Raw genomic sequence first — 72089 nt, forward strand, 5'->3', positions numbered from 1 at the left:
AGAAAGCAGACATAATGAAAAAGCAAATAGAATTTTTAGGAATACAAATAGATAAAAATGCAAACACACATAGTACAAAAAATAATTAACTCAAATGAACAACTAGATACGAAAAAGAAATTACAATCATTTCTAGGACTAGTAAATCAAGTAAGAGAATACATACCAAAATTAGTAGAGAATTTAAAACCATTACAACAAAAATTAAAGAAAGATATAGAATATCAGTTTGATAAAAAAGACCAAATACAAATACAAAAGGTAAAATTATTATGTAAAAACTTACCTAAACTATACTTTCCAGATGAAAACAAAAGATTTACTTATATAATAGAATCAGATGCGAGTGAAAAAAGTTATGGAGGAATATTAAAATACAGGTATGATGGCAATACGATAGAACATCACTGCAGGTATCATTCATGAACATTTAATAATACAGAAATAAGATGGGAAATAAATAGAAAAGAATTATATTCAGTATATAAGTGTTTATTATCATTTGAACCATATATTGTATATAGCAAATTCATTATAAGAACAGATAATACACAAGTAAAATGGTGACTAACAAGAAAAATACAAGATTCGGTAACAACAAAAGAAATAAGGAGATTGATATTAAATATATTAAATTTTACATTTACAATTGAAGTAATAAAAACTGATAAGATGTTATTGCAGATTACCTATCATGACAAAACTACTCAGACTGAGACTGAGGAAGAAGATACAATTGAAAAGATACTCAAAGCTATTACTACACTTTGTACAAAAGTTGATAGTATGGACAACGAGATACAAAAGCTAAAGACTAATGAAGATAATCTGAAGTCTAAAGCTAGTACAAGTCAGCAGCATGACTATAAAAATACGGAGCTAAGTCTATCAGAAGACTCTAAAAATCCAGAGATAAAAGGTGACGTTGGGAAACACCTTAAAACCCATAATGTTTGTTTAAATACAGCTGCAGGTACAAGCAAACAAGTTAGCGATAAACAACATAAAAATGCGAACTTAAACCAGCTATTCAAAAACAATTTACCCAAAGGACACTTAGACATATGCCCATAGAACCACAAACATCTACATACGCAGATAGTTTGCAAAACCAAACTGAGAAAAAGACATATAACTACATCACACGAACCTATATAAAAAATATACACAAAATCCAAACTTATTTAAATCTCAACCTCAGATCAACTACAAAAGAACCAAACCAGGATTATTTGACACAAAAGTTACAAGGATATAACAAGTTAATTGCACGGCCAAAAACTAATGCTAATTTAGTAAGACCATGTTACAACTACAGACTGTTAAATACCGTATATACATACGACAGAGAAGAAGTTGGTGGAATACCAGAACTACACAAGGCATTCGTCACATACAAAAGAGTTACAAAAGGAAATTTATCTTATATAAAATTCTATACAGCACCAACGAAGATATTATACAAGGAAATAAAACCTCCAATACAGGTTATCAAGATAGGACTAACTAAAGATATGATTATACCCGAGGACATCGGACAACAGGAAGAGATATGCAAAATAAAGATACCAAGTTTTTATGCCAACAAAAGAATAATTGGTATATCAACTATTATACAAGAGTTAGCAAACAATTATTTAAACGGAAATGCTATATGGAGTTATTACTCGAGAGATCAATTAATGATATATTCAAATTCAAGAGAACTACGAAGAACATATATGGATGAAGTCCAGCGATGGATTTTATCATTACTAAAACCAGAGGAACGACCTACAACAAGAGCACTAAAAGCAGGATTTATTTCAACGGAGTTATTAACCAGATATTGCAAACTAATTGGACACAAATACCCTGATCAAATATGTTCGAAATGCAACGGTGAAGATAACATAATTCCAAATGTCGATTTAGAGTAAAAGAAGACGATGAAGATAAGATGCAGACAAGACAAGACAAGATAAGATATGGACAAAATAAAAAAGATAAGATGACAGACAAAGTGGCAGAAAAGACAAGGGAAGTTAAAGTTTTTTGACTAAATTATGTAAAATAACGTGACAATGTAAATTATTAGTCAGCATTATTATTGTAAGAAAGACAAGGTAATGTAAAATAGTCAATAAATGTAAAATTATGCATGTGCATACTAAGGACAAGTGTAAAAGTTAGGAGACAAGGTTGTAAATAAGTCTTAATAAGATAGTAGTAGATTAGAATAGGAAACTATTCATGAATAGTAGTAAATAGTAGTGGACAGGTGTAAAAAACGTATTAGGATATGTGTTTAGAATAGTAAATTTGTATGTCTATATATAGACTCAGTCGTAAACATTGTAAAGCAGGCAACGCCTAAATAAAAATCCTCTTTCAGAAAACACTCTCTCAACTAAGATAAATATTTAAAATACTAATGGAAAAATCTGAAATTCAATCAGATATTTCAGATAGCATGGCTAAGCAAGAGGCAAAGGTATATTGTTCAAAAAATATGCGGAACTAATTTCATATATTCGTGAATATCATATATATGATTGAATAAATTTATGTTAGTTATTATGTATTAGAATTATTTGAATCATTATTTCTAGTTTATTAGCACACTGAAAACAGGGAGAAAACTTCTATACTATGCCATCCTAATGTTGAAACCGGTAGGCGAGGAAAGCCATTTAGGGGAGTAAACAAAGTTGAGGCGCTGATAAGAAGGAAGTATCCGCTAAAGTACGATGCTAGTAGTGACAGGAAAACATGATAAACAAATAATCTGGTTCATAATGATCTAATATGAATTTAATCAATTATGGATATGATAGGAAGAAATAATTGAAAATAAAAAATCTGCATAACAACGAACATGACCACATACATGCATGATGAAATGATAAAAAACTACGAAACTTTAATCCTATATATACTTAAAAATATAGAAATAATTGAATTAAGAAGAATAATATGGGAAAAAATATTTGAAGATAACGAATCAGAAGATATATTGAACCAAGAATGGTATGAAATAGCCCTACATGATTTAGACTCCGAAAGAATAGAATGACATGATTTAGAAATAAATTCAGATTAAAATGAACTACGAATATTTACAATATTGGATAGAATCTATGGAAGATATAAAACTATTAGAACAATTAATGGAGGAAAATTTATATATGTACCAAAGAACCCAAGATATATTATATCTAGAATATATCATAAATAATATTAATGAAATACTCAGATTGAAACAACTATCGGAAGAATATTACAATAGTTATTATTACATTTTACCATGAATTTCGCACCGAAAAAAGAATATTATAATAAAGTAATTAAAATAAATTACTCACCTACCACACTACCACCTACCAAACTACCACTTCCATGAATCCCTCAAACTACCACTTCCATATACTTGTTACTTAATCAACACTATGTTACATGCTTACAAAAATCCCCCTGTTTACTTTTCTCATAAATAGTTTGACTAAACAGATTTAATAGTTAGTTAAGTTTAAGTCTGAACCATATTCCTCGTGGGATTGACCCCAACCTACAAGTTGGGTTCTTTATTTGACAACGATCGCTTATACTTATTTAATAGAGGTGTAATTTGAGCGTATCAGAATCTTAATGATGTGAATGATCCAATTCAATTGGATAATTTTGGTGCAATTCATCTACCTCATGTTGAGGGTAATGTTGTCTTCCATGTTACGAGCATAATGCTACAATTCCTCCAAATGAAAGGATTAGATAGAGGGATGGCCCATGAAGACCTCCATGAGCATATTTGGAACTTCATGGATGTTTGTGGTCCGTTCTCATTCAAGAACATATCACAAGAATCAGTCTGTCTTAGGTTGTTTCCATTCTCTTTGATGGGTGAAGCTACCAAATGGTTAGCTGAATTACTGAGGGACTCCATCACCTCGTGGGATGAACCTACCACAACTTTCCATGTGAGATTCTTTCCCCCGTCAAAGATGATGACGCTCAGGGATAGTATCCAAGGTTTCAAACGCTTACCGGGTGAACCAATTAACGAGACGTGGCTAACATTTAAGAAGTTGGTACTTCAATGCCTGACTCACGGACTGCCAAACCATATATTGTTACAATACTTCTATAGGAGTCTTGACTCGGTGAACAAAGGAGTTTTTGATCAACTTATTCCTGGAGGTATAATGCAACAACCCTATGAAGTAGCGTCTCAACTTCTTGATGACATGACCAAGATCAATAGAGCATGGTACACTCATGAGGACCAAGAGTCTCCTCTCACTTTTAGGATGACAAAAGAACAGATCAAGAAGGATCAAGAGAGAGACCAAAACATGGCCAAAATGATGACTCAGCTAGATCTATTGTCGAATAATGTGATGGGTAGTGGGTTGAAGAGTGTAAATGTTGTGGATGCTGGTGGAGTAAACCCTGAAGAAGCACAATTAGAACCACTGTACAATGAGGAAGTGAACTTCCTTTCTAAGAAATGAGGAGGATTTCACTCAAATTACCTAAGGCTGGGTGGAAATCCGGGTTGGAATAGAGAGGATGGACGGAGAGATCGTGATAAGGAATGGCATGATCGTAATGTTGCTTGGAAGGAAAGGGATAGTGATAAGGAATGATACGTCCCACCTCATGAACGCCAAAAGCCCAAAGAGCAAAGAGTTGACCTGGAGAACTTTTGTACAAAAGACATGCTTTCACGCATTCTCAATAAGGTTGAAGGGTCGGACAAATTGTTGAAAGAGATGAAGGACGATGTATCAACTCTAAATCAAACGGTGACTTCTCACTCAGTCTCTATTAATAAGTTGAAGACACAAATGGGTCAAATCTCGACTCAATGCAACCCAAGACAAAAAAGGGGGTTGCCTAGTGACACAACCGCCAACCCCAAAAATGAAGCTTGAAATGGTATTTATGTCGTGCCACAACATTAAATAAAATGCTTCTTGGGAGGCAACCCAAGTTTTTGATGTTTTAAATATTTTTTTTGAATAACAGGTGTTGATTGTGCAAGTTGAAAAGTGAAAGTGTTGGAAAGTTGCAATTAGCCGAGCTAAAGGCTCAGTCGGTGACTTACCGAGTAGGTCAGCGATCCTGACTTTTTCCACCGTTTGAACTCCTCAAATTTCTGGGAGTTCTATAAAACTCGGTGAGTTAAATTAGCACTTGGCGCATCACCGAGTGGTTCGACGGGTGCGACTTACTCGATCGACTTACGCGCGAACAGAAAGGTTTTAAAGGTCAAATGATTTAAAATTTCAAAATCCTTTCAGTTTCCTACTTTTTAACTCTCTCACTTTCTCACTGGATATTAGATCTTTCATACTTTTGTGTTTTTATTCTCGTGTTACTTGGGATCTTTGCTCGGATTAATTGTGGAATTATTTGCCGCCTAGCTTTTCAACTATTTTTTGGCATAAAGGTTGGTTTTCCGAACCCCGAACTAAATTTGTGGTTTAAATAAAAATTGCTTGTGATAAATTATTGTTGATAATTGTTGGGTAGTATGGTTTTATCATTGTTTAACTGTTGGATTGCCCGTAATTAATTGAATTTGTGACTAATTATTCGTAAATGATTGATTCTCGTATCGTTAGTCAATTATTTTATTGGGTTGTGTTGATTATGTGTTGGGTCTAGCGGGGTGAAGTCTGAGTAACCCCGAATTGTGCTAAATGTTGTATTTTGTCTAATGATGGAGCGATTGATGTCATTCTTAGGGGCAAATGATTGATTCTCATGTCGTTAGTCAATGTTTTGGTTGGGTTGTGTTGATTATGTATTGGGTCTAGCGGGGTGAAGTCAGAGTACCTCGATGGCATGGATAGTATGGGTATTGCTTTAATTTCATAGTGTAGGTATTTAATTTTGATTTCGGGGCTGCGGGATTGATTTTGAAGTAAGGGGTGAAAAATTAGCGTGAAGGACCATTTGGCGAGCTGGGACGGGCTCGTCGATTGGTTCAACGATTCACCTAAGTCCCCCAAGATCGCCTTTAATTTCACCTAATGTTGAGTTTTTGTTTTGTAACTTTCGACGATACGCCTGAGCTCACCGAAAGTACTTCTTGATCGCCCTTCTACTCCCCTAATTCCCTAAAATACACAGTAACTTTCGGTGAGCAACTTTTAGTTCACCGATTGATGTCGCCAATCCGCCGAATGGCCCTGTACATCACCGACCAACTTTGAGCTTGTGAAATTTTTGCGCTGGAACTTTTGGCGACTCGCCGACCGGTTTGGCGAGTCTTCTTGCATATCTTTTAATAATGTTTTTCTTAAGTTTTTCTAATGCTTTTTATGTTATTTGCTGGAATGGCTAGACCCAAAGTCACCGTTAAAGACATGTCGCCCTGAAAACGGCCACGTGGAGTGGTTATAAATGAGGATGCAACTTCATCCCAAGAAAAGGCAGCAAAACTCCCTACCAGGTGAGGAAAATACAAAGGCAAGGGAAAGACACCCATGGTTGAGACACCGGAGGCCAGCTCCGATAGTGAGAGAGTCTATGAGACAGACCTCACCACATTTGGTAGTGAGGGGGACTCATAGGATTCTCAGGCTTCCATCTCTGAGCCAGAGGACAACCAATTATTACAGGCCCGGAGAGCGGAGCTACGCTCCAAGTCTATAAATGATCCATCTAGGATCCTGGTACCTCAGACTCCTCCTCCTCCCCAGCTCCAGCACAGACTGTGGTCGCGGCACCACCAGTACAGGGTCCTCCACCCATTAACTCAACCGACTAAAGGCCGATGGTGTGAGGACTAATCTTGAGGAGAAGAGATTGTCCACAAATGGTGTGGTGGATAGATATCCAAATATATAGAATACTCTCAAGTTCCATAAGATTGAAATTTTCACTAAACCCCAGGGCCACTACAATCCCAATTGTGTTCGGGAGTTCTATTCGGCTTATGGATACTTGGTGTCGAACGGGAAGAGAAAGGCCAGTGCCTTCAAACTAGTTGATTTTGTGATATTGCGGGGCAAGAAGGTGAAGTGCGAAAGTGGTGACATAAATGTTGTTTTGGGGTGCACTTATAATTCCTTGCATTAGTACATCAACTTGGTTCAGAAGAATACCTTGGAGGATCTAAAGGGTTGGCTGACACCTGGTGTTAGAAGTCACCTCGAGGTGGATAGATGCTGGTGCACCGATAGAGAAGAACGACCTGAATGTTGCTGCTAGATACTAGTTTGGGTTTATCAGTTACCCTAATATGTGGGACACTCTCCGGTTTCCACAGCCCGAGGGATTGAGGACTATTCTGGAAGAGAAGAGATTGTCCACGGATGGTGTAGTAGACAGGTACCCTAATGTGTGGGACACTCTCCGGTTCCACAGGTTTGAGCAGTTTACCAGTCCTCGTGGCACCTATATTCCTACATGGGTCTAGGAGTTTTACACGGCATACAATGACCTTGTACCAAAGGGAAAGAAGAAGGCCAGTGCCTTCAGACTGGTAGAGTCTGTCATGTTCCGGGGGAAGGCAGTGAGATGTAAAAATGATTATATCAATGTTGTATTTGATAGAAGATCAGGTTTTGACTAACAAAGTTTAGCTACCACTGTGACGACTCTGGATGACCTAAAAGGATGGCTAGCTCTTTTTATTAATGACACCACCCCGAGGTGGATCGAGGCTGGAGTTCTTATTGAGAAGAAAGACTTGAATATAGCGGCTCGATATTTGTTTAGGTTCATCAGCAACTCCATCATGCCCTCACAAAATGAGTCCATTCTCCGCCTCCCAAAGGCGGCCTATCTCGGATCAATCATAGCCCAGAAGAGCATCAACTTGGGGCTAATCATTCAGTAGGAGATAGCCATGAGGGCCAAACAATGCCAGACATCCCTTTCTTTCCCAGTGTTGATTACAGAGTTATGTCAGCTGGTTGGAGTTCCTTGTGATGAAAAGAGGGACATTGAGGTAACACCCACATCCTCCACTGATATTCGATGCATAGAGGCCGAGTACACACAGGATGAGGCGGATAGAAGGAGAGAAGCTCTGGTGGATGCATCCCCAGAGGTTAATGTTGAGGCCATACCTGCAAAGGCATCTTTGCCTACTCCGGCCTCCGGGCCTTCAGGTACACCCACTGCCACTCCTTCCCAGGCCCTAGGTTTTTCTGTTGCTTCCCAGCCTACTAGGATCACTTATGCCATGCTCCTCAAGATGGGGTACCTAGCCCATTCTGCCGATGTGTGGGCTTCTCGGCTAGAGGTTGAGGTTCCCTTGGGCTATTTCAGCTGCTTTGACGCCCCTCCAAACATCGATTGATGCTCTCACGACGAGAATAGAGACTTGTGAGAGAGAACAAGAGGTTACTTCTGAGGTTACGACTTTGAAAACCGAGGTTTCTAATTTGAGTAAGGATGTGGACTATCTGAAGTACACAAACTTCACTTCACTGTTTGAGTCAGTTGAGCCTTTGGGTGTTCCAGCTAGTTCTGATATGCCTCCGACTATCACCAGAGATGAGCCTATGAATGATATGGCTGCTGCTGAGTTAGAGGCGAAGACGGATGAGGAGCTGCTTGATGCTTAGGAGGCGGCCATCTATGAGGACCTGCCTGATTTAGAGGAGACGATAGTACAGTCAGTCATTCAGACGTTGCTGACAGATACTTCCATGGAAGCCTCTAGTGGTGCCAGTGTTGCTGTTACCCAGGACACTGATGCCCAAGATTAGAGTGTGACCCCGGACATTGATGCCCTGACAGATGGAGCGACTGAGTAGATAAGATCATTCTTTACCTCCCTCTCTGTTGTTATTGTGATTTTTGTGTTTTTAGTCGCATTTGAGGACAACTGTTTTTCTCTTGTGGGTGGGGTGAGGTATTTCCATACCTACCTCTTGTGATTACATTATATATATATATATATATTGGGTTTTGTGTTTTAAACTGTGTTTTGATTCTATCTTGTGGATATTTGAGCTTATGGCTCCTTGTTTTGAATGGAAATGGTTTTTGACTCATTTTGAAAATTTTGTGCCACCTCTTTTGTGTGTGATTGCGGTTGTTCTTATGCAAATTTGAGCATCGATATTGATCAATACTGATGACTTGAATAATGCTTTTAATTGAACAAAATTAATGCGCAGCTAGGATGTGGCCAAATGAAGTTGTATAGACAATGTGTGAACTTTTTGCATCTCCCTGTGACTAGTCGGTTATTGAATGAAGTCTCTTGTGATTAACATTGCACTCTAGCTAGAAAGTGTGTAGCCTCATTTGATATTGGTGCCAATGCCTTGTGTGATGAGCTTACCTTGAACATTGTGTGATGACACCTAAAATTTGCCACGTTGGTCCGGTCGACTAAGTGATGCAAGCTCTTGAAATGATCTTAGGCCACAAATTCAATGGATGAAACAACTTGACAGTATACCTCTTTTGTGGCAAACCTTGTGAGTTGTGTGAACCTTGTTTGAACAATTGTGACCCCTTTTTATCCATTCACCAATAACTCTCATGAAATGTGGTTTGTTTGAATAGCCTACTTAGGCCTTAAGCCTAAGTTAGGGGTGTGGTGAAAAAAGAAGGTAAATCAAGAAGTGTGAAAAATTTCCCCTTTGAGCAATAATATTGAAAATGATGGAACCCCTCCATATAAAAATGAAGAGAAAAAGAAAAGAAGAAAACAAAAGAAAAAGAATGAAAAAGTTGTGAAAAAAGAGTAGTGAAAGTTTCTAAAGAAATGAGGTATCCGGTAGTCCATGTGAAAATGAATAATGGGGTGAATTGTGAGCATGATCAAAATGTTAAAGAAAAGAAAGAAAGTGATGTTCAGACCACATTTCATGAGGGTAGTAGCCACTGAGCCTAAATGACCATTCCTTTTCACTCAATCCCGTTACAAGCGTTTAAAATACTTTTTTTTTTATCTTGAGTGATCTGAAATGAATGTTGATTGGAAAATAAGGGCAAACCTATGGGTGAGGTCATTCATGTGTTCATCTTTGTGAGTGTGAGAGTCGTATGTGATTTCAGGACTATTAAATTTTTAGAATTTGTGTGTGAATATGGAATCGTCTTTGTTGTGAGGGAAAGAACAATAAAAAAATGCTCTCTAAACCTAGCCGTCGAAACCCTAATTTCTGATTTTGAATTGCCGGAATGGCCAATTTGGCCGGTGGACAACCTCCTTTGGAGGTTGTTCCGCTAGTTCATGTTCTGTCAAACAAACTGCTGACTGGTGAGATGTCATATGCAACCACTTTACAACCTACGATGACAACTCGCGCTCCTGTACCAATAAAACCCTCGTCTCTTCTACATGGGGAACCAAAGGTTATTTGGGAGGAAGAAAAGGTATGTCAGATGATTGTTAATGAAGATTTGGAATATGCAGTTGTTGGGAAATTTTCCTATAGATGGCCAGACATACAGGAATTAAGGAAAATTATTCCGAAACAGTGTGAATTAAAAGGAGACGTCAATATTGGTCTATTGTGTAATCGATACGTACTCATATGGGCCTCAAGGATGGAGGATTATGTGAATCTGCTCTCTAAACCTATTTTCTACATTGCCCATAGAAATTGGTATTATCCAATGAGGACATTTAAATGGGATCCTTTCTTTGATCCATTGGAGGAAATGTCGATCGCAGTTGCATGGATTTCACTGCCAGTACTGCCTCCCAATTTCTTTGGAAAAGAAACGATCTTTTTGATTGCTGCTGCAGTGGGTAAACCTTTACAAGTGGATACGGCTACTAGCAACAAGACTAGGCCTAGCTGTGCTAGAGTCAAGGTGGAAGTTGATCTAATGGGTGAATTCCTAAAGCGGGTTAACGTTGGTATTAAAAAGAAGTCTGGGGAAATAGTTGCTAAGTGGGTCACCATAAGGTATGATTATCTGCCCAAGTACTGCAAAAATTGTAAATTGCAGGGTCATAATGAGAAGGAGTGCTTTGTTTTGCATCCTGAACTATACCCTAAAGAAGAAGACGTGAGTGAAAAGGAAGCCACCGCAAAAGAGAAGATGAAGAAAGATGGGGGCCAGGTGAATGATGAAAAAGGGGTAGAGGACACAGGGAAATGGAAGGAAAAATGACATCAGGAGAATAAAACAAAGAATGAAAATAGAAGGGGGTATCAAAACAAATGAGGACTGACTCAGAGATGGAATCATAAGGAGAAAGCGAAGGAGGAAACTAATGTTATTTTAGGCAACAAATTTGATGCATTAACTGAAGAAGAAGGGAAAGAGGAATCAAAGCAACAACAAAATGAAAGGGATACAACATCAATGAATAGTGAAGGGAAGGATGTAATGAGTAAAGGGCTTGGTAAAACAAAGAAATGGGTAGAAGAGATTTTTGGGGCACAGAGAGAAGAGGGGGAATTGCCTGTCAAAAGCAACAAAATAGAGGGAGCCACAATAGAAAGAGAAGACTCTGTAAAAGAGTCTATGCAGAAAAATGACAAAACAGGGGAGGCAAGTATAAAGATAATTAGCAAGGATACTGATACACAAGAAAAAAATAATATGGAGGAAGTCAAAGGGAAGAAAGAAGTGAGCAGCAAAGATGATAAATCAGAACAAATAAATGTGGAGGAGAAGCCACCAAACCCTCCAAATGCAGATCACACTAACTTGGAGGGAGAGGGATCATCTACAAATAAGACAGACGAGAGTACTAATGAAGAATGGGAACTAGTTTCTTTGAGGCAAATGCAAGAAGAACCTGATAAAACATTTGAAAACAGGGATGAAGAAAAGGATGAGAACATCATGGAGAATATTGCTGAAGTGTCAAAAGATGGTGACCTTTCACCAAGGCATATCAAGGAATTGAGAACGGGAAGGAAGATCAATAAACCTGAAGGTAAAGTTAGAAGTACAAGAAGTAGTTCGGCAAGACCACCTTTGTCTAAATGATGATGGACAAACTATTATTTTGGAATATTAGATCAGTCAGCACTCAAAATTCTTTTGATAGTGATTGATCTAAATAAGAGAAATAAATTATCGTATATTGCTCTTTTAGAACCTTTCAAAGGGCCTCATGAGTTAGAAAATTATAGAAGGAGATTGGGTATGGCGAATGCAATGGCTAATCTATCTTCTAAAATTTGGGTTTTCTGGAATGATGAATGGGTTGGAAATGTCTTGAGTGATAGTCATCAACAACTTTCGATTATCTTCAAAAATCAGGTTTTGCAAAAGGAGATCTGTGTCACTGCTGTGTATGCAAGGTGTAATGCGCTGGATCGATTAGAATTATGGGACGAACTGGAAAATATTAGCATCAACAGTGACATTTCATGGATTGTGGGAGGAGATTTTAATGTTGTTTTGGATGCATCAGAAAAACTGGGTGGCTTGCCAGTCACCAATATTGAAACAGTGGATTTTGCCCATTGTGTCAATGTTTGTGCTTTAAATGAAATAAAGTACACAGGAAGCAGCTACACGTGGTGGAATGGGAGAATAGAAGATGAATGCATTTTTAAAAGATTAGACAGGGTTTTTGGTAACTTGGTTTTTTTGCAACAATTCCCAGTGTCAGAGGTACAACACTTAGTCAGAGAAGGGTTAGACCATGCACCTTTATTATTGCAATGTAACTCAAACAATGAAAGGGTCAGCAAGCCTTTTAGATTCCTGAATTTTTGGGTCAAACATGGTGAATTCTTGCGAGTGGTGAGGGAGAATTGGGAAATGGATATACAAGGTGGGCCGTTTTATATTGTGAAAGAACAAATGAATAGGCTAAAGAGGGTGCTTAGCAAGTGGAGCAAGGAATCATATGGAGACATCTTTCAAAAAGTATCCACACTTGAAGATGTGATTAAGGTAAAGGAAGTGCAGCTGGAAGTACATTGTTCAGATGAAAACATGAGAGACTTAAACAAGGCAGAAGAGGAGTTGCAGAAATTTTATCAGCTGGAAGAGGATTTTTGGAAACAAAAATCAGGTATGAAATGGTTTAATGATGACGACAGGAACACGAAATTCTTTCATTCATACGTGAAAGGCAGAAGGAGGAGGCTGATTATAAATGAAATAGAGGATGAAAATGAAGCTATACTGAGGGAGGATAAAAGCATAGGTGAGGAAGCTATGAAAGTCTTTGAGGATCAATTTGCAGCTGGAGCAGTTAGTGACGATTAGGCCATGCTAAATTGCATCCCACACATAATAACAGAAGAACAAAAAGAGAAGATGGATAGAACTTCGGAGGAAGAGGAAGTGGGGAAGCTATTTTTTCATTAAATAGTGAAAGCGCTAGTGGCCCGATGGTTTGTCGGGCAAATTCTTCCAAGCTTGTTGGGAGATCATAAAGGAGGACATTGTAAAATTAGTGATTGCTTTCTTTTGTGGATGGGAACTACCAAGATATGTAACTCATACAAATCTGGTTCTCATTCCAAAGAAGGAAAAAGTCACTAGTTTTAAGGACTTGAGGCCAATCAGTTTAAGTATATTTATAAATAAGGTGATCTCGAAAGTTATTCATGGCAGATTAGTGGAGGTATTGCCTGATATAATCTCGAAGAATCAAACTGGATTTATGAAGGGGAGAAGCATTGCAGAAAATGTTCTATTAGCCCAAGAGATTGTAAGTGACATAAACATCATATTGTGGTTGTAAAATTGGATATGGCTAAGGCATATGATAGAGTCTCTTGGTTTTACCTGATCAAGGTAATGAGAAGATTGGGGTTCACTGAAAGAATTATTGATATGGTTTGGAGACTAATATCAAACAACTGGTATTCTGTATTGGTTAATGGCAAGTCCTATGGTATCTTTTCATCATCTCGTGGGTTAAAGCAATGGGATCCTTTATCCCCACCCTATTCATAATTGCGGCTGAGGTTTTATCAAGGAGCTTAAATAGATTGAATGAAAATTCAAAGTTTATAGGGTATGGGATGCCGAAATGGAGTGAGAAAATTAATCATTTGTCATACGTGGATGACACTAATTATTCGTTTCGGGGCATAAGGGATCAATTAAAAGAATGATGGATACTTTATGTAGGTATGAGAAGTTATCAGGACAACTCATTAATTTGAACAAAAGTTTCTTGTATTTGCATGAAAAGGTGCCTATTGTGGTGAGAAACAGAATTAGGAGGATTACAGGTATTGCAACTGGATCTTTTCCTTTTACCTATTTGGGGTGTCCTATTTTCTACGGAAGAAAGAAGAAGTGTCATTTTGAGGATTTAATCAAGAAGATCAGTAGAAGGGTCATGACATGGCATAGTAAATTACTATCACATGGAGGTAGATATGTACTTGTTAAGAATATACTACAATCAATGCCAATTTATCTAATGTCAGCTATGAATCCACCTAAAGGGGTAATTGATCAAATTCACAAAATAATGGCAAAGTTCTTCTGGAGTAAGATGAGAGGAATCAAAGGGAAATATTGGGTGGCTTGGGAAGACTTATGTCTACCAAAAGAAGAAGGAGGATTGGGTTTTAGATCATTACATGGTGTGGCAGACTCACTATTTGCGAAGTTATGGTGGAATTTTAGAGTTTCATCAGGTTCACTATGGGCACACTACATGTGGAACAAATACTGCAAGAAGAAACACCCAGTAATAGCACAGGGTGTGGGAGGTTCACATGTGTGGAGAAAAATGATTCAGATTAGAGATGAAGTAGAACATAACATTTGGTGGCAGGTGAAATCGGGGGAAGCAAGTTTTTGGTTTGACAACTGGACTAAGCAGGGATCACTTTATTATGTTGAGGACAGGGGATCTGAAGAAGAGGATATCGAAGTAAGAGAATTCATAAATGGAGGAAGGTGGGACATCTTTAAATTATGGCAATATGTATCTGATGAAATGGTGGAACACATTGTTGAAAGATCAACCCATTGATAGAGGAAGAAGAGAGAGACACGCCTTGGTGGATGGGGGATTCAAGTGGGACTTTCAGTGTTAAGTCAGCTTGGAATCTGTTAAGGCATAAAAAGGAGAGATTGGAGATCTTCAATTATATCTGGAATAAGGGGCTCCTCTTTAAGCTTAACTTCTTTCTATGGAGGATATGGAAAGGAAGAATTCCCACAGATGATAATCTCCAAAGAATGAGAATTCACATGGTTTCAAGATGTTGGTGTTGTGATAAAAAACATCAAGAAACCATGGAACATTTATTTCTGACAGCCACCATAGCTCAAAAGCTATGGAGGCATTTTGCTAATTATGTAGGTACTGCTATGGAGAATATGCGACTACCTCATGTTATTATGAGTTGGTGGTACAGTGAAGGCCCAAGTAAACTGAGAATGGTATACAAGACATTACCAACTGTGATTACTTGGGTTTTATGGAGGAGAAGGAATGATAGGAAGCATGGCGGAGATCTCACCTTACATGGTATGATTCACCAAGTATTACAAATCATCTAACATTTTGTAAGGAGGAAATTCATTGGATAAACTTAAAAGGGAAGGACTGGAAGGGTATGACTGCGACATTAGGCTCTCTCAAACCCAAACTATATCATTTTATAGTTAAGTGGGAGATGCCATGTGAGGGAGTCATCAAATGCAACACAGATGGAGCTTGTAGAGGCAACCCAGGAACAGGCACATATGGATTTTGTCTGAGGAACACAGTGGGGGATCTTATATATGCAGAAGCAGAAAAGATTGGGGTCACTACCAATGTGGAAGCATAAATGAGGGCTATAGTGGAGGCGGTGAGGTACTGTGTGATGGTGGGAATAAGGAAGATTGTTATTGAATCTGACTCAATTTTAATGGTGAAAATCATTAATGGAATATGGAAGGTACCATGGGAGATTGCTGAGTGGTTTGAGGAACTAAAGCAGGTGTTAAGGGAACTGGAAGCTACAACACAACATACATTCAGAGAATGCAATAAAATGGCAGACTATATTGTTAATTTAGCATTTGAATGTGATGGGAAATTAAGCTTCAACACTTTTCAGCAGCTACCAACAATGGGAAAAAAATCATAAATGTGGAAAAGGCACAAATTCCTTCATTAGGAGTCCGAACCAAAAAGATCCTTAAGCCACATGCACAAAGCTATCAACAGAGTTAGAGATATCAACATGTGTTATCTAAGCAGCCTAGTTATATACAAAACAATGGATCACAAAAAGGATATATCTATAACTGCTACATCAGATAGGCTAAGAGATTTTAGCACACAAAAGGCACCAACAAAAAGGAGGAAGCATGGTGGTAGTTCAGAGAACATTTAGGGTTAATGAAAAGAAGTGGAAAGCACACACACAAATTAAGCGGAAGAGAACTTGTATAGAGTGGAGAATTAGGAAAGTGGGCTTTGCCCTTTCTGTTTTTACTATTAGCAGGCCTTTTTTTTTGGGGCCTGAACCATATTTTATATTGCTTTTAGATCAATAAAATGGCCTAGCCGGCCAATAAATTTCCATTAAAAAAAAGTCTTTGTTGTGAGGGCATTTGAGTACTTTTGTTGAATTTGAACTTGCATTTGAAGCAAGTATTGTGAACTTGAGCATCTTTGATAATGGTGAGTCACAATTTGAATCTTTGAGTGCACAATTGGTCATTGCATGAGTAAGTTGAGTCTTGTTGTGTGCATTCATCATGAGTCTTTTTTAGCACTGTTGGAGACATCCTTATTGAACTGCTAAACTTGAGTTTTACTTGAAGACAAGCAAATTTTTAAGTTGAGGGTGTTGATGAGTCCGAGATTTGGACTCATTTAGGGCTTTGTTTATAAAGATTTAGTGTCCTGAAATGCTTGATTTGTGCCATAAACTGATGTTAAATCCTTGATTTTCAGGTACATAGATTGAAGAACAAAAGAAGGACACTAATAGGCAAAAAGGAACAAAACAAACTGAAGAAATGAAGAAAGGCAAGCCTAGTGATCGCCAAGTGGCTATCTGACCGCCTAAAGTTCCCGTGTGTCAAGCCCTGAAGGAAAAAACCAAGTTAGCGATGAAAAGGAACAGTTGGTGAATCGCCAAGTAGTTTCGCAAGGCAAAGATCTATCGTCCAAAGTTACAGAGCTCGAGGATGCGGAAAATAAGGTTAAAAGGAGATGAAAAAGGCCAAAGGGCGGCTCACCGTGTTGTTCGGCGATCCCGACTTACTTTGCCGAATAGCCCTTCGTGGCTTATTTTTGGCGACTATAAATTAGATTTTGAACATTTAGTTTAGTATGAATCTTACATTTGGAGACACTCTTTGGATAAAACGAATTTAGCTTATAGTTTTTCTTAGTCTTTGAAGAACCTTAGAGATTCAATTTGGAGATTTTGGAAGAGGGTGTCGAATATTCTTCAAATTGAGCATTGTAAAGCTAATCGATTTGGTAATATTTTTTACCCTTTTATGATGCTTGACTAAAACCCCAATTTTTGGGGTATGATCATGTGATTATGGGTTGAATTAGTTTATGGGTATTGTTAATTACTAGTTTAAATGTTGAATTAAAGTTAGTTTAATCATTTAATTGTTGGTTAATTTATGAGTTGTAGTTGCAAATGCAACTCTACCTTTGTGTTCTTGGCTTGCTCGAGAGAGAGAGAGAGAGGTTTTAGAACTAAAATTGTTGATTGATAATTTGTGGGTATTGGATTGATCTGGGTTTAGTTCGAGAGAGTGAATCCTAAACTCAATCCCACCTTTCTAGCTCGAAAGAGTGGATGTATTAAGGTGTGGGTTGTTCTTCATTGTCGTGTTTGTTGATGTTCGAAAGAAATCACTTGATTCGGGGTAGTTGCTCTAGAGAAAGCTATCTCCCTTATAGTCTAGCCTACTCACTGATTTTCAGTTGTTTACTAGTAGTTTCAGTTACCCATATATCGACATTTGCCTATAATTGATCACATGCCGAGAATCTATCTCCTTATTGTTATTTAGACTTGTTTGTGACTGTTGTGTAGTTGATAATTGGAAATCAAAACCCCCATTTGACATTCGTGTCACCCCTTTGATTTGATGTGTCTTTTTCTGATAATTTATATTCCTATGGTTGATTAGACCACGTTTGCACTTCCTAATTGAATTTAATCACGTAATGCTCCCTATGGGATTCGACCCCAACTTATTTAGTTGGATTTTATACTAATTTAAGATCGTTGAACACCTAGAATTGGATGAGGTGTGATTGAAACATTAAATCAATCTGCACACACTATCATACCGTCCTAGAACGAGCCCATCCTCAGACACCTGAAGGCAGCCTGTCTAGGGTCCATAATTTCTCGCCAGTCACTGAATATGGGGCTATTGATTGAGCAGAAGATGGCCATGAGGGCCAAGAAGAGACATACTTCGCTTCCATTCCCAGTGTAGATCACCGAGATGTGTAGGTGGACCCATGTTCCTCATGATGAAAAGACAGATGTGGAGGTGATACCCACTTTCTCTACTGACATCTTGCGTAATGAGGCCGAGTACCAGCATAATGAAGGTGACAGGAGGAGAGCAGCACTAGTGGATACATTCCAGAAGGTGGACATTAGTATGTTACCTATAGAGGAAATCATGCCTAATAAGACCAGTAGGCCTTCAGGTACATCTGCCCCTTCCTCTTTTGAGACTCCGATTGCATCTGTTGCACCACTTCCCATAGATCTTATATTGTTGCTTCTTCTGTTTCCAGACCCCCTATCACCCAGGCCATGCTTTACAAGATGGGCAATTTGGCCCAATCTGTTGATGCAAGTGCCTCTCGGGTAAAATTTGTTATGCCTAGGATGATAGATAGAGCGATAATTGTTGGTTTGAAACCCCTGACGGCTGAGATGAGGGATCACAAGTTGGCACTAGATGCCCTTACTGTTAGAGTCACAACTTGTGAGTAGACCCGAGGTGCTACTCAGGAGGTGATGACGTTGAAGGCCGGTATAATTGGGTTGAAGAGATATGTGGACCAGTTGGAAGTCCACATATTTCACTTCATTATTTAGGATTGTGGAGATTCCTGACACACCAAGTGTAGATATTCCACCTTGTTTTGAGGTGCCTCCAGCTACCACCGAAGATGAGATGAGAGCTGATGATGTTGCCGTTGAGTCAGAGGCTGAGACGGATGAGGAGTAACTGGGTGTTCATGAGGAGACAATCTACGATGACCTGGTTGACTTGGAGGGTGCCATGTTTGAGACTGCCAAGCAAGCATCACTTAGGGATACTTCTATGGTGGGCTCCAGTAGAGCAAATGATGTTGCGACACTTGGAACTGATGCCCAGATAGAGGGAGCTGTGGATTTACAGACTTCACCCCAGGTCTAGCATGGTAGGATGATTTTCTTTGCCTCCCTTATGTTCTCTCTTTATACAATTTTTTTGTTTTTAGTTGCATTTGAGGACAATTGGGTTTTTTATTATTGGGGTGAGGTATTTCCATACCTACCTCTTGTGGCTTGTTTTGTGAATATTGACTTGATTCAGATTTTGTTTTTGTGAATATTAGAGCTTATTGGTTTTTATATATATCTTAGTTGTTGAATCGCGGTTGTTGATAAATTTTGGCCCATTATTTTGATATGAAAATGGTTTTGAACCAAGTTTCAAAATTTTGCCACCTCTTTTTTGTGTGGTTGTGGGTGTTCTTGTGCAAATATGAGTGTTGATTGTGGTCAATACTGATGACTCAAATATTTCTCTTAATTGAACAAAATGAATGTGCAACTATGATGAGGTAAACTAAGTTACATAGGCAATATGTGAACTTTTAGCATCTCGTTGTGACTAGCTTGATGTTGAATGAGTCTCTTGTGATGAACATTGCACGCTAGCTAGAATGTGTGGAGTCTTTTTCGATAATTGTATCAATGCCTTGTGTGGTGAGGTTTTCTTGAACATTGTTCTTGATGACACCTAGGATTTCACCCGTTGGTCTAATTGATTAAGTGAAAGCAAGCAATTTAAATGACGTTAGGCAAAATTTTTAGAGAGTGAGCCAATTTTACAATATACCTCTTTGTGGCCAACCTTGTGAGATGTGTGAACTTTGCTTGTCACCTTTTGAGCCTATCCTTTTCTTGGAAGAAACTTGAACAACTTTGACCTCTTTATCCCATCACCTATAACCTTCATGAAGTATTGATTTGTTAAATAGCCAACTTAGGCCAAAAGCCTAAGTTGGGGGTGTTGTGAAAAAGAAGGAAAGTCAAGAAGTGTGAAAAATTCCCCATTTGATGGATTGTTTTGAAAAATATGGAGCCCCTCCATGTAAAAAGAAGAAAGAGGAAAGAAAAGAAAAGGACTGAAAAAGAGCAAAAATGTTGAAATAAAGTGTGTGAGAATAGTAAAAAAAAGGTGGTGTCCGGTGATTCATGTTTAGTTGAATAATGGGGTGGATTATGAACATGTTTGAATGTGAAAGAGAAGGAGAAAAAGTGATTTTCAGGCCATCTCATGAAGGTAGAAGCCACTAAGCCTAAATGACCATACTTTTACACTAAACCCCATTACAAACCCTAAAAAGACCTTTGTGATCTTTACTGAGCTGAAACAAATGTTGATTGGAAAATAAGGGCAAGCCTATGGGTGGATTCATACATGTGTTCGTCTTTTTTAGTGTGAGAGTTGTATGTGATTGCGAAACTATAAATTTTTGAGAAATTTGTAGGAAGGTGGAATCATCTTTTGTTGTGAGGGCATTTGAGTACATTTGTTGAGCTTGAAGTTGCATTTGAAGCAAACATTGTGAACGTGAGTACACTCGATAATGGTGAGTCACAATTTGAATCTTTGATTGCACAATTGAGCATTGTATGTAGTTTGAACCTTGTGTGTGCATTTATGTTGAATCTTAAGCAACAAATTTTGTAACATTTGTGTTGAACTGATTGATCTTGAGTTTTTACTTGAGGACAAGCAAAAGTTTAAGTTGGGGGTGTTGATGAATCCGAGATTTCGACTCATTTAGGGCTTTGTTTTTATAGTTTTAGTGTCCTCAAATGCCTAATTTATGCTATAAACTGATGTTAAAGCATTGATTTTTAGGTTTGTAGGCTAAGGAGCAAGGCAAGGTGAAGAAGTGAAGAAAAGCGATCCCGCTGATCACCAATACCACTCGGCGAACCAGCGAGTGGCTCTTTAGCTCGCCAAAAGTTCCAGCGTGCCAGCCCTGGGAAGAACCAACTTGGCGACAGTAATGGGTAGTCGACGAATCACCGAACTACTCCATGATGGCAACCTAAATCACCTAAAGTCACAGAACCTTGCAGATTGACGGCCATTAGAAATTGATGATGGAAGAGAGCCAAGGGCGGATCACCGACCTGTTTGACGAGGCTTGACTTATTTTGACCAATGGTCTTTTGGGCAAAAAATTGGGAACTATAAATTGAAATTTAAAATGAGAATTCAATAGTTCTCACCTAGTTCCCAATTCCTAGACAATTCCCAAGTTTGAGAGTTAGAGTTTTCTCTTAGTGTTTGAGTTCCATTATAGACTTTGAACCTTTTGAGGCTGAAACTTAACAATTGCAAGTGGGTCTTTGAATTTATTCAATTTGGACCATTGTAAATACTTGAGAACCTTTACCCAGATCATGGTTAATGTATTTGGTAACCGTCTCTCTATTTTTATGATGTGTGGTTAATACCCCATTTCTTGGGGTGTGATTATGTGTTTATTTGTCTAATTATCTTGTGGGTATTGTTTTTTAATGATGAAATTGATGTTTTAATGTGTGTTTAATCATTAGTTGTGTAACACCCCTAAAATACTAGATCAATTCTTGCATGTCGATGCATCATTTCTTAATTACTACAATATGTTTTACTCTTATTTTGGGAACTTGAAATTTTGTGATACATGCAACCTTGTTTAAAATAGATTGTGCTCGTAATTTAAGGTATTGTATGGGGGTATTTACGTAATTTTTTCTAATTAAAATTACATATGAATTGAAAGTGTTCATAACAATTATATACATATAGGTGTATATGTATACATTTAGGGCAGCACACAATAAAATGGGGCAGCACCTTTAGGGACAGTTGTATATGTGACTAAGCATCACTCATTAGACTATATTATCACACCTCCTCTTGTGATTTTCGTTTGGAACTGAAGTCCAAGAACATAAGAACATTTTCTAACCAGATTTTCATCAATATCACAAGAGAAAACCTTGGTCCTTCTAGCTGGAAGTCGAGACATCCTACCTTTTGGTGAGTAATCAAAACTTGTTTTTTTGAAGCTGGGTAGTGTTTAGTAATTTTAGAATATCTCGTTCTGTATAACTTCTTTTGAGGTGAATAAATATGTTTTGGAAAGCTGATTCCTATACCTACAACTATTATGTTTATGGTAAGCTCTAATTTAGCTATTAGGACTACGAAATAAGGGACGAAACCTATGACATGTTCTGTCCAGATTTTGGAATTTGAAATCCTGTATGTTCAACTGTTAGTGTTTTGTTTATATCTTTTTGTACAAAGCGTATTTTGCGGTGATTCTTGATTATTTGCAAGCTTAATAGATGTACCTACATCTTTTATGAAGGATATAAATTCCATTTTGGCCATTTTCGGTTTCAAATCTAAGTTACGAGATGAAGTGCTTTTATTGGGCACAATTTCTGTTTTGGGAGTATAGTCGTATTTGTACAAGTTAGGCTTACTTTTGATGATAACCCTGTGTTACACCATTATTATTGAGCTACTAGAAAGTAAATAAGCGATTGAATTCATTTTTTAAAGGTTGTATATCCTCGTGTACGAGTTGAAGACTTTGATACGTTGGTTGGTCTACGATTTGAACTTGTGAAGTTGTGTTGGACTGTTTTTGTGCTAAAGAACTGAGGTTTGTGTATAAACTTATACTTGTACTCTTTTTTACCTCTAGTATATCTGAAAGTTATCTTGGTACCTTGGTTACCTCTTGTCGCTTTGCATTGTCGTATTGGTATTCTTTAATACATTAAAGACGCTTATGTAACTCGCCCCCTTGTACGGACTGGTTGACCACTTGGCACTCTTGTTGGGACCTTGTCCTTCTTGTGGCTGTGACTTTGTCACTCTTGGCATGCCTCTTGGTTCGGATCATTTGCCATCTTGACTCTGGATTTTTAGTCCGTCTTAAGAATGGAAGTTGTCCATTTTAAGTACGAACTAGAAAGCCATTTTTAATATGGTTCTTGGTTCTCTTGATTATTGGGTTTTGACCCTTCTTGACACCTGCTCATGCCTGGTGTGACGACATGATGTATATATTGGGTGAGCCTTGTTATTGAATCTCTTGAAAAGTTGTGTTATGATCTTTCTTAACATTTGGACCTTTAAATATTGAACTTGATACTCCTTGTATATTGGTTACTTGATTTACTGATTTTGTTTCGATCGTGCTGCCCTTGACTTGAGAATGATAACTTGGTGAATTTGAGGGCTCCAAACCTATAGTTTGCACACCACTAAGCTATATGCTTAGCGATAGTTGTTTCTATCGTAGGGGCTGTTCGCGATGATGCTTGAAGTTGGCCATGGATGATGGAGATTTTGAAAGCCTTAAGGAAGATCACATTTGCATATAGGCATCTATATTTTGTATAAACCTTGGGACTTGTACATGATCTTTGGGTTGTATATTTACATGAGATTTTGGGGGCTGATTTGGTCATGTCACCATGGGTTGTAATATAAGTATGGTTATACATTTTTAAAAAAAATCTTTTTGGGGTGTGTAAACCCAAGTTTTGTAATATACTAATTTGCTATATGTCTTGAAAGTTGTGTGAAGCATGAGTTGGCTGATTTCGGTACTCGGAAATGTAATATTCTTGTTATTTCACCTCGAGTGTGAGGTTAAAATATGCATGAAGATCTGGTCGGTTAATTGTCTAGATTATTATTTTTTTTTTTTTTTTTTGTGTTTGTTATGAATCTAATCCCTCTACTAGATTAAAATCAGTATGCCTCATTAATTGGTTTTGAATGTCGCGAGTATTTTTATTAGATTTCTTGTTTAAGTAGTGGTACCATTTTGAAAGGGTCGCTACAAGTTGTGTTTTAATCTAAGAATTATAGTTGCAAATGCAATTTTAATTTTGAGTTCTTGGCTTGCTTGAGAGAGAGGTTTTGGAACCAAAGCGTTTGATTAATGATTCTAGGTATTGGTTTGATATGGGTTTAACTCAAGAGAGTGAATCCTAAACTCAATTCTACCTATCTAGCTCAAGAGAGTGGATACATTAAGGTTTTGGGTTATTTATCTTGTTAAGCTTGTCGATGTTCGAGAGAAGTCACCTGAACCGTAATAATTATTCGAGAGAAAGCTATTACACTTAAAGTCCCGCCTACCCACAATATTTCAGCATATTATTGTTAAATTTCAATTACCCATATAGCGTAATTAGCTTATAAACGATCAAATCCCGATAATTCCTCTTAATATTGTTGTTTCCCCTATTTTTGTAGTCGTTCTAGCTATTAATTGCAATCCAAACCACCCATCTGACATTCGCTGTCAACCCCTTTTGACTTGTTTGTATGTTTTCGATAATTTATAATCCTATAACCACTTAGAACACTTTATAACCTCATAACTGAATTTAAACAAGTACTGTTCCATGTGGGTTCGACCCCAACTCTTTGTTGGGTTTTATACTAGTTAATGATCGTCTACACCTAGAATTGGATGTGGTGCATTTGAGTTGTTAACCAACTTTTTTGGTGACCATTTCGCCTCCCAACAAACATCTAGGCTTGTTGGTGAAGCGCGCATGAGTCATGGTTTCTTTCTTGTAGTGAACCAAAGAGTTGATGCTAATCTCATCTCTAATTCCTATCGTTACATGGACATGTTCTTTGGCATGCCTCTCTGTGAAAAGCAATAGTCTCAAAGGAAAATTGGTGAACATTGTGGTTATGCCACTAGCTTTAATGGAAGGTTTTCTTCGAAGCTTCCTTGGAAAGAGACTCTCTTTACGATACTCTTCTAAATAAGGTTCATCTCACATAGTTGAGGAGTATTTCCAAAGGACATTGTTGTACATTTTATATATATGTTTTGTCTAAGACTACTCAATTCAAAAGTCTTTCTTTAATTTTTTAAACTTTATATCAAATCAAAATTGGAAATTTTTTTTGAAAGAAAATGAGTATCTATTTTTCTATTTTTTGATTATGTAAATGAATTAACCTTTTTTCCCTTTAATTACACAGGAATGTTTTTCAAGATTATTGCAAGTCCATGAGCATACTTTCTCAAAGGATCATGGAACTTTTAGGGATGAGCCTAGATGTACAGAAGAGCCCTTTTAAAGAGTTTTTCAAAGATAATTAATCCATAATGAGACTCAACTATTATCCCCCGTGCTAGAAACCAGAGCTCGCCTTAGGAACCGAGCCTCACTATGATCCAACATCATTAACCGTTCTCCATCAAGATTCTGTTAGTGGACTTCAGGTTCTTGTGGACAACGAATGGTACTCCATCCATCAAAATTTCAATGCTTTTGTGGTTAACATAGGCAACACATTTATGGTAAGTAAATTTACAAACTAGAACTATATAATAAGCTAATGTATTATGTATTACATACAAATAATATAAACATAATCTGTTAAGCAAATAATACATTTTTTGGTGAAAAACATTACAAGATCTTTCCATATGACGCACAATGATATACATCATGAATTATTAGACTTACAACTTGAATATAACATACTTGGTTTTTGTCCTTTTGCCGGCCGTATCGAATCGTAGATACAAAATTTGCTTGCATAGAGCAATGGTTAACAACAAGACTCCTAGAAAATCACTTGCTTTCTTTCTTTGTCAAGACAAAGATAAAGTGGTGAGTCCACCAACTGAATTGGTGGACTACAACAACCCTTGACTATATCTTGACTTCACATTGCCTGCTCTCCTTGAGTTTACTTAAAAGCATCACAGAGTTGATACAAATACTCTTCAAGCTCTCTTGATGTGGCTTCAAGACAATAATGTAGAAGCTTAAGAGCTATACATATGAGGTTCAACATTGAAGGCCTTGGAATATTTTGTATATATGTTGAATCATTGATTTAGAACTACAAAAATTGGTGTTGCAATGATTTTATTTAGACACCTAGTATTTAGGAGTTGATTTCTATTTCAGTTTAGTTTTTAGTCAGTAAATACATGTCTTTTGTTAGTCAATAATATAAAGTTTTGTAGTGCAACACATAATTTATCCTTCAGCTTTTCTTGCATTGTTATTTTCCTGCATTTCTTTTCTTTCAAAAATTGATAGGTGGATCTAGAGCTAGTTTTTCGAAGGGACCTTTGAGTGAAGAGATGGATTTCAAAAATAGTTTTCATGAATAACTCATGTTGTTTTTAGTAATGAAAATTACCAATTATGAGTTGGGAGAACAGAAAATTACTTGGGGGCCCTTGATCTTTAGGAAGGAAGCCGTGCAAGAGGATTATGAAATTAATCCGTTACAAAATAATCCCACCATAGCGCAAATCAAGAGTCACAAGGAATAGAAAATCATGAAGTCCACGACGAAAGCAACTCTATTTGTTGTTGTCTCAACAACTATTTTAAAGAGAATTATATTTCTTGCATCACCAAAAGAAATTTGGAATTATTTTAAGAAAAAATATGTTGGAGGTGAAGGAATTCAAGTTGCAAAGAATAAAAAACTCCAAGAAAATCGAAGAATGCTTGAATAGGTTGCTTGGTATTGATAACAATGTAAGATTTCTACACACTAGATCATAAAAAGTAAGAGATAAATATAAACACAAGCAACCAAAGGTTCATTCATTGAATAATTTGACTTTAGCAAAAAATCAAGAAAGTCATTCATTGGATGTGATATTAAAGACTCCCTTAATTAAGAGGAAATGGAGTGAATGTCAGAACCCTAAGAAACAACCAAGCCCCAGATATTATAGAAGAGATATGTTATAATGGTCTTATTAAAAAGAAGAAGGCAAAGGTTTCCAATGCCATGGGAAAAGACTTCAGTAAAAGCAGAACTAGTGAAGGGACTGATGGAAAAGGTAGAGGTAAGAAGAGAGAGAGCGAGCCGGACAAGATCTAGATTGCACTGTATCACAACATAGTGCAGATGATGAAGATTCTGGAGTAGCCTTTCTTCTTCTCTATATATGTTAGCTAGTCTTTTGCCATTGAGATGACTTTTTTTCCACTAATGGGACTTGTATTTGTTCACATTAGACAACTTTGTACTCGTGAGTTCCAGGTTCTGGTATTGGTTCCATTGTATATAGTTCGAATTAGCAACAAACTTTGTCGTTAACCTTTGTTAAATTGTTCGTAGGTAACAAAATTTAATAATAATTTGTGACTAAATAAGATTAGAAATGGATTTTGTTGTTTAGCTATAAAATTTATCGATCGCTAATTTCTATTTTTAGTCAATTCTTATGTGAACAAGGCACTTTAGAAGAGGTTGAAGTGGCTGCAACAAAAGGTTGCAAAGTAGACAAATTCCTTTTTGAAAAATCTTGATCAGCATCTGCACTATACTGAGACACATTGTAATCTAGATCTTGTCAAACTCGTTCTCCCTTTTCCATCGGTCCCTTCGCTAGCTCTGCTTTAGCTGAAGTCTTTTTCCATGGAATTGGAGACCTTGCTTTCTTTTCTTTCTAATTGTGTCATCACATATCTCATCTATAATATCGGGGGGGGGGGGGGGGGGAGGTTGTGTCTTAGGATTCTAGCATTCACTCTATTTCCTCTTAAGGGAGTCTTTAATGTCACATCCAAAGAATGGCTTTCCAAATTTTTTGCTAAAGCCAAATCTTTCAAAGAATCGATCTTTTGCTGCTTCTATTTATATATATATCACTAACCTTTTCTTATCCCGTGGATTGATAAAAAAGTTCCCCCAATGGGATCATCATCATAACTTACATCATCTCTCCTACAGTTTTAAACTGTAGAACTATCCAAATCTATCTCACCTAAGTTTCTCATCTCGGAATTTTCTATATATACAAAACATGTCACATAAAGTTAAGAGAAATCCAAGGATTTTATCAAGTTCAAAATACGATAACTTAAGATATACCCCATCAGGATGATTCTCTAGTTATCTTCTCTTCTCATTTTTCTTACGTATCTACTTCTCTAAATTTGATCTACTTGGCAAGCCCACCAGTTGATGGCCATTTCTATCAGTGGGAGAATTAGTAGTAACATTAGAGCTTCTACTCATTGGGGTTCCCTGATGGTTAGTTTTGACATTGTTTGCTGACACTAGCTAAATCTTCCTGTTTAGTTGCAGTTTAAAATAAATAATTTCTAATGACATGTTATCAGAGAGATAGTGCATATGTTCTATAGGTCCAACTAAACCCAGTATTTTCAATATGAAACACAAATACATACGTGAAAAACAACTAAAACTATTAAAAGTGCAAAAATTATATCTAGTTGTGAACACATAGTTTCAAATGTACAATGAGATTAGCATTAAGAATCTTAAAGACTTAAAGGTTAAACTTATCAAGTCTAAATCTTAAATCTTAAATCTCTCTACGAATGATGTCATAATTCCAAGTTTCAATTTCTAGACAGCCATCATGAACAAATTATAATAAAAAACTTCTAAAGCCCCACAAAACACACCATCTTTTGATTTTCCAGACACCAAATGATAACTTTTAGTATATTTTGTAGAGAAAAATAACCTAGAAGGATACTCGAATTTTAGAAAAAAAATATTATTCTAAAATCATACTCCACTAAATTTGCCTAAAATTTAAGGGCATTTTTTGGAATACAAGATTTACTTAAAGAAATGTGACAAGAAAAACTTTGAAATATTTTGGAATAAGAGACTATACATTGTTATCAGATATTACACCCTTATAACGATTTACATGCACGTGTTTACCTAAAGTTATATGAGTACAGACATATATATGCATATTGGTGTATTCACATAGAAAGCACACAAGTTTGAAAATTAAGATAATAAATTTGAAACATATATCACATCATAAATAAAGCATAATAAAATTTTGTATGTATGTCGGTATGCTTTATGTTGTTAGTACATACACAAATATGCTTTATTAATATTACAAGGATGGGCAAACTATCCAGTGAACATAGCATAGGAAACTGGACAATATAGATTAATAATTATATTATGAACTAAATAATGCAGTTACAATAAAAAAGGATTCAAATACTACATTAAATATCAATAAAAATCAAATTTATCGTATATCATCCATTAAAAACATGAGACATAAGTACTTAGTTATGTTTAGCTTCCAAAAAGTAAGAAAAAAATATATAACTTACTAAATTGAAAAACTAAAAGACCATTGTTCTAAGATTGAAAACGATTTCGAATTTTAAAGTTTTCATGAACTTTCTTTATCTTTGCCAAAATAATATTGTTATGCCGTAATTTTACTATCTTTAGAAAAATCACATTTTGAAATGTTCTAAATATAAAACGATTTGAGAAAAATACTTAGAAAAGAGTCGTTACTTAATTTTATAAAGAAATTAAGAAAACTTATTTTAAGTCTTTAAAAATTTAGAGAAAAAGGGCATGAGGTTCTCATTTACACTTAAAGAAGGTTTTTAAAACATTTAAAGTTTCCGCTAACATACGGTTATCCTACGACTTAGATTAAATTTATTTTTAACTATTGTTTAGATAAATGATTATAAAAATGATTTACAATACTAACTAAAAAAATAGTTAAGCAAAGAATAATTTTTTTATTTTTAAGAAAAGGGGACCTTAACTGAAATATTTGAATTAAATAAAAAGTTATTAGACTTAAATTAGAATTTATTTGAATCATTTTTAGAAATAATAATTTGAACCATTTGAAAAATAAAATAAATTTTTTTTACTAAAGATTTCATTAAAAGTATTAAGAGTTGATTAAAATTGAAATTTAATAAAAATAAACTAACATATAGAATATAGTTAATCATTTGGAGAATTTAATTAAGTTATTAAAGTTAAGTTAAGTCAAAATAATATATTTCACAAGAAAATAGACGAGAAACAATATTAAAATAAAGTGATAAAACGCTTGGGCAAATAGCCATCATCTACCAATTATGGCATTTTAGACTTAGAGTTCACCTGTTGCCAAATAGCTCCTTTGAGCTTCACTCCGTGGGCTTTTGACCCATTTTCCCCTTGGAATTTCTGTATACTAGCTTGCAATTCATGTATTCTAGCTTTCAACTTCCCAACGATAGTCAAGGCTTGACTCGATAAAAGACGGGAAATTGGGCCTCCATGGCCCAACTAGATATGCAAGGAGGGAGGGAGTCCACAATGGACTCAGATGGAATTTACATGCACACAAAGAAAAAGAAAAGAATTAGGAAAAAAACAAGAAAGGGTAAAGCTTCCAACAAACATATGATCAAAGGATTTACTCATGACAGAGATAAACACACAAATTACTTTAAGAGATAAGAGCATAGTTACAAACTAATACACTTCTAGAAAAAAAGGGTTGTGATCATGTATCCAAAAAGAGAGATAATTGTGGCAACTAAAAAAATGCTAACTAATTAAGGAAGCTTTCTTGACTAAAAAATAAATAAATTAACTACATGAAAATGAAGTAAAAGCAACAGGAAACCAAATTAACTTAATGGCTAATCATGGAGTACACATCTTTCAACAACAAGTGCAAAAGAAGTCATTTGAGGAAGGCATGCCCTCTTAGAAATGAACTAAGCAAATATTTTAAAACTAATGCAAAGAAAATCTACCAGCGATCAAGAATACTCCAAAAGAGAGATTTTAATAGTAATGTAAAGAACAAAAATCATTTCATATGGATCTTTTAAATGCCCAACTTCTTCAATCATATCATGTTAGTTAATTTTGAAATCCTACGCCTAAATGAAAATGATGCCAGCTAGTAGCAAATAAAATGAATGACTTGATTTTGAAAAGAGAGCAAAACAATGGCAAAATGAATTCGACAAGGATTCAAGTAGGAAGATTTAAGATGAGAAACAACAAAACATGACACTAACCATGCTAGAGATAAAATAAACTCGAACAAAGAAAAGAGGAGCAACAAAACTTGGATTAGTCAGTTTGTTAACCCATTTCATGCTTAGAACTTCACAAAGCTTGACAAAACTTCAAAATTTTAACAAAATAAACACAAGATCAGGTACATAATGACAATGATACAGTACGGTACATGATCAAGGCATTTGAAAAAGAAGAGAGTAAACTACATCATATCTCATAGAACTTGGTTCAAATTCAAACTTTTCTACTAAGTAGTTAAAATAATGATCACGCTGCATCTAAACAGAGAAACGAGGTCTAATTCGAGGTAGCAACAATATGCCCTGAAAAACCTATTTTAAATAATCAAACCACTAAATAAAACACAGTTTTCAACTCATGCCAAGGACAAGAAACACAACAGAATACATCATCTCAAACTAACAGATGACCCGTAAACGATGAACCGTTGTCCACAACTTCAATACGACCTTAAGTTTGAGAGGAACGGATTCAAATCATACTAATATGCTGAAACTAACAATAAATAAGAACAAACACTACTGCTCAACCTCAAGCAAGAATCGAACAAGAAAAGATGACAAATAAGGTCTAATCGAAAACTCAAAACTGAACTATAATCCGCAGGCAACAAATCGAGTACAATACGACCAACAATTTAATTATAGAATTGTATTGATCAAAACAAGACGCATAATCTTATTCTCATTTATACTCAAACATACTGAAATAGAAACTATGATAAACTAAATTATAATGCTTAGATTGAAGACGAGCATAACAGAGAGAAACTAAATGGGGGAGAAATTACCATTTTCCTGGTAGAGAGACTAGGAAAATGACCTTGACCGTGAAGCTTTTACACCAATACGAATTCGGTTCTGCAAAACACACAAAAAAAAAAGACAAACCTCAGGTTGCCGATAAACCAAGGACTGTGAGAGTTTTTTTTTTGTATCTTTCCCTCCTTTAGGATTTGTTGTTTTTATTATTTTATGTCCAAAATCCTCTTCTTAAGAGGTGAGCTGTTGCCTTAAAACAGTGAGGATGAAAGCTTTATATAGACCGAAAAACTAAGGTCGATTGGGAGAGGGGAGTTCAAATTTGAATTCCTTTACTCCTTTTCAAGAAAAAGGATGGGACTGTTGAGCAGGCCTGCGACTGCACGAAAAGGGGGAAAAAGGAGATGACGACGTGATCATTTAGGCTGCTAGGTTATGGGTTTCACATGGCTGATTTCGTGCCGAGTTTGCTAGGAAAGATATTCGATTGTCCTTGCCCGAGATTTTTAAAACTTTCACCCAATGTTCTTTGGAAATACTCCTCAACTATGTGAGATGAGCCTTCTTGAGCAGAGTATCGTAAAGAGTGTCTCTTTCCAAGGAAGTTTTGAAGAAAACCTTCCAGTAAAGCTGCTGGCATAACCACAATGTTCACCAATTTTCCTTTGAGCTTTTTTCTTTTCACAAAGAGGTATGCCAAAGAACATGTCCATGTAACGATGAGCATTAGAGATGAGATTAGAATCAACTTTGTGGTTCACTACAAGAAAGAAATCATGACTCCTACACGCTTCACCAACAAGCCTAGATGCTTGTTGGGCGGCAACAAGGTCAGCAGAAAAGAAACCCCTTGAGTCAATAAGGGGAACATGAAGTTCTTGTGCTACAACACAAGGCTTCTCGCCATCCGAACATATATATTGTATGAGAATGTTGGAATCATTTTTCACATGGGATACATGAAAATTCAATTGTTTTTCCTCACCAAGCATAGGTTATGTTTCATTTGTGATTATACTATAAGTGGCCATTGCAAGCAAGGGTTTGGTTTTTTCTTTCTTGTGCAATATGTCAAAATGGGAAAAAGGATGTAGAAGTAGTTCATTGTGAGGAGCCAAAATGAAGGATTATATAGGGCTTAAGTATGCTTAGAAGTAGTTCATTGTGAAGAGCCAAAATGAAGGATTATGTCACGCCCCGAGACTACACCCTGGGCGGGACTGACACTCGAGAACCTTTGTTGGCCCAAAGCGAATCCTTGGCCTGACTTAACTCATAGCGGAAGACTTATTCAATAATAAACAGTCTCAAAAGATACTCATGCAATAACTTAGAATGCCTTGAAATAAATATTCATCTGGCCAAAATGGCAACTCAAGTTTTAACATAAACAATTGAGAATGGAAAGACTAACGAATTATAGCTTTCCATCTATGAAGCCTCTAAAGAAATGAGGAACGTCGGGACAAGACCCCCGATCATCCTAAAAACTAAAATACTAAAAACAATGCAAAAAGGGATCCTCCGAAAAGCAAGTAGGCTCACCAACAAACTCTGAGTGCTCAACTGGATTGACGAGGCGCTAGATGGTGATTCTGGTTACCTGTATATGCATCATAAAATAATGCAGGCCAAGTGGAATTAGTACATTGAATGTACAAGCATGCGAGGGGAAAACTAAACACGACATAAGCTTGAACTAAATTTTTAAAGAACACTTACCTCGACTGTACTCAACTCTTCAATACTCAACTCAAATGCAGAATTAAACAACAGTAAAGGTGGATTTAATATAAATCATTTAAAACAGTACGTAACAAGTCAATATACATATATAATAAAGTAACATATTTCCATGGAAGTTTCTCTAACCAACAACCATCACTATGAGCAATGTGATGATACAATGTCTCACCCACGCTGCCAGAACTGTCCTACAACTTGTCGGGATATAGAACGCCTCAACTAAGTGGATCCACTAGTCTATGCAAAAAAGCATTAAGGAATCATCTAAAAATTCTGACCCTTTCTACCCACGTTGGCTACATGGTTTATGGGGACTTGAGTTATTATGGATTCGTCCCCATATCAATGCTCAATAATACTCAAAATACGTAGCTCATATGTTTATAAACATAACACTTTCTGTGTGATTTAAGGTTATTACTCAAAAATCTTATCCTTTAAAATAGATGGAACTAAAAACTACTCATGAAAACTCATTTGGAAATTAGTGTTTCCTCTCATCTTAAATGTGAAAACATTTACTCTTTGGGAGTACTTAGTCCACATACATCATTTTTAAAGAAATGAACTCGGCTATACTCTTTCTCAACTCAATGCTTATGTCTTTTAAAAAAAAGTTTAAAATGAATGTAATAGACTTTGAAAAGATTCTAAGAACTCTCTTGACTTGACTCTTAGCTCTACCTTAAATTTGATTTATGGATTCAAGGGTCATGATCTCATGATGATATGATGATGTTTATACGTACCTTCTAGTGTAGAAATAAACTAGGAAACAAATGTACGATTCAAGGGAACTCAAACAGAGAGAAGTGGGAAAGGGTAGGAGACCTGGCGACCCTAGCGATCTGAATGGCGCCAGGCATCAGAGGGCAAACTTCAGAAACTAGGTTGGGGCGCTTTGAGTGGCGCGGCGCCTCAGAGCCCAAACTACATAAGTTTATTTGTGGCACTCTGAGTGGCACGGCGTCCCAGTCCCCTTCACCAGGTTTTTTACGAAGTTTCTTTCTCATTTTTAAACTCTACCTCTGGATTCAATTGGTTTCTTCTCCAAACGCTTAGAATTCGCATACACAACTGAGGTAATGAGAATCCATTCAAAACAATATCAAATTTCATGAATTTAACTCAAGAACTTCTCAACAACATCAACAATCAAGAACCCTATAGTAACTTCGACAAAATCCATCAAGAACTCAATTTCTATACTTTCAAGAATAAAATTTCACGGAATCAAATAATGATTGGCCTGTGGGTGAATGACCCCAACGCTATGTGATCTAACTCATAGATGATGGTATATTGGTTATATCCGTAAGCTTAACTTCAAGAACGCGATGAATCCTTGCTTCTTCTCCTCTTCTTTTCTCCTCTCTCAAAACCCTAACTTAATTTTATGAAGCGTAAACTGAAATGATTCAATGTAGACCCCAAATTAATTACCAAAAACGAATTTAATTAATTGGGTATTGAAAAGACCATAATACCCTTCTAAAATCCGATTGACTTTCCTTATCTAGACAGCCTGACTTCCAATGGGCATATCTCACTCATATGAACTCGAAAATGAGCAAACTCGGTGGCTTTGAAAAGATACTTCAAAGATATTTCCTACGGTATCTTGTAACCCACATAACTCATCCTGTGTTAGGAGTCATACTCGTTTGAAGATGACCCAAAACTCAAACTTAGATCAACTTATCAAACTTTCCAAATTAGATTATTTCCAAATATGGTTTCTTTCAAATTCTAGTTCTTTCTAGTTCCTTCGAATAGCGAGGTGTTACAATATCTCCCCCTCAGGAACATTCATCCTCGAATGAGATTACTCATACATGCTTAGGGCGTAACATCTAACATTAAGCTCAAACACCCAACAAGCAAATCTAACACATGCAGTGTATCAATAAAAGAGTATTAAAAGAGAATTAGTACCTTGATCTGGAATTTCTCTGGGCTTAAAAAGATGTGGATATCTCTTCTTCATGTCCTCCTCAACTTCCCAAGTAGCTTCCTCAACAAACTGATTTCTCCGAAGAACTTTGACTGATGCTAATTCCTTGGTTCTCAACTTGCGAACCTTGCAGTCTAATATTTGAATAATAATCTCCTCATAGATAAGCTATCCTTGATACCAATATCTTCAGTAGGTATGATAAGTGAAGAATCTCCCATGCACTTCTTCAACATGGAAATATGAAATACTAGATGGACCGTTGCTAACTTTTGTGGTAGCTCCAACTCATAAACTACATTACCAATCCTTTTGGATATTCTATAAGGGCCAATATACCGGGGGCTAAGCTTTCCCTTCTTACCAAATATCATAGCACACTTCATGGTTGAAATTTTCAAGTATACCCAATCATCTACTTCAAACTCTAACTCCCTTCTCCTAACATTAGTGTAGGATTTCTGATGACTCTGCGCTATTTTCAACCTCTCTTGAATAACTTTCACCTTCTCCATAACTTGATGAACTAAGTCTGGTCCTATCAACCTAGCTTCACCAACCTTAAACCGTCCAATTGGAGATCTGCATCACCTCCCATAAAGAGCTTCATAAGGAGCCATGTGGATTCTAGAGTGATAACTATTGTTACACGCAAACTCAATGAGGGGTAGGTGATCATCCCAATTACTCTTGAAATAAATCACTCACGCCCTCAACATATCTTCTAAGGTCTGAATAGTGAACTTTGCTTGACCATATGTCTGAGGATGAAAAATAGTACTCAAGTTCACTTTTGAACCCAAACCTTTCTGGAATGACTTTCAAAATTGTGCAGTAAATTGTGCACCTCTATTTGAAATAATGGAAACTTGAACTCCATGAAGTCTTACTACCTCTTGAATATATAACCTGGCATAATCTTTCGCTAAATGAGTAGACTTTACTGGCAAAAAGTAGGTTGATTTTGTCATTCGATCAACAATCACCCAAATGGAATCATGTTGCTTGCGAGACCGTGACAAACCAGTAATAAAGTGATTATCTCCCACTTCTACTACGAAATATCTATATTCTGAGTCATACCACTAGGCCTTTGATGCTCTACTTTAACTTGTTGACAATTCGGGCATTTAGCAACGACCTCAGCAATATCCTTATTCATACTATTCCACCAATATACTTCTCTCAAATCACGATACATATTTGTGGAACTCAGATGAATGGAATATCTGGAGATATGAGCTTCCTCCATAATCCTCTCTTGGAGTTCATCAACCCTTGGTACACACAACCTACCTTGATACCTCGATACCCCATCTCCTCCTTGTTCAAAAGCAATCACATTTTGCTTATGAACATTTGCCCTCAATTCAAGAAAAATAGAATGTTGGTCTTGTTTCTCTTTAACTTCAGACACTAATGATGATTCAGGCCCATTTATCACCACCAGTTCTCCTTCTATGGAATCCATTGGTCGAACTCCTAACCCGGCAAGCCGGTGCACATCTTTGGCTGACTCTGTCTTTCTTCCTCAACATGGGCGGCACTACACATAGACAACCTGCTCAAGGCATCAACAACAACATTAGTCTTATATGGGTGGTATAAAATACTCATGTCATAATCCTTGAGTAACTCTAATAACCTCATATGTCGAAGATTTAGCTCTTTCTAACTAAAAACATACCGAAGACTTTTGTGATCAGTGAACAGATCAACATGAACACCATAAAGATAATGGCGCCAAATTTTAAAGAAAATAATATGACAACCAATAATAGATCGTGGGTTGGATAATTCTTCTCGTGAACATTCAGTTCTTTGGAGGCATAAGCTATAATTTTACCATTCTGCATTACACACAACCTTAACAAACTCTGGACACATCACAATATATATCAAAGCCTTGCGTACTCTCTAGTAAGGTCAATACTGGGGCAGTAGTCAACCTAATTTTCAATTCCTGAAAGCTTTTATCACAAGCTTCAGACCATTGAAACTTCACTTTTTTCTTAGTCAACTTGGTCAAAGGGGAGGAAATAGATGAGAACCCCTATATGAACCTTCTATAATGTCCAGCCAACCCCAATAAACTCATAATATCAGTTGGAGATGTGGGTATTCGCCAATCTGCACTCCTTCTATTTTCTGGGTATCAACTCTATTTCCATCACCTGAAATAATGTGGCCTAAGAATGCTAGAGACTCAAACGAAAACTCACATTTAGAGAACTTAGTATATTACTCTATATCCTTTAGAGTTTGGAGAACTATTCTGAGATGGCTAGCATGATCTTCCTCATTCCTTGAATAAATTAGAATGTCATCAATGAACACGATAACAAAAATATATAAATAAGGCTTGAATACTCTATTCATAAGGTCCATCAATGCTGATGGTATATTGGTTAAACCGAACGACATAACCAAAAACTCATAATGACCATAATGGGTTCTGAAAGCTATCTTTGGAATATCACATTCCCTTACTCTTAACTGGTGGTAGCCAGATCTGAGGTCTATCTTGGAGAAACAAGTGGCACCTTGATGTTGATTGAAGAGATATTTACTTCTCGGAAGAGGATACTTATACTTGATAGTAACCTTGTTCAACTGACGGTAGACTATACATAATCTAACAGAACAATCCGTATTCCTCATAAATAAGACCAAAGCTCCTCAAAGTGAGACACTTGGTCCAATAAAGCCTTTCTCTAGGAGATCTTTCAACTGCTCTTTTAGCTCTTTTAACTCTGCTGGTGCCATCCTATATGGCGAAATAGATATAGGACGAGTATTGGGAAGAAGATCTATACCGAACTCTATTTCTCTCTTAGGAGGTACTCCGGGAAGATCGTCTGGAAAGACCTTTGGAAATTCACTCACAACTGGAACTGACTAAATATGAGGTTTCTCAACACTTGAATCATTAACTCTAACTAAGTGATAGACACACCCCTTGGAAACTAACTTTTTGGCCTTAAGGTATAAAATGAAACGACCCTTCGGCACTACTGAACTGCTACTCCACTTTATAACTGGCAGATTAGGAATTTGGAACTTAACAACTCGAGTTCTACAAACAATGAAGGCATAACAGGCATGAAGCCAACGCATACCCAAAATAACATCAAAATCTACCATGTTTAACTCAACTAAATCACCCATGGTGCTCTTGTGATTAACAGAATTAACATAATCCTGATAGACTCTCTCAGCTAGAATCGACTCACCAACAGGTGTATAAACACTGAAGGGCTCAAGAAGTTTCTCATGAAGAACATCAAAATTCATTGCAACATATGGAGTCACAAAATATAGATTTGCCCCTGGATCTAGCAAAGCGTAAACATCAAAAGTAAAGACTTTGATCATACCATTGACAACATCTGGAGAATTCTCTTGCTCTTAACGAGTAGTGATAGCATATAGGCAGTTCGCACTTCTGCCAGTCCCTGAAGTAGCTCTTCTAGGTGCAACCCTGTCTGGTGGAGCAACTGAAGAAGATTGGGTTCTACCTTCCATGAAGTGACCATCTTGACCACACTTGAAACAACCAGTAGTGCCGTCACAACACTCGCCTGGGTGGTTCCTACAACACATAGCATATGTAGGAGCCCAATTACCTCCTTGTGCCACACTACCCTGAGACTCAGTAGGTCTAGCTTTGAAATTCTGCAAATTCTGACCAGTATACTAACCTTTGTTCCTTGGTCTAGGTGCACTAGCAGATCATAGAGCAATTCCCTTTTTCTTAAGTTGAAAGGAAGACCGGTTCACATTACTCTTTTGCTGCCCGGACTCATTCCATGTCTTAGTTTTCTTGTTTTAAAATTCTTCTCTATCCCTCAGATTCTCTTTCTAAACCTGGTGCACATAAACCATAAGTCTCGATATGTCCATGTCCCCTATAAGAATCGTTGCCTTGCCCTCCTTACATGACAGACGAGACAACCCATCAACAAACATAGTCATCTTGCTCTTCATATTAGCAACCATTTTCAGAGCATATTGGGAAAGTTGGGTGAACTTCAAACTATACTCATGAACACTCATAAGTTCTTGCTTAAGGGTAAGGAATTCCTATACATTGGCTTCTCTTAGCTCACGGGTAAAGAAATGCCCCAAGAAAGCTTTCTCAACCACAATCAAACTCAAAACTGGTGTTGTCACGCCCTGATCCTAAACCTTGGGTGGGACTGGCACTCGAGAATTATTGCTGGCCCCAAGCGAACCCTTGGCCTAGCTTTCTTACTTAACGGAAGACTTTACTCAAGATAAATACTTTTAAAATAGCACACTGAACTGCTCAATAAATAACTAAGAATGTAATAAATAACATTCACTGCCAAAGTGGCAACTCAAGTCTCAACTTAACTAAAAAGGAAACTAAAGACTCATGAACTAAGATCAACTAACTTTATCTATGAAGCCTCGAAGCTTTGAGGGATGTCGGGACAAGACCCCCAATCATCCTAACAACTGAAATAAGCAAGCAATAAAACAAAACATAACCAAATGGATCCTCCAGAAGGCGAAGAGGCTCACCAATTGACTCTGAGTGCTCCAGTGGATTAACGATACACTGGAAGCTGATCCTGGTTACCTGTTTCCGCATCATAATAAGAGGCATGCCAAATGACATCAGTACATTGAATGTACGAGTATGCGAGGGGAATTCTAAAACAAGATATAAGTATGAAAGGATTTGAAGAACTTACCTGGATCAATTCAACTCAACTGAACTGATTTCAATATAAAGCAGTGTATATAAATGTAGTATAAAGAAAAGCTTTAAAACATGGTTTCAACTCTGTGTATTTAGAAATACAATAATAACTTTGTATGTATGCAAAGATTCAATATGAACTCTATTTGTATATGAAAATACAAATATTTCTGATGTATATAAAAATACAAAGTACTACTGTGGGAGTTTCTCTAACCGAAAACCATCACTTAAGAGCTGTCGTGATGATACATCATTTAGCCTCATGCTTCCAGGGCCTTCCTATACCTTACCGAGGGGTATAGAACCTGAACTACTGAGTGGATCCACTAGTCTATGCTAAAAAGCACTAAAGGAATCATCTAAAAACATGGTTTATGGAGGTTCGAAGTTCTCTGAACTCTCCCCCATATCGGTGCACAATACTACTCCTAAAATATACTAGCTCTTTATATTTTAAAAACATAACTTCTTTCTATGGTGTGAGATAATTGCTCAAAACTTAGCTCAAAGGCTATCTTGGGAATCTCCGTTTCCCTTCTTGCTTATCTGTGAAAGCATTTACTCTTTTCTGAAAACTAGCTCAAAGTCTCTTTTGCAAATCAAAGTTTCCTTTCTTGCTCAAATGTGAAAACATTTTCTCTTTAACTGAAAACTAGCTCAAAGGCTCTTTTGGAAATCAAAGTTTCCTTACTTGTTCAAATGTGAAATTTTTTTTTAAACTCTTTGGGAATACATAGTACCCATATACTTTTGAAGAAATGAACTTCAACTTTACTATTTACTGAACTCAAAACTCAAGTCTTAAAACAAAGTTAAACCATTTGTAAAAGACCTTTGGAAGACTCTATGAACTTCTCTTAACTTGGCTCTTAACCTCTCTTGACTTGACTCTTTACTTCTCTTGACTTGACTCTTAACTTTCCTTGAATTGAATTATGGATTAAAGGATTGAGTTTTGTGATAGGAAAGATCTCATGATGTTTAGGAATGATTTTAGATAGCTAAACATGAGAAAATATCAAGAATTCACTGTCTGAAAGCTTGTTCGCGACGCGGAGATGTATTTCAACTTTGGTCACAAAAATAACTTTTGAGGCAGAACGGTCCGTGATCGCTCCGCGACGCGAAGAACAAATTGTCAATTCTGAGGAACAGGTCCGCGACGCGGACCTGGTACCCAGATTCTGCCGACTTGTTCCTTCTTCATTTTCTTACCCCAAATTGCCTAAATTCGATTCTTTTTCTCCAATTCTCTTTAGATTCAGGTACCCACAACATATACACAAGAATCTAACTAAAAGCAACTCGAATAATCAATCTTAAACTCTCAAGAACTCCTCAATCTCATCCCAAATTTAAGAACGAAAGCAATTCAAGAATATAACTCAAGAATATCAATTTCTCAATCTTTTTAGGACAAAATTACACTGAATAAAACATGTTTGGTACGTGGGTGAACGAACCCAATGTTGTGTGAACTCACATACCTCGTAGGGATCACCCCTTGACGAAATCCACGATCTTAGCTTCAAGAACTTGACGATTTCCTTGCTTCTCCTTCTCTTTTCCTCTTCTTTTCTCTTCTCTAAAAACCCTAACCCAATTTCTCCTAAGCGTAAACTAACCAAGTTCAGTTTAGACCCCTAAGTAACTACCAAAAATAAATTAAAATAAAAGGATAAGGAAAAGACCAAACTACCCTTCTAAAATCCGGATTGGACATTTCCTTATTTGAACAACAGAACTTCCAATGGGCATAACTCACTCATATAAACTCGAACCGTGCAAACTCGGTGGCATTGGAAATATTATCCCAAGATCGTTTCTATGATATCTAGAAACACACCTAGCTCATCTTGATCTAGGAGTTATGGTCATTTGAAGTTGACCAAAATCCAAACTTAACCAATTTTCTAGATTTTTATTATTTCCAAAATTCACTCTTTCTAATTCTAGCTCTTTATAGTTCTTTCAATTTGCGAGATGTTACATGTGCATCCTCAACCCTACTCTTCTTCCACATGTCAAACCAAGTCCTAGCAACACTCTTCAATTGATAGGAAACTAGTTCCACTCGCTCAACATCGGCAACGTGCATAAACTCAAACACCTTCTACATTTACTCAATAAAGTTTTCCGGATCCTTTGTAACGACCTGTTCCCATTGTTACAGAAAAGCCAACGGGGCAAAATTTTGGGCCGAAAAACTTTTTCGTAGTATTTGGATTTTCCCAACCTTGTCTAGATTTGGAAGAAATCAGAGTCATTGAGGTGTAGGGAAATCTGGTAACAATCGGGTGAATCATTTATGATTTTGATTAAATGAGTAGTTAGATAACTCGTTAAGGATTCCGCACGACTTTATAGAATTGAATTTAGGTGAGTAGAAATTCCGAAATCGATCTTAGCATAAAAGGAATTTACTAAGCATCGTGGGTTAGAGGTGTGTTGTGAAAAGGGAATTTTGGGATTCTTGAAATAACTTTTTGTCTCGAGAATGCCGCTTTGGCGCTGGGTTTTGCCGCTTTGGCGGGGCCACTGTGGTGGGGTTATGGCCACTGTGGCGGGTCCGACGTAAATTAAAGTCGTTAATAATCCCCTAAACGACCTCATTATGCACTTTTTGACTTTTTGAGCTAAGGAACGACCCCCCAAGCGACTCAAACTCATTTTTCACCATTCTTGAGGCTAAGGTAAGCTTTTCACTCCTCGAATCCGTTTTTTGATTCGTATAACGTAATAGAATGGGTGAATGTTGATGGGGGATGATTTTTTTTATAGATTCTATGGTGGAAACAACCCTAATTTGGATAATTGGGTTCATGGGTTTGATCTAGGGTTCATAGAATTGTTAGTAATTTATGTAATTAGTGATTGTTATTGATTCCCGTATTACAATGATTGTTTGTAGACCAAGAACAAGTAGAACGAATCCGGAAAGAGGAAGGATCAAGTTTCTTAGGGTTTCAAGCTTGTTTCGAGGTAGGTAATATTTGTGATTCTATGATTGTGTGCTGTATGTTTGTTCTTGATTCATTATGATACTTGTATATGCATGAATGTTGCAATGTTGATCACACTTGTTGTAAATGAGATAGATGAATGATGATTTCCATGAAAGCATGACTTACATATATGGTCTTGATGATATACTTGTGATTGTGATTGTGGTGTGTTGAATGGATCGGTTGCCACGTTCTGGCATAACTAACTTGGATCGGTTGCCACATTTCGGCATAAGTATGGGATCAGTTGCCACGTTCCAGAATAATTATGGGATCAGATACCACGTTCCGGTATGCTAACTGTTTGGGTTTGGGTTCCATGAGAGGACCGATGATTTGATATAAAATGTGAAGTTACTTGTTGTTCGTAAATGTTGATAATATTGTATATGTTGATATATATGCATGTGATTATAATGTTTTCATGACTTGCTTATGTTGCACTTAGTGGGATAGTGGTGTGATCCTACCAGTACACTGTGGTTGTGTACTGATACTGCACTTGCTCTATTTTTTGTTGAGTACAGAGCATCTTCAAGCGGCTACTGACAGACCTCACTTAGGAGATTAGTGTTTGTCACTTCGTATTCGAGGGTGAGCCAATTCTTCTGGGCTGCCATGGAATTCTCTTTCGTCTATGTCCACCATTTTCGAACCTAGACATTTGTTTTAGTTAGTTTATTTGTATAGGGTTGTATCCCTTCTTGTTTAGACTTGGTTCATTGTTAGATGTTTTGGTACATTGACTTTCAGGTTCTAGGTTATTTCTTCCGCATTGTTAGTTGTTAGATCTTTTGTTGAAGTTTATGGGAACTTCAGTTTTAGCTTATTTCTGCTTTCATATACTTAAATGCCTTAGTTTTTAGATTAGTTGCTTGGTTTGGGTTATAGTAGTGGTTCTCCCAACGGAGTGTTAGTATGGGTGCCAATCACGACGGTCTGGGTCGTGACACCCTTGCTCTTCAACTTTCCTCCTAGCAGGATGACCTCATACAACTCTTCGTGGAGGCATGATCTGAAAGACACGCGCAAGCACAAGTTAGAAGGAAACTTTACAAAGATTAACTTTATCGCACGAAATGAATATGAAAGAAGTGAGATAGTTCCTAAATGTTGCAACCTCCTAATTATACATGTGGTGCACTTGTACTAGCACTACACCATTTTAGGCCTACGACCACACTAAATCTGGACAACGCTTGTAAAATGTTGCCTAAAATACTTTTGGGGACGCTTTTAAAGCGTAGCCCAAGTTTTAAACTTTTAGCTTCAATAATATTAGCAACACTTCTAAAGTGTACTCTTTAATGGTAGAAGCTACACTTTATAAGTGTTGTTATAATTGGCAACAACTATTTATATAAATGGCCACACTTTTAAAGTGTCCTATTTTTAGAATTATAAAAACAACACATTACAAATGTGGCCTTAGTGTTTTCACTAAAATATTATATTCCCTCCAACATTTTAACATTAAAACTTGTTCTCCCTCCAAATTTTATTAGGCAAAAAAAATAAAACATTAAAGGTTATTTTCAGCTAAAGAAAAAATAAAGTACTATTTCCCTAAAACTTCAGCTGATCGACGTTTCCATTTACCTTAAACTAAAGTGAAGAATGCGATTTTCAGCTGAGGAACTGAAGAAATTAGCTTTTCTCTCAAGAAGAACTGAAGAACATGTACGATTTCCCTCACAAATTTCCGTCAAACTTCAGCTGAAGAACAGATTTTCAGCTAAATAACTGAAGAACAATACGCTTTCTCTGACGAAGAACTGAAGAACACCATTTTCATCTCGCAGATTCCTTGTTGAAGATTGAAGAGCTGAAGAACACGATTTCCTCACAGATTCCTTGTTGAAGAGTTGTTCCATCAGATTTCTTGTTGAAAATTGAACAAAATGCTTCACAGATGAACTTGCCTCACGTCTTAAAGATTTAGGGTTGTTGGAATAGAGTTTATCAGGTAAGACATTCTATCTTTAAAAGTCTAAATTCTAGCTTTAGGGTTCTGATATTCTTGTGCATCTTTGAAATTTTAAACTTTAACTTAGGGTTTTGATATTCTTGTGTTGTTGAAACGAATTTTGTTGATTTTTAGGACTCTAGCTCATAGTTGTATTACGTATAAATAGGCTGATTATCTTTGACAGTAATTTTTTTATTCTCTTGAATGTTGAATGTACCAGCTGAAGTTCTCTGAAGAACTGAGCTGAAGTTAAGTCGTCTTTCTCTGAAAACTAAAAAGCTGAAGCTGGCGATACCTACGATTCTCTTCTCCCTAATACATATTTCGTCAAGAGTAAGTAGATACTCTACTAATAATCTAGTACTAAAAACATTCTTCTTGTCAATTGACTGAATTTTTGTTTTGTGTTTAGAAGAGGAGAATAAGAAGGAATTGATTACTTTGGGGTTGTTGGAATGGAACAAATCAAGAGGTACAGCTGAAATTTCAAAGTATAGGAAGAAAGCGTCGAAAATCGTGAACCCTAGGCATATTCATCAGCCGAGATAGAGGGAATTACTACTCGAAAGCATTTGAGTGAGTTAGTAACTATCGTTAATAGCTTGTTTTAACTTTCAATATAAACTCCTCTAAGCTTATTCCAAAGCACATTGTAGAATTGTAGTATCAACTATGGAATACTTGAACTTCTCTGTTATGCTCTCAATATGTCTCATAGTCTTATTGTACTCATGTTCTAGCTTGTATGCTCTTTTAGATGTTTCAATATCGTCGTTTAATGGGAAGTTGTATGAATGTATTTGCCAGAATTATGATTATTGTGTTCTTTTCTCCACATCTTTTGTCACCCCAACAAATGATTCATTCAACGCAATCCTATAATTCACTGCACAAAATCTCAGATGTTTACTTCTTTCTGTTACTAAACCTCAACTTATTTTCACACTATTGGCAAAATCACATATCCAGGTTGTTGTTATGATGGTTGTTTCTGAAGTCATTTTGTATGTGTATTTTAGTGTCATTTTCTTTATATTTTGTTATACAGTACAAACAACTTGAGTAGAGATGAAGTAAAAGGGGGAAAAAGAATTGGATATATATGAGTTAAATAATTTAATTATTTATTTTAGGTTGAATTTTTATTTTTTTCTCTTTTTATGTTTTTGGCTTGTTGCTGCTCTTTTATTGTATATTTGGTTGGTGATAGTTGATGTATTTTGTTTGTTACTTGAGGCTTTTCTTTCTCTTTCTCTCTTCTTGAACCTCTCAACTATATTTTTCTCAACTTTGTCTAGTTGTTCTTCATTCAAATTATCCTTTATTTTGTTTGTTACTGTATTTCCTTTATTGATGTATCAAATTGTGAAGGTGGTTTTCTTGTTCTTCTTGGCTATTGGTTTGATCCTGCACAACAAGATCATTATAGTTATTGTAGAAATAGTAGAGTTAAGTGTCTTACCTGACTGTTTCTTCCCAAAGTGTGTTGGTTCTGCCTGCAGTTCTCCTTCTTTCAAACTTGCCACTGCTCATCTCATATCTCATTTGCCTTCTCTTGAATTTGTTACTGATTTGTGTGTGTAGTTGTGGCTCCAGCCGGCAGTACTTGCTTGGCAATGATAATAGAAGTCGCAAGGTCAATATGGATATCATTTTTAGCCTGATTTTGTCTTAGTCGAGCAGCAAATGATTGGATAATAGTGTAGGGAGCTGGTTTAGGGACTATGTCCTTATTAGCCTTGTGAGTAGACACCTGATTCATCATGTTTCTATCTTTTTGTAAATTTGGAGTAGTTTGATTAATGTGTGTCATCTTCCCCTTTTTCCACTTTGAGAATTGGAGTTCACTTACCTGCAACTTGGTGTGAGCTTGTAATCCTGATAACGGATGGATGGATCAAACGTTAGTTTAGTTGAAAGACTTTGGTACAAGTATCAAATGATAACTTTAGACATTTTATATAGCTAGGAACATAAACTGTTTTAGTTCGTTAGTCATCATTATATGTCTTATAAGTTTCCCTTTCTGATATTGGCTTGTGAAAGATTTTGAACCTGAGTAGATGAAACATCAGTTTAGTTGATGAACTTTTGTACAACTATCCAATTAAAACTGAAGGCATGTTCTGTAGAAAAGTGATTATTTTAGTCCTAAACAGTCTCATTGTGTCTTCTTATAAAGAAAGAAACTTCCTCATTTTGTTTATCCTTATCAACTCAATTTATATGCTTAGGTATATTCCTGTTTTTATGTTCCAAGCATATCCTATGTGCTCTTGATTAATACATATGCTTCACTAATCTGCAATCTGCTAGAATACACAGTAAAAGACATGTTTTCCACAAATTTATGCAATAATAGCATGCTGGAGTTTGTATTTTTCCTTTAAAAAGAAATAAGATGTCCTGCTGCCTTGTATAAAGCTATTATTGTTGCAAAGTAGATAAGATTGAAACAAAAAGCATTTAAGGTACCAGAGAAACTGGAGGTAGCAATGTCAATATAAAGAGGAAGCAACATATGAATCCATGAAATGTATATCTCGGATAACATATAAATAGACACTCAAACTTGTCCTGCTGCCTGTATAAATGTATTATGCATCAGTAAGTATTAGTAATAATGTTTTTTGATGGTATCGTCCATCAAGATGTCTGCATTTGTTCCCATCACCCTTGAGTAAGTTCCAACTTGTAATAGTTCCAACCTGAGACATCGTGATTGTCAGGGTGCGTATTTGTTGTTATGATGGTGGTTTCTGAAGTCATTTTCTACGTGTATTTTAGTGTCATTTTCTTTATATTATTGTTATACAGTATAAACAACTTGAGTAGAGATGAAGTAAAAGGGGGGGGGGGAAGAATTGTATAAATATGAGTTAAATAATTTTTTTAAGAATTCACCTTCACTGTACTAGACTGTTAACCTCCAAGATAGGTAGGGACTGAATCATGATTTTTTTTGCTTCATTATTGTGCTTCATAGTCCACCAGTTCATCAAGTGATTTTTCAGAGCAATGTGTCGGTAAACTTTTCCAAGAAAAGGCAGCAAAGAAGCTCCAAATGTGATCTTTGAAGGGATTGTGTGCTTTACTTAATTTGGTTTCTAATATGGATGTGGATTGCAATTTGCAAACCCATTATGTAACTATATTATTTTTTCTGTAGTTTTAATATGCACATTTTAATCAAATTTTTTTTCTAAACCAAGAGATCTTCTCAACTATTTCAGGTTTTACTGAGAGGAGATTAATATTATGCAGACACCAAAAGCAAGGTATTTTTGATCTCTTAACAGTAAAATGACTATATTTCATCCTTGAAATAATGACATACATTTCAGTAGTTATTATTATGTATATATTAGAAACAAGAATGGTGACAAAGTACTCGAAACTCGAAACTCACTATGAATCTGATCATCTCATAACACATGATTCTGATTCTGATGAAATATATTTCTGTTGTTAATGATTTAATGATTGTTATTGAAAGATTAAATATTAATATCTTCTTCTAGGAATTCAAATATCCCATCAAAAGATTGGATGGATTTAGCAAGGTATAGCAAAGAGTATATTGCTGGTGTTGAATCATTCCTAGATTTTGCTTACTCTTATGGAGATCCTCAAGGAGAGGAAATTCAGTGTCCATGTGCAAAATGTTGTAATATTCGTTGGACTCGAAGGAATGTAGTGTATGATCATCTAATATGTTATGGATTTGTTAAAGGCTATACTAGATGGATCAATCACGGGGAATGGGATATCAACTTGAATGTTGACGATGATATGGATTACTCACGTGATGATATTGATGGGTTGTTGAATGATCAATTTAGAGATGTTGCACAGGCTGAAGGAGTTTATGATGGTCCAAATGAAGATGCCAAGAAATTCTATAACTTAGTTGAAGAGGCAAGCCAAGAATTATATCCTGGTTGTTCAGGATTCTCTAAATTATCATTCACACTTCATTTATATTTGTTGAAGTGTCTACATGGATGGAGCAATGAATCATTCACTTCTCTTTTAGAGTTGTTAAAAGAGGTGATGCCCGAGTTGAACATTCCTCCGTCTTACAATAAAACCAAGTCTATGGTTAAGAATCTTGATCTTGATTATGAGAAAATTGATGCATGTCCCAATGATTGCATGTTGTTCAGGAATGATCATAAGGATGATGAATTTTGTCATACTTGTGGAGCTTCACGATATATTAAATCTCCTGAAGTTGATAGCGAGCTTGAGCCTTCAAAAAAACAACATCGAGTTTCAGCAAAGACTTTGAGACACTTTCCAATAATTCCTAGACTCAAAAGACTATTTATGTGCTCAAAGACGGCAAATTATTTGAGGTGGCATGACGAGGAGCGTTCTAAAGATGGAAAGTTAAGGCATCCCGCTGATGGTCTAGCATGGAAAGATTTTGATAGGTTGCATCCAAATTTCGCACTAGATTGTCGCAATGTGAGACTTGGCTTGTCAAGTGATGGATTCAATCCATTTCGAAGCATGAGTATATCACATAACACATGGCCAGTTATGTTGATGGTGTATAACCTGCCGCCTTGGATGTGCATGAAATCTGAATATTCTATACTTCCTTTGCTTATACCTGGGCCGTGATCACCTGGAAATGACATTGATATTAACTTACAACCATTGATAGATGAGTTAAAATTATTGTGGGATTCTGGGGTTGAAACATATGATGCTTCAAGAAATCAAACTTTTCAAATGCGGGCAGCTCTTATGTGGACAATCAATGACTTTCCTACATATGCTATGTTATCTGGTTGGAGTACAAAAGGAAAGTTTGCTTGCCCTTGTTGTAACTATGGCACTAATTCTCATTATCTTAAACATAGTCGAAAAATATGTTATATGGATCATCGTGTTTTTCTACCCATGGATCATCCATGGAGATCTAACAAAAGATCTTTCAATGGAAAAACTGAATTCAGGCCTCCTCCACCTTTCTTAAAGGGAACTGATGTGCTTAATAACTTACATGATTTTGAAATTGTGTTTGGAAAGAAGAGAAAGAGATCAAATGATGGCCCATGGAAAAAAAGGTCAATTTTTTTTGAATTACATTATTGGCAGCACAACTTGTTACGCCACAACCTTGATGTAATGCACATAGAGAAGAACATAGTTGATAGCATACTTGGAACTCTTTTGGATATTTCTGGCAAAACAAAGGATCATGTAAAAGCCCGATATTATTTAAAAGATATGGGAATTAGGAAGAACCTTCATCCAAAAGATACAGAAGATAGTAAGAGAACAAAGTTTGCAAAGGTGTGCTTCTCAATGACAAATGGAGAGAAATCTATTTTTTGTGGAGTTTTAAAGACAGCCAAGTTACCTGATGGTAGTGCCTCCAATATATCTAAGTGTGTGCACTTGGATGAAAGAAAAGTGTCTAATTAGAAAACCCATGATGCTCATTTCATGTTACATTACTTGCTTCCAATACCAATTAAAAGCATTATTCCTGATCATGTGGCTATTCCTTTGATTCGTCTTAGTTCCTTCTTCCGTCGTTTGTGTCAAAAAGTAATCACATTGGAGGAACTAGATTGCTTAGAAGTAGAGATCATAGAAACAATAAATCAGTTGGAGCGAATTTTTCCTCCTTCATTTTTTGATATAATGATTCATTTGCCCATCCATTTGGCGAATGAAGTGAGATTAGGAGGTCTAGTTCAAAATCGATGGATGTATTCCACTGAAAGAGAAATGGGTACATTCAAATCATACATCTGCAACAGACATTATCCAGAAGGTTGCATAGCAGAGACACGAGTGGGAATAGATTGTATGAATTTATTCTGTAAATATCTGCATAGGGGTGTTTATACTAGATTTAACAGAAGAGCCCGAAATAATGATGAATGTGACCCAAGTGATGCAGAAACTGTGAGTTTGTTTCCTAACAAAGGAGTTCCTTTAGGAGCAAATAAAACTGATCCATTCATTTTAGATAACAAGTCACTAAGTCAGGCACATATATACTTATTGGGAAATTGTGACGAGGTTCAAGAATATATTAGGTACCTTAATTTGAATATAGTATTCTTTTTGTATAATTCATTTTAACTTATTTTATTTATTATTTTAACAAAAAAAAGTACATGTTGTGTAGAGAGCATGAGCAAGAGGTTAATAATCAGCCACGAAGATCTAAATGGAACAAGGCCAAGAATCATTGTCAAAACTTCTCTCAATGGTTTGAAACTCGTGCTTTGCAAGAGGATGTGCCTGATTTGATAAAATAATTGTCTAGAGGACCAAATTCCGTTGCAAAAAGATATTTTGGGTATCTCATCAATGGATATAGATTCCATGTTAGGCAGCGTGATGCAAGGCGTAAAACACAAAATAGTGGTGTTACACTAGTTGCCTCAACTACAAGCTTTGCAAGCTCAAAGGATAAAAATCTGATTGCTGCAGATTTGACTTATTATGGTAGAATAGTTGATATTGTTGAATTAGACTATTACGGTCATTTTAATGTTGTTCTATTTAAGTGTGATTGGTATGAGGTTGAAAATGATGCTTATGGCCTTAGTTATGTCTATTTTAACAAGAGATGCTCTCAGGAAGAGCCTTTTGTGCTTGGATCTCATGTACACCAATGCTTCTATGTGCAAGATCCATATGATCAAGATAGACATTATGTTATGAAGACTGTTCCAAGAGACTTGTTTAACACGGGTGATGAAGTTGAATCTAATCTCCCACAAAGTTATGAAAACGAGCCTTCTGAACATTTGATGGGACCATCTATACCAAAAGATAATGGTGAAATACTCTTAACAAGGACTGCTGTACCAGAAACAATTATTGATGTGCCTTCGGAGGAATTTGTTACTCAACAACTTGAAGTCGAGTATGAAGAGGAGTTTGAAGATGAATCTGTAGATGAGTTTGAAGACGAGTCTGAAAATGAGTATGAAGATGAGTCTGAAAATGAGTATGAAGATGAGTTTGAAGATGAGTTTGAAGATGACACACCATGAGTTTCATTATTTTTTTGATGACCATATAGTGCTCACTTACTGTTTTTGTAAATTAATTATTTTCTTGGTACAAACACATTAAGATATGTAATATGTGGAATTGAAGATTAGATCGCTACAATGTTTAAGTATTCTGATTATTATTTTATTGATGAACCTGTACTTCTAGCTGAATATTGTTTTATTTTGTTGTTTGTTATTTATATACTTATTTGTTTCGTTATATTATCAGTTAGTAGGTATTAGAGGCAGAACAGTGAGCTCTGCAGTTTGAAGTCGTTTACAGTATATATAGTGCTGGAAGTTCTGGAAACTCAACTGCTGCAATATTATACAGTGCTGGAAATTTTGGAAATTCAGCTGCTGCAATCTGCTATAATATAGTGCTGGAAATTCTGAATAGAGTTGAGCTTTTCTATAACTTCTATAGAGTTGGAAATTATGGAAAGAGTTGGTTTGTGAGTTCTGCAGATGCACAAGACATAGGAAGGACAATGTTTCAAATTAATAAGCTATCCATCTATCAACCTTATATCAAAATTATATTGCTGCTACTTCTTTCACTTAAAGAACCTTTTATTTTGTAGGTTTACTTACCACAGGGAAAGAAATCAAAGAGATTAAATGAGGAACCTGTACTTCTAGCTGAATATTGTTTTATTTTGTTGTTTGTTATTTATATACTTATTTGTGTCTTTTTATTATTAGGCAGTAGGCATTAGAGGCAGAACAGTGAGCTCTGCAATTTGAAGTCGTTTCTGGTTTTGTCACAGTCCCGAGTTCGTCGCTCTGAGAAAGGTACAACTATTTACCTTTAAGTAATTTAAGTAATGAGAAGATGTCCAGTTGGAGTTGACCCTGCAGAATGTTTTTACTGTAATTCCCCTGTACTTGACACTATTGAACATATTTTCAACTCTGGAAGTTTTGCCAGAAAGGTCTGGGGTTCTTTGTTGTTTCCCTGGGTATCCAAAAGGATTATATTCCTCTTAAATACATGGTAATGACATGGTGGAACACTGTGCACATAAAGGAGTCTATTTGGTTGTTTCATAATGCTTTAGTTAATATGATTTGGTTAAGTAATTTATGTTTGGTATAGCTGGTTAGAAGGTAAAGTATTTATATATAAAATTGTGGCTCTAGGTAAAGTATTCTTAATGGTTGTATAGGTTATAAGATTAGTTTAGTTGTGGCTACGGGGATATTGTGTATGTACAACTTATAGACTTAGTTTACAGTATATATAGTGCTGGAAGTTCTGGAAACTCAACTGCTGCAATATTATACAGTGCTGGAAATTTTGGAAACTCAGCTGCTGCAATCTGCTATAATATAGTGCTGGAAATTCTGAAAAGAGTTGAGCTTTTCTATAACTTCTATAGAGTTGGAAATTCTGGAAATAGTTGGTTTGTGAGTTCTGCAGATGCACAAGACATAGGAAGGACAATGTTTCAAATTAATAAGCTATCCATCTATCAACCTTATATCAAAATTATATTGCTGCTACTTCTTTCACTTAAAGAAACTTTTATTTTGTAGGTTTACTTACCACAGGGAAAGAAATCAAAAAGATTAAATGAGGAACCTGTACTTCTAGCTGAATATTGTTTTATTTTGCTGTTTGTTATTTATATACTTATTTGTTTCCTTTTATTATCAGGCAGTAGGCATTAGAGGCAGAACAGTGAGCTCTGCAGTTTGAAGTCGTTTCTGGTTTTGTCGCAGTCCTGAGTTTGTCGCTCCGAGAAAGGTACAACTATTTACCTTTAAGTAATTTAAGTAATGAGAAGCTGTCCAGTTTTGTAGTTGACTCTGCAGAATGTTTTTGCTGTAATTCCCCTGAACTTGACACTATTGAACATATTTTCAACTCTAGAAGTTTTGCCAGAAAGGTCTGGGGTTCTTTGCTGTTTCCCTGGGTATCCAAAAGGATTATATTCCTCTTAAATACATGGTGATGAGATGGTGGAACACTGTGCACAGAAATGAGCCTGTTTGGTTGTTTCACAATGCTTTAGTTGATATGATTTGGTTAAGTAATTTATGTTTGGTATAGCTGGTTAGAAGGTAAAGTATTTATATATAAAATTGTGGCTCTAGGTAAAGTATTCTGAATGGTTGTACAGGTTATAAGATTAGTTTAGTTGTGGCTCCGGGGATATTGTGTATGTACAACTTATAGACTTAGTTTACAGTATATATAGTGCTGGAAGTTCTGGAAACTCAGCTGCTACAATATTATACAGTGCTGAAAATTCTGGAAACTCAGCTGCTACAAGCTGCTATAATACAGTGCTGGAAATTCTGGAAAGAGTTGAGCTTTTCTATAACTTCTATAGAGTTGGAAATTCTGGAAATAGTTGGTTTGTGGGTTCTGCAGATGCACAAGGCATAGGAAGGACATAGTTTCAAATTAATAAGCTATCCATCTGTCAACCTTATATCAAAATTATATTGCTGCTACTTCTTTCACTTAAAGAACCTTTTTATTTTGTAGGTTTACTTACCACAGGAAAAGAAATTAAAGAGATTAAAACAAAGCGAGAAGAATGAATCAATCAGCAATACTAAAGAAAAAGGGTCCGAATCCAAACAAAGCTCAAAGTCCATTCAAGAATCTGGATGTTGATATGCAGTACCGATCAAGTGCTGAATTGGCCAACAAATTCAAGATTAAGAGAGAACAACTTGCAAATGAACGCAATGATAGAGCTAAGAAAGAGCAGGCACCAATACCACATAAAAGAAAGAATTCTGAGGATTTCATTCCACAACAAGGAAATAGTAAATTGCTTGGGCACAAATCAGTAATTCAATCGTCTTTAATGGAAGAGCTTAGAACCTCACATATGATTGCAGGGAAAGGACAAACTAAACAGAGGTTATTTCAATCTGGAGAGTCCATTCAAGAGAAAGGAATTAAACTTCCTATGAATAACTCTAGGTTCCAAACATCATTCAAGGAAGGTGTTACTGCTTCAGTACATGTGACTGGAACAACACTAGGTAATGGAGAGGTACAACATGATAATGAGGATCTACTGAACTTCAAACAAGTGAAGAGGAAGTCGGTCCGACCAACTACCACTATTGATCTGTTTCTGGATAAGCAACAGATACACAATGAACATGATATTCATGATCCTATTATTAATGAACACAACAAAGGATTGGATGATCTTGTGGATCAAGAAGAACTCGGTGGAGATAAATGTGATGTCGAAGAGGAAATTAACATTGATTGTAGTACAAAAGGTATGTCTTAAACCATGTAAGATTTAGTACTCGTTATAAAAGAAATATCTTATTTCTTGTCAATTACATCAATCTAGAAATATCGAAGTCAAAAAAAGTTCGAGGACAAACAACATGTAAGGATATTCACGCAAGAAACTTGGAAGAAAGAAATGAGGTGGCATTTGATAAAGGACAAGCAGTGGGACCAACTAATAAGATAGTGTCACAATTAAGCAACTTTATAGGAACAATTGCAAGGAATCCTAGATTCATCAGCTTGATGTACACTAGTTGGCATACGGTGCCAAAGGATACTAAAAAGCGCATGTGGGAATATATCAATGTAAGAACAATCACTCTTGAGATTGCATATTTTATTATTTGTTTTTACATACTGAAGCTAAATATATTTTATTTTGCATAGTCCAAATTTCTAATTCCAGTAGAAGGAAAGAAGTGGGTGATGACTGGTCTTCGTGATGCTTGGAGGCGACACAAGCAAAAATTAAAGAGAAATTTTTTGATAAAAACAGTACCCTTGAGGATATGCTAGAAAAACATCCTGATGGCATTCCAGATAATCAATTCCGCCAGTTGATCGAGTATTGGAAACACCCAACTGTTCAAGTAAGGCTAAAATAGTGCATTTCTACTCATCGACATATTTTGCATCATATCTATTCTTTTTTTATTTATCAATTCAATTATCTCTTTTTATTTAATAATAGGACATATGCGAGATGAATTCTCAAAACAGGAAAAAACAAAAGTGGAGGCATCGAATGGGACCTATTAATTTTGCAAGAGTACGCGTGGCATTGGTAATACTTAGCTGACATTTCTTCAATAATCTGAATTTCAGTTTTTTGTACTTTATTAGAGCATACTGATGTTTTTTTTATTTTTTATTTATATAATCTGTAGCGTGCAGCCAAAGACAACAACGAAGAACCATCAAAGCCTGAAATGTTTATTGCAACTCGTACCAAGACGGGAAAGGAAATCCAGGCTGATACCCAAGTTGCAATAGTAAGTTTTTTAAAGAGGATTAGTAGTGAATTTGATTTAGACTTAAAATTTATATATTGTGGGGAGTTTTCCATTGAATTTTATCACGTATGTCTTCTTCTTCTTCTCTTTGTCGATGTCGCTGAATTGTTTGCTAGGAAAAATTGTCAGATTTTTTTAGTTCTTGATCGCTATCATAGGACTGGAAATGAAATAGTACTTACAATTCATTATGGATGCCAATTTTATTCAACAGGCTGAACTTTAAAATCGCCAAAATTCTGGGGAAACAGCTGATGATGCATTTAGGGCAGTGTTTGGAAAGGAGCAGCCTGGTCGACTTAGGTGCTATGGTAGATCAGTGACAATAAGTTCTTTGAATAAAGATGAGGAAATTAACAATCTAAAACAAAAGCATGCCAATGAAATCACTTCTCTAAAGGAAGAATTGAGAGAAGAAATGTGACATTTATTCACTCAATTGCTGCAAAACAACCCTGGATTGAATTTTCAAGATATACCAGGGTGTGTTGGATCTAACCTTGCTTCACCTATTGATGCAAGTAGTGCACAAGCTGTAAGAGGCACAAATCTTCCACATTCTTCAGGGTCAGCTCATGATTCGGTTCTTCAAAAGGTATTTTGTATTTCACATTTTCTGTTAATAGTCTGCATATTGTTTTTCTTCTAGTTGAGCTGGTGTTCTTGGTAAATAAATTCTGAACTTATTTTACTATCTTGAATCTTTGAAAGTTTACTTTATTTTTGTTACTCATTGTCTCCTTTAAGCTTCTATACCAATTTTTTTTTTATATTTTTAGTTGTATGAGTGTTGTATTGTGTTGAAGGAGGACTCTACTGATTTTGGGTTGTAGTTGTGTACTTTTATCCCCTGTTGTTTTACTGCTTTGAACTGTGATGGTTGTTGTGAGAGATGGTTTTAGTTTTCATTGCTTAAACTGATTCTCGTAGCTAAAGTTGTCCCTTTTTGTGAGTGACTTTGTTGTATTTTTGTGAGTGAGTTTGTTGTCACTTGTGCTAGATAAACTCTGTTCTGATGTGGTTTGAGTTGTCATCCTGTTGCTGCTGGTTCTTGTTTCTAGGAATCTGTCTTTCCTGTACTTTGGAATGTTGTATCTCAGCCTCTTTTTGTTGTCTTCTTTTAATTGCTTCTCTCTTTTTCTTGCTTGGTTTACCTTTTGATTTTATATAGAAACTATGAATCCATCTAATCCACATCTTGTCCTACTTGTAAGTAAGGTCCCAGAAAGTCTTAGTAATTGCAGCTTTGTTCCATAAATGCAAATTTGTAATATTCAATCCACCTGCAGATTTTGGAGTACATATTTTCTCCCAAGCAACCAGAGCCTTTTTGTTTATATGATTTGTACCTGTCCACACATAGCTCCTATAATGAGCCTCAATAAGTTTCACTACTTTGCTAGGTATTAGAAACAATTGTGCCCAATATGATTGTACACCAAACAAAATTGTTTGAACCAGCTGTACTGTAACACCCCGTATTCAAAATAGACAAAAATGCAGATTTTGAAAAGTTGCAGGTGCAACTTACGATCACCATCCATTGACCGTAGGTCAGACCACGGCCCGTCCTGCTGGTCCGTGGTTCGCCACTGCAACCCCTCCCCAGCCAGCTCAGAAAAAAATTGGCTAAGTCTCGACCCACGGTCCGTAGATCAGACCACGGTCCGTGGATCAAGACCTCCTTTACCTAGCCTCTGACACGAACTACGGTTGACCAGCACGGACCGTCGTTCGATCCACGGTCCGTAGGTCTGACCGTAGATCGAAGGTTAGCAGCCAGTTAGCTGAAAATTCTGATGGGTCAACTTCAGATGGTCATATATTTTAGCACAAAATGAATTATGTGTCCCATGACCTATGTTTAGATAGATAATTGAATTATCTTTCCAACGCCACTGAGTTTGCTAAATTCCGACCTCCGAGTAAAACGTTATGCGCATTTTAGTGAAGCCCTGTTGGGCAGACTCGACCTACGGACCCAATCGACGGACCGTCAGTCAGGTCCGTCAGTCACTCCGACAGCAGCTAATTTAAGGGTCTTTTGGTCTTTTCCTATTTCGTTTAACCCCTAAGATACGTCATTTAGATCCTAAATAATGAGATTTTAATCAGTTTAAACCTAGAAACATAACTAGAACTTACCTAAGTCAAATCATTAATCAAACTTAGAAGAATTAGAACGCTAAAAGGAGAAAAGAAGTCCAGAACCCTAGTTCAAGAATGCAGCAAGGTTCCTTCCGTTCCAGCCCCGAAATCGAAAGATTTCTCCATGGAATTCGTCACCAGGTATGTGGGATTTCACTAGTGGGTTCCTTTCGCCCATTAGGTCCCTAGAATTCAGCCAGATTCTTGATTCCATGATTATGAACAGACCTAGGGTTTCTAGAATCTCAACAGATCATCATGAATTAGTTATTTAAATGTTCCAAATCAGATTATCATGTTAATGCTCAGTTTATCGCATAAATTTTAGAACCCTAGCTATGTATTTCATTAGTTCTTGAATTACACATGCTAGGTCAGATATTTCAGTTATTCAGATATACATGCTCCAGTTTTATGCCACATTATCAGTATATTTCAGTATACACCCTATTTTGAGTTATAAATCTTGAGAAGCTTTTCTTTAAGACAACACTTGAGTTTTAAACTGAGTTTTTGAGAAAGTTAAGATGAGTTTGAGAAAGAGCTTCTAAAACATGATTAGTATGACAATTGAGTAGGTCATCAATGTATGAATAGTATGGTATCTAGATATACCATCAATGTTTATGCAGTATGACTTCCCAAGTCATCAATGATCAGAGTATTGTTTTCTAAAATGGAGTTTTCAAGTATGAGTATCTACATGTCAGTATTTTAAGCTATTCAGTATTTCAGTCATAATATATTCAGTTATACATGCCTCAGTTTATGAATGCATCATTATCAGATTAATTGTTGCATTCTCAGTTTGCATGTTCAGTTTCGAGCTATCCAGTATTTACAGAAATTCAGTCATAACTAGTTAACCACTTAATTCATTAGGAGTAGCATAATACCGAGTTGGACTAGGGTTTCAGCGTACCCATATAGTCCCAGAACTACGAGCCACGTAGGTGTAAGTCCCCTCTGTGGGCAACATCAGTTTAGTGATCACGCTAGCATGCCTCTATACCTCTGGCAGGGTATATTAGGTCCTCTCGATGGGGCGTATACATCGGACTCCACATTTAGCTCATGTGGTTTTATGTCGGTTATTAGTAGCTCCCACAGTTCAGTCAAACTCTATTGCATTGACCATATTTCAATACAGTAAGTATTCAGTCTCAGCATATTATAAATTTGGTCATTGCATCAGTTAGCTCAGTATTCAGTATTTTCAGTATCTATATCATGTCCAGATTATTTCATTGCTTTATTGCTTTGTTCAGTTATATGTTATTTCAGCTTTACTCCATCTTGCATGCTCAGTACCTTTCAAGTACTGACGCATACGTGCGCTACATCTTCTCGTGATGTAGGTTCAGGTTCTCAGCATCCAGATCACGCTTAGATCGGTTCCTGATCTCCAGTTCAGCAGAATCAGTGGTGAGTCCTCATTCTCCGAGGATAATAGTCATGAGTTTCTTTATAGTATTTTTAGTCTTTAGTTTCAGTTTTCCTAGATCTAGTTGGGGCATGTCCCAACATTTCTAGTCAGTTTAGAGGCTTATTTCAGACATAGTTAGATTCAGCTTAGTTTTTTGAGTTTGATATTTCTTTTGTACTAAACTCTCAAATTTGATATATTCAGTTATAGTATATGGGTATTCCCCATCCTTTCAGATTTTATTATGAATTAGCTTCTGCATCAGTTTATTTTCTTTAGTATGCTCATGATCATGCCAGCAGGGTTAGCTTGGGATCACTTGTGGTCCTATGTCCCGTGTTCGCGTCTCGGGGGTAGCTCGGGGCGTGACAAACTTGGTATCAGAGCATTAGGTTTAAGTGTCCTAGGATGTCTGAAAAGCCGCACTAAGTAGAGTCCTTTTCATGGGTGTGAAGTGCACCACATCTAATGAGAGGGAGGCTATGAAGTGTTTTAGGAAAACTTCACTTTCTTGATATTCTATCGTGCGTTGGTATGATCTCATTTCTAATCCATCGTTATGCGCTTAAGATCATGCCTCCCCGTAGAACTAACGCCAGGAATGCGAATGCCAGGAATGCTAACGCATTTCCTCTAGTCCCAGACCATGAGGTTAAGAATGAAGAGTTTCAGAATGCGATCCAACTATTGGTTCAGAGTATGACCAACAAGAACAATCAGCAGGTTCCAGTTCCTACTAATAGAAATGGTGGATCAGTGGCAGCTAGAGTTTGAGATTTTGTTAAGGATGAATCCGCCTGAGTTTTAGTGTCACAAGTTGGTGAAGACCCACAAAACTTCATTGATGAGGTTTAGAAAATCTTTGGAGTGATGCAAGTGACTGATAATGGTAGGGTTGAGTTGGCATCCTACCAGCCTAAGGATGTGGCTCACATATGGTACACTCAGTGGAAAGATTCAGGAGCACTTTATCTTTTATGACTCCCTATATAGCAGTAATCTTAGATGTCAGTCCAAAAACTCTTTCAGAACCCTTCTCAGTGTCTACTCCAGTCAGTGACTCAATTATAGCTAGACGGGTATACAGAAATTGCCCTGTCACAGTCTCTCAGAAAGTCACCTCAGCAGATCTTGTAGAGTTAGAAATGGTAGACTTCAATGTCATTCTAGGTATGGATTGATTACATTCATGTTATGCCTCAGTTGATTGTAGAACTAGGATTGTTCGTTTTCAGTTTCCAGACGAACCAATTCTAGAATGGAAGGGTAGTAGCTTAACGCTTATGAGTCGATTCATTTCTTACCTTAAGGCCAGAAAGATGATCTCTAAGGGTTATCTCTATCATCTAGTTCGGGTTAAGGATTCTAGTTTCGAAACCCCAACTGTTGAGTCAGTTCCAGTGGTTAATGAGTTTCCAGAAGTGTTCCCAGAAGATCTTCCTGGAGTTCCTCCCGAAAGGGAAATAAACTTTGGAATTGATCTCCTTCCAGATACCCAGCCTATCTCTATTCCTCCTTACAGAATGGCTCCAGGTGAGCTTAAGAAATTGAAAGAGCAGTTGAAAGACCTTCTAGATAAGGGCTTCATCAGACCCAGTATTTCGCCATGGGGTGCACCAGTGTTGTTCGTGAACAAGAAATATAGTTCTCTCAGAATGTGTATTGACTATAGGAAGTTGAACAAAGTCACAATCAAGAATAAGTATCCTATCCCTAGAATTGATGACTTGTTTGACCAACTTCAGGGTGCTCGTCATTTCTCAAAGATAGACCTCAGATCAGGTTATCATCAGCTTAGAGTCAGAGATAGTGACATTCCGAAGACAGCCTTCAGAACTCGGTATGGTCATTATGAATTTGTAGTTATGTCATTTGGACTAACCAATGCTCCTGCAGCTTTCATGGATTTGATGAACAGAGTGTTCAAGCAGTACTTGGACTTGTTCGTTATCGTCTTTATTGGTGATATCCTCATTTACTCTAGGAATGAGGAAGAACATGCAAGTCATTTGAGAGTTGTTCTGCAAACTCTCAAAGATCACCAGTTATTTGCAAAGTTTAACAAGTGCGAATTTTGGTTACAATCAGTTGCCTTCCTTGGGCATATTGTGTCTAGTGAAGGAATTCGAGTAGATTCCCAGAAGATAGAAGCAGTGAAACAATGGCCCAGACCTACCTCTGCTACAGATATCAGAAATTTCTTGGGTCTAGCAGGCTATTACAGACGGTTTGTGGAAGGATTTTCATCCATAGCCTCTCCATTGACTAAGTTAACTCAGAAAAATGTTAAGTTCCAATGGTCAGATGATTGTGAGAAAAGCTTTGCAGAACTGAAAACTAGGTTGACTACAGCTCCTGTCTTGACTCTACCAGAGGGTTCAGATGGTTATGTGATCTATTGTGATGCATCCAGAGTCGGACTAGGTTGTGTGTTGATGCAGCGAGGTAAGGTTATAGCTTATGCTTCTAGACAGCTTAAGGTACATGAGAAGAATTATCCAACTTATGACCTCAAGCTAGCAGCAGTGGTGTTTGCACTTAAGATTTGGAGACATTGCTTGTATGGTGTTCACGTAGATGTGTTCACAGACCATAAGAGCCTTCAGTATGTGTTCACCCAGAAAGAGTGGAATCTTCGCCAGAGAAGGTGGCTTGAGTTCCTCAAAGATTACGATATGAGCGTGCATTACCATCCGGGTAAGGCGAATGTAGTAGCAGATGCCCTTAGCAGACTATCCATGGGTAGTGTAGCACATGTTGAGGAAGAAAGGAGAGAGCTAGCAAAGGATGTTCACAGACTTGCTCGCCTAGGAGTTTGTCTTATGAGCATATCAGATAGTGGTGTAACGGTTCAGAATGGGGCAGAATCTTCTTTGGTAGTAGAGGTTAAGGAAAAGCAAGACAGTGATCCAATCTTGCTTGAACTTAAGGGTGTAGTCCACAATCAGAGAGTGGAGGTTTTCTCCCAAGGGGGAGATGGTGTACTTCGCTATCAAGGTAGATTGTGTGTTCTTGATGTGGGTGAATTGAGACAGCATATTCTCACAGAAGCCCACAATTCTAGATATTCTATTCATCCAGGCGCCACTAAGATGTACCGCGATCTGCGGGAAGTCTATTGGTGGAATGGTATGAAAAGAGATATAACAGACTTTGTGGCTAAGTGCCCTAATTGCCAGCAAGTCAAGGTAGAACATCAGAAACCAGGGGGTATGACTCAAGGGATTGACATTCCTACTTGGAAGTGGGAAGTGATCAACATGGACTTCATCACAGATTTACCTCGTACTCGCAGACAACATGACTCCATTTGGGTGATTGTTGATAGGGTTACTAAGTCTTCTCGCTTTTTGGCGGTCAAGACTACAGATTCGGCGGAGGATTACGCCAAGCTTTACATTAATGAGATTGTGAGGTTGCATGGAGTTCCTTTGTCTATCATCTCAGATAGGTCCTCAGTTCACATCTCATTTCTGGAAGTCATTTCAGAAAGGTCTTGGTACTCAGGTTAATCTTAGCACAACATTTCATCCACAAACGGATGGTCAGGCAGAGCATACCATTCAGACCTTAGAGGACATGTTGAGAGCTTGTGTGATCTACTTCAAGGGTAGTTGGGACGATCACCTTCCTCTTATTGAGTTCGCCTACAACAATAGCTACCATTCCAGCATTCAGATGGCCCCTTATGAGGCATTGTATGGGCGTAGATATAGATCTCCAGTTGGTTGGTTTGAAGTAGGTGAAGCAGCCTTGATAGGACCAGATTCGGTCATTGATGCTATGGAGAAAGTGCAACTCATTAGAGATAGATTTAAGACTGCTCAGAGTCGCCAGAAGTCTTATGCAGATGTGAGAAGAAGGGAACTAGAGTTCCAAGTTGATGATTGGGTTTTCCTGAAAGTGTCACCCATGAAGGGAGTGATGAGATTTGGCAAGAAAGGGAAGCTCAGTCCCAGGTATGTAGGCCCTTACCGGATCTTGAAAAGGATTGGTAAAGTGGCTTATGAGTTAGAGTTGCCAGCAGACTTAGCAGCAGTGCATCCAGTCTTTCACATTTCTCTTTTGAAGAAGTGTGTGGGTGATCCAGCATCCATAGTGCCATTAGAAAGTGTGGCCGTGAAAGATAGCCTTTCTTATGAGGATGTACCAGTAGAAATTCTCGATCGTCAGGTTAGAAGGTTGAGAAATAAAGAAGTCGCTTCAGTCAAGGTTTTGTGGAGGAGTCAGTCAGTAGAGGGAGTTACTTGGGAAGCACAAGCAGCCATGAAGTCCAAGTATCCTCATCTCTTTCCTTCTGATTCCATTCCAGCTTGAGGTAATAGTTCCTCTTCAGTTTTTCAGTCATTCATGCAAAAATTCAGTCTTAGAATCATGTTCCTTCAGTTTGTACTTGCATTTTCAGCGTATTTGCATGTCCTTGGAACTCAGTTCAGTCAGAAATTCAATTCTCAGTGTTCAGTGGTAGGGATTGCAGCCCTCTCCCTCCATTTCAGCTAGTTTAGTCTTCATTCGAGGACGAATGATCCCAAGGGGGAGATAATGTAACACCCCGTATTCAAAATAGACAAAAATGCAGATTTTGAGAAGTTGCAGGTGCAACTTACGGTCACCATCCACGGACCGTAGGTCAGACCATGGCCCGTCCTGGTGGTCCGTGGTTCGCCACTGCAACCCCTCCCCAGCCAGCTCAGAAAAAAATTGGCTAAGTCTCGACCCACGGTCCGTAGATCAGACCACGGTCCGTGGTCTGTGTCCGTGGATCAAGACCTCCTTTACCTAGCCTCTGACACAAACTATGGTTGACCAGCACGGACCGTCGTTCGATCCACGGTCCTTAGGTCTGACCGTAGATCGAAGGTTAGCAGCCAGTTAGCTGAAAATTTTGATGGGTCAACTTCAGATGGTCATATCTTTTAGAACAAAATGAATTATATGTCCCATGACCTATGTTTAGATAGATAATTGAATTATCTTTCCAACGCCACTGAGTTTTCTAAATTCTGACCTCCGAGTAAGAAGTTATGCGCATTTTAGTGAAGCCCTGTCGGGCAGACTCGACCTACGGACCCAATCGACGGACCGTCAGTCAGGTCCGTCAGTCACTCCGACAGCAGCTAATTTAAGGGTCTTTTGGTCTTTTCCTATTTCGTTTAACCCCTAAGATACATCGTTTAGACCCTAAATAATGAGATTTTAATCAGTTTAAACCTAGAAAAATAACTAGAACTTACCTAAGTCAAATCATTAATCAAACTTAGAAGAATTAGAACGCTAAAAGGAGAAAAGAAATCAAGAACCCTAGTTCAAGAACGCAACAAGGTTCCTTCAGTTCCAGCCCCGAAATCGAAAGATTTCTCCGTGGAATTCGTCACCAGGTATGTGGGATTTCACTAGTGGGTTCCTTTCGCCCATTAGGTCCCTAGAATTCAGCCAGATTCTTGATTCCATGATTATGAACAGACCTAGGGTTTCTAGAATCTCAACAGATCATCATGAATTAGTTATTTAAATGTTCCAAATCAGATTATCATGTTAATGCTCAGTTTATCGCATAAATTTTAGAACCCTAGCTATGTATTTCATTAGTTCTTGAATTACACATGCTAGGTCAGATATTTCAGTTATTCAGATATACATGCTCCAGTTTTATGCCACATTATCAGTATATTTCAGTATACACCCTATTTTGAGTTATAAATCTTGAGAAGCTTTTCTTTAAGACAACACTTGAGTTTTAAACTGAGTTTTTGAGAAAGTTAAGATGAGTTTGAGAAAGAGCTTCTAAAACATGATTAGTATGACAATTGAGTAGGTCATCAATGTATGAATAGTATGGTATCTAGATATACCATCAATGTTTATGCAGTATGACTTCCCAAGTCATCAATGATCAGAGTATTGTTTTCTAAAATGGAGTTTTCAAGTATGAGTATCTACATGTCAGTATTTTAAGCTATTCAGTATTTCAGTCATAATATATTCAGTTATACATGCCTCAGTTTATGAATGCATCATTATCAGATTAATTGTTGCATTCTCAGTTTGCATGTTCAGTTTCGAGCTATCCAGTATTTACAGAAATTCAGTCATAACTAGTTAACCACTTAATTCATTAGGAGTAGCATAATACCGAGTTGGACTAGGGTTTCAGCGTACCCATATAGTCCCAGAACTACGAGCCACGTAGGTGTAAGTCCCCTCTGTGGGCAACATCAGTTTAGTGATCACGCTAGCATGCCTCTATACCTCTGGCAGGGTATATTAGGTCCTCTCGATGGGGCGTATACATCGGACTCCACATTTAGCTCATGTGGTTTTATGTCGGTTATTAGTAGCTCCCACAGTTCAGTCAAACTCTATTGCATTGACCATATTTCAATATAGTCAGTATTCAGTCTCAGCATATTATAAATTTGGTCATTGCATCAGTTAGCTCAGTATTCAGTATTTTCAGTATCTATATCATGTCCAGATTATTTCATTGCTTTATTGCTTTGTTCAGTTATATGTTATTTCAGCTTTACTCCATCTTGCATGCTCAGTACCTTTCAAGTACTGACGTATACGTGCGCTACATCTTCTCGTGATGTAGGTTCAGGTTCTCAGCATCCAGATCACGCTTAGATCGGTTCCTGATCTCCAGTTCAGCAGAATCAGTGGTGAGTCCTCATTCTCCGAGGATAATAGTCATGAGTTTCTTTATAGTATTTTTAGTCTTTAGTTTCAGTTTTCCTAGATCTAGTTGGGGCATGTCCCAACATTTCTAGTCAGTTTAGAGGCTTATTTCAGACATAGTTAGATTCAGCTTAGTTTTTTGAGTTTGATATTTCTTTTGTACTAAACTCTCAAATTTGATATATTCAGTTATAGTATATGGGTATTCCCCATCCTTTCAGATTTTATTATGAATTAGCTTCTGCATCAGTTTATTTTCTTTAGTATGCTCATGATCATGCCAGCAGGGTTAGCTTGGGATCACTTGTGGTCCTATGTCCCGTGTTCGCGTCTCGGGGGTAGCTCGGGGCGTGACAAACTTGGTATCAGAGCAATAGGTTTAAGTGTCCTAGGATGTCTGAAAAGCCGCACTAAGTAGAGTCCTTTTCATGGGTGTGAAGTGCACCACATCTAATGAGAGGGAGGCTATGAAGTGTTTTAGGAAAACTTCACTTTCTTGATATTCTATCGTGCGTTGGTATGATCTCATTTCTAATCCATCGTTATGCGCTTAAGATCATGCCTCCCCGTAGAACTAACGCCAGGAATGCGAATGCCAGGAATGCTAACGCATTTCCTCTAGTCCCAGACCATGAGGTTAAGAATGAAGAGTTTCAGAATGCGATCCAACTATTGGTTCAGAGTATGACCAACAAGAACAATCAGCAGGTTCCAGTTCCTACTAATAGAAATGGTGGATCAGTGGCAGCTAGAGTTTGAGATTTTGTTAAGGATGAATCCGCCTGAGTTTTAGTGTCACAAGTTGGTGAAGACCCACAAAACTTCATTGATGAGGTTTAGAAAATCTTTGGAGTGATGCAAGTGACTGATAATGGTAGGGTTGAGTTGGCATCCTACCAGCCTAAGGATGTGGCTCACATATGGTACACTCAGTGGAAAGATTCAGGGGCTACTTTATCTTTTATGACTCCCTATATAGCAGTAATCTTAGATGTCAGTCCAAAAACTCTTTCAGAACCCTTCTCAGTGTCTACTCCAGTCAGTGACTCAATTATAGCTAGACGGGTATACAGAAATTGCCCTGTCACAGTCTCTCAGAAAGTCACCTCAGCAGATCTTGTAGAGTTAGAAATGGTAGACTTCAATGTCATTCTAGGTATGGATTGATTACATTCATGTTATGCCTCAGTTGATTGTAGAACTAGGATTGTTCGTTTTCAGTTTCCAGACGAACCAATTCTAGAATGGAAGGGTAGTAGCTTAACGCTTATGAGTCGATTCATTTCTTACCTTAAGGCCAGAAAGATGATCTCTAAGGGTTATCTCTATCATCTAGTTCGGGTTAAGGATTCTAGTTTCGAAACCCCAACTGTTGAGTCAGTTCCAGTGGTTAATGAGTTTCCAGAAGTGTTCCCAGAAGATCTTCCTGGAGTTCCTCCCGAAAGGGAAATAAACTTTGGAATTGATCTCCTTCCAGATACCCAGCCTATCTCTATTCCTCCTTACAGAATGGCTCCAGGTGAGCTTAAGAAATTGAAAGAGCAGTTGAAAGACCTTCTAGATAAGGGCTTCATCAGACCCAGTATTTCGCCATGGGGTGCACCAGTGTTGTTCGTGAACAAGAAATATAGTTCTCTCAGAATGTGTATTGACTATAGGAAGTTGAACAAAGTCACAATCAAGAATAAGTATCCTATCCCTAGAATTGATGACTTGTTTGACCAACTTCAGGGTGCTCGTCATTTCTCAAAGATAGACCTCAGATCAGGTTATCATCAGCTTAGAGTCAGAGATAGTGACATTCCGAAGACAGCCTTCAGAACTCGGTATGGTCATTATGAATTTGTAGTTATGTCATTTGGACTAACCAATGCTCCTGCAGCTTTCATGGATTTGATGAACAGAGTGTTCAAGCAGTACTTGGACTTGTTCGTTATCGTCTTTATTGGTGATATCCTCATTTACTCTAGGAATGAGGAAGAACATGCAAGTCATTTGAGAGTTGTTCTGCAAACTCTCAAAGATCACCAGTTATTTGCAAAGTTTAACAAGTGCGAATTTTGGTTACAATCAGTTGCCTTCCTTGGGCATATTGTGTCTAGTGAAGGAATTCGAGTAGATTCCCAGAAGATAGAAGCAGTGAAACAATGGCCCAGACCTACCTCTGCTACAGATATCAGAAATTTCTTGGGTCTAGCAGGCTATTACAGACGGTTTGTGGAAGGATTTTCATCCATAGCCTCTCCATTGACTAAGTTAACTCAGAAAAATGTTAAGTTCCAATGGTCAGATGATTGTGAGAAAAGCTTTGCAGAACTGAAAACTAGGTTGACTACAGCTCCTGTCTTGACTCTACCAGAGGGTTCAGATGGTTATGTGATCTATTGTGATGCATCCAGAGTCGGACTAGGTTGTGTGTTGATGCAGCGAGGTAAGGTTATAGCTTATGCTTCTAGACAGCTTAAGGTACATGAGAAGAATTATCCAACTTATGACCTCAAGCTAGCAGCAGTGGTGTTTGCACTTAAGATTTGGAGACATTGCTTGTATGGTGTTCACGTAGATGTGTTCACAGACCATAAGAGCCTTCAGTATGTGTTCACCCAGAAAGAGTGGAATCTTCGCCAGAGAAGGTGGCTTGAGTTCCTCAAAGATTACGATATGAGCGTGCATTACCATCCGGGTAAGGCGAATGTAGTAGCAGATGCCCTTAGCAGACTATCCATGGGTAGTGTAGCACATGTTGAGGAAGAAAGGAGAGAGCTAGCAAAGGATGTTCACAGACTTGCTCGCCTAGGAGTTTGTCTTATGAGCATATCAGATAGTGGTGTAACGGTTCAGAATGGGGCAGAATCTTCTTTGGTAGTAGAGGTTAAGGAAAAGCAAGACAGTGATCCAATCTTGCTTGAACTTAAGGGTGTAGTCCACAATCAGAGAGTGGAGGTTTTCTCCCAAGGGGGAGATGGTGTACTTCGCTATCAAGGTAGATTGTGTGTTCTTGATGTGGGTGAATTGAGACAGCATATTCTCACAGAAGCCCACAATTCTAGATATTCTATTCATCCAGGCGCCACTAAGATGTACCGCGATCTGCGGGAAGTCTATTGGTGGAATGGTATGAAAAGAGATATAACAGACTTTGTGGCTAAGTGCCCTAATTGCCAGCAAGTCAAGGTAGAACATCAGAAACCAGGGGGTATGACTCAAGGGATTGACATTCCTACTTGGAAGTGGGAAGTGATCAACATGGACTTCATCACAGATTTACCTCGTACTCGCAGACAACATGACTCCATTTGGGTGATTGTTGATAGGGTTACTAAGTCTTCTCGCTTTTTGGCGGTCAAGACTACAGATTCGGCGGAGGATTACGCCAAGCTTTACATTAATGAGATTGTGAGGTTGCATGGAGTTCCTTTGTCTATCATCTCAGATAGGTCCTCAGTTCACATCTCATTTCTGGAAGTCATTTCAGAAAGGTCTTGGTACTCAGGTTAATCTTAGCACAACATTTCATCCACAAACGGATGGTCAGGCAGAGCATACCATTCAGACCTTAGAGGACATGTTGAGAGCTTGTGTGATCTACTTCAAGGGTAGTTGGGACGATCACCTTCCTCTTATTGAGTTCGCCTACAACAATAGCTACCATTCCAGCATTCAGATGGCCCTTATGAGGCATTGTATGGGCGTAGATATAGATCTCCAGTTGGTTGGTTTGAAGTAGGTGAAGCAACCTTGATAGGAACAGATTCGGTCATTGATGCTATGGAGAAAGTGCAACTCATTAGAGATAGATTTAAGACTGCTCAGAGTCGCCAGAAGTCTTATGTAGATGTGAGAAGAAGGGAACTAGAGTTCCAAGTTGATGATTGGGTTTTCCTGAAAGTGTCACCCATGAAGGGAGTGATGAGATTTGGCAAGAAAGGGAAGCTCAGTCCCAGGTATGTAGGCCCTTACCGGATCTTGAAAAGGATTGGTAAAGTGGCTTATGAGTTAGAGTTGCTAGCAGACTTAGCAGCAGTGCATCCAGTCTTTCACATTTCTCTTTTGAAGAAGTGTGTGGGTGATCCAGCATCCATAGTGCCATTAGAAAGTGTGGCCGTGAAAGATAGCCTTTCTTATGAGGATGTACCAGTAGAAATTCTCGATCGTCAGGTTAGAAGGTTGAGAAATAAAGAAGTCGCTTCAGTCAAGGTTTTGTGGAGGAGTCAGTCAGTAGAGGGAGTTACTTGGGAAGCACAAGCAGCCATGAAGTCCAAGTATCCTCATCTCTTTCCTTATGATTCCATTCCAGCTTGAGGTAATAGTTCCTCTTCAGTTTTTCAGTCATTCATGCAAAAATTCAGTCTTAGAATCATGTTCCTTCAGTTTGTACTTGCATTTTCAGCGTATTTGCATGTCCTTGGAACTCAGTTCAGTCAGAAATTCAATTCTCAGTGTTCAGTGGTAGGGATTGCAGCCCTCTCCCTCCATTTCAGCTAGTTTAGTCTTCATTCGAGGACGAATGATCCCAAGGGGGAGATAATGTAACACCCCGTATTCAAAATAGACAAAAATGCAGATTTTGAGAAGTTGCAGGTGCAACTTACGGTCACCATCCACGGACTGTAGGTCAGACCATGGCCCGTCCTGGTGGTCCGTGGTTCGCCACTGCAACCCCTCCCCAGCCAGCTCAGAAAAAAATTGGCTAAGTCTCGACCCACGGTCCGTAGATCAGACCACGGTCCGTGGTCTGTGTCCGTGGATCAAGACCTCCTTTACCTAGCCTCTGACACAAACTACGGTTGACCAGCACGGACCGTCATTCGATCCACGGTCCGTAGGTCTGACCGTAGATCGAAGGTTAGCAGCCAGTTAGCTGAAAATTCTGATGGGTCAACTTCAGATGGTCATAACTTTTAGCACAAAATGAATTATATGTCCCATGACCTATGTTTAGATAGATAATTGAATTATCTTTCCAACACCACTGAGTTTTCTAAATTCTGACCTCCGAGTAAAAAGTTATGCGCATTTTAGTGAAGCCCTGTCGGGCAGACTCGACCTACGGACCGTCAGTCTGATCGAACCCCTAAGATACATCGTTTAGACCCTAAATAATGAGATTTTAATCAGTTTAAACCTAGAAAAATAACTAGAACTTACCTAAGTCAAATCATTAATCAAACTTAGAAGAATTAGAACGCTAAAAGGAGAAAAGAAATCAAGAACCCTAGTTCAAGAACGCAACAAGGTTCCTTCAGTTCCAGCCCCGAAATCGAAAGATTTCTCCGTGGAATTCGTCACCAGGTATGTGGGATTTCACTAGTGGGTTCCTTTCGCCCATTAGGTCCCTAGA

At 37.3% G+C, this 72089-nt stretch overlaps 1 protein-coding gene, 1 long non-coding RNA gene and 2 pseudogenes across 2 annotated transcripts; 3 read left to right on the top strand and 1 right to left on the bottom strand.

Annotated features, from left to right (window-relative positions):
• The first annotated feature begins 10137 nt into the window (after positions 1-10137).
• On the top strand, positions 10138-13143 carry LOC125823817 (uncharacterized). The gene is made up of 3 exons (XM_049503203.1): positions 10138-11028; positions 11146-11854; positions 11939-13143. The coding sequence occupies exons 1-3, from the start codon at positions 10138-10140 to the stop codon at positions 13141-13143; spliced, it is 2805 nt and encodes a 934-aa protein (XP_049359160.1).
• Positions 13144-19122: 5979 nt separating this feature from the next.
• Positions 19123-25946, top strand: LOC125823818 (gibberellin 20 oxidase 1-like; annotated as a pseudogene).
• Positions 25947-32211: 6265 nt separating this feature from the next.
• Positions 32212-32800, bottom strand: LOC125823819 (gibberellin 20 oxidase 1-A-like; annotated as a pseudogene).
• Positions 32801-56006: 23206 nt separating this feature from the next.
• LOC125823806 (uncharacterized) lies at positions 56007-56459 on the top strand. Its single transcript, XR_007442731.1, has 3 exons — positions 56007-56073; positions 56175-56267; positions 56371-56459. It is a non-coding gene; the product is annotated as an uncharacterized LOC125823806 (long non-coding RNA).
• The last annotated feature ends 15630 nt before the right edge of the window (positions 56460-72089 follow it).

The sequence above is a fragment of the Solanum verrucosum genome, unplaced genomic scaffold (genome assembly GCF_900185275.1).
Source record: "Solanum verrucosum unplaced genomic scaffold, falcon-dt-bn FXZP01000237.1, whole genome shotgun sequence".
Classification (NCBI taxonomy): Eukaryota; Viridiplantae; Streptophyta; class Magnoliopsida; order Solanales; family Solanaceae; genus Solanum; species Solanum verrucosum.

What these genes read in the sequence shown, in the direction of transcription:
- LOC125823817 (XM_049503203.1), top strand. Translation starts at nt 10,138, where the DNA reads ATGGCCAATTTGGCCGGTGGACAACCTCCTTTGGAGGTTGTTCCGCTA. An exon ending in TGAAGAAAGATGGGGGCCAG is followed by an intron (nt 11,029 to 11,145) that starts GTGAATGATGAA and finishes GGACTGACTCAG; the next exon opens with AGATGGAATCATAAGGAGAA. An exon ending in GAAGATCAATAAACCTGAAG is followed by an intron (nt 11,855 to 11,938) that starts GTAAAGTTAGAA and finishes TTGGAATATTAG; the next exon opens with ATCAGTCAGCACTCAAAATT.